Source organism: Cyrtonyx montezumae, unplaced genomic scaffold (assembly GCF_038088225.1).
Source record: "Cyrtonyx montezumae isolate F1298 unplaced genomic scaffold, pur_monq_1.0 scaffold_8, whole genome shotgun sequence".
Lineage (NCBI taxonomy): Eukaryota > Metazoa > Chordata > Aves > Galliformes > Odontophoridae > Cyrtonyx > Cyrtonyx montezumae.
Window position 1 is genome coordinate 112,332,346 of NW_027072089.1, and position 72,089 is coordinate 112,404,434.

At 39.6% G+C, this 72,089-nt stretch overlaps 2 protein-coding genes across 2 annotated transcripts; both read left to right on the top strand.

The window, feature by feature from the left end:
- The first annotated feature begins 20,248 nt into the window (after window positions 1-20,248).
- On the top strand, window positions 20,249-56,052 carry NPVF (neuropeptide VF precursor). Its single transcript, XM_065752690.1, has 3 exons — window positions 20,249-20,389; window positions 22,146-22,518; window positions 55,787-56,052. The coding sequence occupies exons 1-3, from the start codon at window positions 20,249-20,251 to the stop codon at window positions 56,050-56,052; spliced, it is 780 nt and encodes a 259-aa protein (XP_065608762.1).
- Window positions 56,053-60,847: 4,795 nt separating this feature from the next.
- On the top strand, window positions 60,848-62,190 carry LOC136058816 (cytochrome c). The gene is made up of 3 exons (XM_065752554.1): window positions 60,848-60,958; window positions 61,452-61,628; window positions 61,776-62,190. Exons 2-3 carry the CDS (start codon window positions 61,460-61,462, stop codon window positions 61,922-61,924), a joined length of 318 nt encoding a protein of 105 aa, XP_065608626.1. The 5' UTR covers window positions 60,848-60,958; window positions 61,452-61,459; the 3' UTR covers window positions 61,925-62,190.
- The last annotated feature ends 9,899 nt before the right edge of the window (window positions 62,191-72,089 follow it).

Below are 72,089 nucleotides of genomic sequence, written 5' to 3' on the forward strand. Positions count from 1 at the left end.
TCTCCCATAATTTTGGCAGGAAAGTGGTAGAGGGGGTGTTACTGCTGCTCACCTAGCAGTGAATTACTGGCTTTTGCCTCATAATTCATGCTACCCTGAGAGAAGACTCAAGAAAAATTAATTTACACAGCCTAGAGAAAAGACTGATAAGCAGCCTCTGTCATGGGTCATGTGTTGATTTCTTTTACACTGATGTAAATCCTACATACCTTGACTGAAATCAGGAGCATGATGAAAGGTTTACAAGCAAAAGGAGACTTTTGTTCGCAGTCCCTAAATACTAGCAGTGAACAAACTTGGAAGATTATTATTTTCAGTGTTCACTATAGGAACAAGGAGAAGGAATGACACAAAGTGAATGGAAGAAACCTTGAAGTAAATTAAAGAGAAATGCTCTACAAGAGCAATCAACGAGATATTTAAATGAGCTGTTGAGGTAGGATACAAAGTCACTACTATTTTGTTCATATCATCACTGGTCAGGAAACCTAGGAGGACTTTAGATAAATCAGTGCTGACTAAGCCCTGTGAGGCAGCCTACACAGCCAGCCTCACCTGTGCCTCACAAGGAAACACTTCCTTCCTGCCTATGGAGCACTCAGTGTCCTTCTTTGTAGATGCTACCTGGCTGGTAAGCTGTAGTCAACACATAGCAGGGATGGATAGAGGGTTGGCTCCTCTCATCCATTGTTCCATGGATGTGAGGATGAAGAATGAAAGAGGGTTCCATCTCCTCTCAGACAGCTAACTCACATTTTCATTGTGCTGAGCACAATGGGTGAAATCTCAACAAAGAACTCTGTTTTACCTCTGTGCAGTTTGTTTTCTACAGGCAAATCAATTCTGCAATTTGCAAATTTGCAAAAGCACACCATTTCTTCCTGGAGGCTCAAGCTGTTTGTTTCCTTTCATTAGTACCTTTTTTTTGTCAACAGAGTGAGATCTTTAGGTCCAAGAAAGTATTATTTTGAAAAGACAGCCCTTGGGTCTCTACGAAGACATTTTAAAACAGGAAATGGAAAATTAAGGAAAAAAACTTTAAAATGCAAAATCTGCCTAATTAAGGAGCCCATAAAATTAGGAATCATTGAGCACCAGGGGAGAAACATCAGGTTTAGTCAACACTATAAATGCCTGGTTTCACAACGGATCACACAAGGGTTTTATACAGCTCTACCCACTGACTCTCTGGCAGACATTTGTGGATGAAAATTGGTCTCACTGGTCTATTAGAGGGATCTTCATTCCTTTCAACACCACTGTAGCCAGTCTCTTTGAATCAGAAAGGGCTTATTCCACATCTCAGTGATAATGCTGAACTTATTAAACAATAATATAAGAAAGCCTTGGCAGAACTGCTCTTGAACTCTATTAAGCAAATGTCTTATGAAGTATAGAAGCTTTTACAAGAAGCTCTGTTTATAATCTCCTGTCTTAAGAAATCCCATCAAATTTTCAAATGTATATGCTGCAAATTGTTTCTCTTAGCTTGAAAATAAAAACGCTGTAAGACAAAATCAGAGCATCAGGAAGACTATTAGAACATGCTTTTCAGCCTGCAAAAGTCAACTCTTTCAGTGATACTGTAGGCAGCTCAGCGTGATACTTTCAGCAACAGTGATAAGAGAAAAATGTTTAATTAGGAATAATATTTTCCTTTTTTTTCCTTTTGTCATAAAAGAACTTATGACAACTTTCCTAGAGCAATTTCACTGTTGGTTCATATTCTGCCCCACCGAAGCAGATACATACAGTATCCACTACAACACTCAACAGCTTTTCTGAGACAACTGCAATACCAATTATTCTTTCATGGCACACACTCAGTACTTAAATAAACAAAGCAAAACAAAAAAAATCATTACCATTCATAATTCATTCTCTATTTATTCAAACTCTACTGTAGTCTTGCTGGGCTACCATCTCTTTAAAATGAGTCTTTTGTAAGCTGGGATGTGCTATCTGCTGGCACCCCTGCTTTCTTTTAAGTATCTAATGCAAAATAATGATGATCTTGTGAGCACAAATAACCTTTTACAGCATCTGAGAAATACTTACAAAGCAGTTAAGAGGAAATGCAGACATTTCTTTCCTAACCATGTTAGTCCTTTCCTATTCTTCTTTTCATTCTGTAAATTAACATTTTTTGCAGATAAAAAAGACGAATTCATAAATTACTGCATTTGGCAGTGGAATGTAGTAATAGTGGCAAGGCACAGCTGGAGAGTTTGAAATGTGGCAGCTTTCTTCTAGGCCATCATTTTCCTGCTCCTTTGGGAATCGCTGCTAAATGTGGCTACTGCTAATGTAATGAATATGAATCCATGTAAATCTCAGATGCAGAGCTCTGATCTGTCCCCCTCTGGGCAAAAAAAGAAAATTTATTTTTTTCCTATGCAGATTTCTGATTGTGTGTGTTTGTATGATTCTGACCCTACCTCTGCAGCTCACCTGTTCTTAGGTATCCAGGTACTATTGAACTTCTCATTTTTCATTCTGCAGCAAACTCACACTGTGCACTCCCTTGTATTTGAAGATTCCTGGCAGAATAATACACCACCTGTTCGTCCCCCCTTCTTACCCCCCTCCTTACTAATTAAGCTCTGAAAATGTTTCCAAACAAAATTGGATTTCTTCTGCTCCCCCCACCTTCATCCGATGACTGCACCTTTGTAAACATTTTTGATCGGATGTGAAAGGCACGGAAACAGCCACAAAGAGGAACTGTCACTTCAGCCAAAGCCATTAGTGCTGCCTGAGGAAAGCTAGCTGGGATCATACTGTGTGACTGTGACATGCCCAGAGGCAGAGAGCAACAGAGAGGGTGCCTAACTGGTGTTCAGCGTGGTCTCATAAATGATGGAGCAGACAGGACAGAGCTTCTTGGATCTCCTTCTGCCCACCAAAGCCTACTGATTGACTAACTTATTTTTAAAGTAGGACATCTGAATAGTTGACAGGCATTTTCCAAAGTGTGTTTGGCTGTGTTAGGAGGGTGTATTCTGTGTTTGTTTCCACCAAGGAAAAAACAGTTTGAATTTTAATCCATGCAACTTTCTTCTCCATAGCAATACAGTGCCTTGCACAATGGGTCTTTGTCTGTTGCCAGTGTACTACATTAATACATACCATAAATAATTATTGTAATAGCGGTTATAAGGATAAGATTCTTTTAATGGTCCATCGAGCTGGAAGCCTTTTCTGGGCAGTTGGAATTTTTGAAAATCAGGTCACCTGGTTAGGTGCCTAATTCTGAATGCAAAGTCTTTTTTTACCATTCATTTTATTTAAAACATAAGCTCAAACTTGGCTCATGTAGGTAAATTTTCAGTGAGGAGGAAGCAATTGCAACACTTGTCAAAATAAACCAAGAATAATTATTGGATTCAATTCACAAGTTTTTGGAGAGGAAAGACCAGGCCAGCCATCAAATAAGAACAACTTCAGCCAAGATCTACAAGTAGAGGGACATTGTTCCGCTCAGCAGTTCTTCACTGAGGTGATTAAAAAGCCTGAATGATGACACTTCGGGCTCAGATATGCAGCTAGGGTGTTGCATATCAGCTGAGCTATCAGAACACTTCCTGTGTATGTGGCCTAGTAAATACAAAATAATGTGACTTGGCTTCATTGCCTTTAATGGGGCTAATTAGACTCACGTTGTCTTAAATTGCTGTCACTAAAACCATGCATGTAGATACATCAGGGCTTAGCTGTGGCAGACAATACTGGCAGCTACTGAAAACACCAGACTGATTGCAGTATTTCCGTAGGGATTCCTATAACCAAAAGCTGGGCTTTTACTGAGAGAGTATAAGTGTCATCTACTTTGTCCTATAGTACATTCTTTAAGTCAGAGAAAATGACAATTTTCTCCCCAGGTTAGAAAGGGAGTCAACTCGACTACCTCAGATGAACAACTAGATTTGAAGTAAATAATATTGCCTAGTATGAGTCCTGTTCTGTGTGTCTGAGCTCCCAGATGACTGCTTTCTTGACTAACTTGAAAGTTCCAGTTTGGACTCCTATATCCAAGTTTCCATGCAGTAGCAGTGTAACATACAAAAAAGTGTCGCTGAACTCTGTTAATTCAGTCCAAAATGAAAGTGCTTTCTGGCTTCAAACTCTTCTAGGGAAACCCAGTTCGTATTTCATTTTTGAACTCCTCCAGGGTTGATTCGAACTAGGGACCAAAAGAGAGGTCATGCAAAGGGAGCCTACAATCATCTGTCTAATGTATTTCACAAAAGAACTTTATTAACCTAGCTAGGATCCTGCTCTGCTGAACTTCCAAGCACACTAAATTATGCTTCTGTCACATCCTGATTCAGAAGCCAATGCAATCAATTGAAGCTAATTATACATGCACAGAGTATTGTATAGATTGGGGGATGAGAGGCTGGAGAGCAGCCTCGTGAAAAGGGTCTGGGGGTAAGTGGAACATGAGCCAGCAGCAAGCTCCAGAGGGCCAACTGTACTCTGGGGTGCCCCCAGTATCACATCTCTGAGCTTCCAGAGGTCATGGGGTGAACTCTCAGACATAAGGGTTTGATTTCCGGGTGGTGCTGTGTGGAGCTATGAGTTCAGATCTATGATCCTTGTGAGTCCCTTCCAACTAGATATATTTCATGATTCTAGAATACATCCAAGTGGAGAGTTTTTAAGGGAATTGTGTGGAGCTGCTCTTAACACACATGGCTGGAAAGCAGGGTTTTGCAGGAATATATTGTGGTGAAGGCATGATTTCAATCTGGTAAAGAAATGTGAAGAGAGTTTCAAAGCAGAATTTGGTTTTAATATTTGTGGCCCTACTCCTGCTTCTACTGAAATTAATAGCAAACCTGCCACTGACTTTGGCAAAAGAATGGTCAAGGTCTTTGTTGCATAGATACTTGAGCACCAAAATACAAGAGATTTGTTGCAGCTATTTTAATTTGAAAGGCTGACAGTAGCCTCCTGAAGAACTGAACCTGCATCTCCCAGGGAAACACATAACACTTAAATCATTAAGCCATTTTCCTGTGATATCCATGCAGTATTATAAAATTAATCTTTTGTAGCAATTAATTAGAGTAGTTACAAGGAAAGTCATGCAGTCTGAGACTCACATTATTGCTCAGTGTTTGTTTAGTCAGATTCCCTTAAGCCATTAATAGAGCTTCATGTTAATTTCTTTAATGCTTCCTATCAGCATGTACAGAGTTACAGCTCAACTAGGGATTCACAGATTATACCAGCACATAGTACAGATAAACAATAGATGCCATTCCCCTGCACGTCAGTCTTCCCCGATACCCTAGTGAGATTATGTTTATGCCAGTCAAATCGATAGTGATGGGTAAACGAAACTTCTCCACCTATAACTGAACTTTCTTACACATTCAGCCCTAAAGAGGTTAAAAATGAAAAGCTGTCTGGTTTTGTTCAAGTAAGTGCAAGTAAAGAAAGCAAGTACATTCTTCAGTCAGATTTCTTTTTGACAAAGGTATTTCTCTGGAAGTTCTTGAAAAATCTGGTAGAGCACAGTTCCAATTTTGTTGAAAGGAAGTGAGATAAAAGTAGATCCTGAAAATGCCAGACCTAAATACTGAACTGGAATTTACTGAATTGCCTTTCATGTCTAATGCATAAAGCCTGGTTATTCCATCAAAGTCACTTTGAATCAATCCTAGGTATTTAAACACGTGAAAAACTCTAAGCTCGTGTAGGAGATTTTGAGCTTATGAATGCAACTCAACAACTGGCCCAAATCTCCATTGGTCTCACATTCCAGTAGTGATATGAAAACAGCCTGGAACTTGTCTCAGGTTACCAGAATGTGATAACTACATTTCCTAAAGAAGTCAGTTAGTGAAAAAAAATAATAATAATAAATACTGTGCCAAAGTCAAGTTATTGCACCCCTTAAAAACAATAAAAAAAAAAAAGTTAACTATTCAAAGGCAGGCACAATCACTATACAATGACTGCTTAATGAACTTGGTTTTTGTATATTGTCTTCTTCATACTCCAGAATGGTGATTAACAGTTGCAGAACTGGATCAAGCCCTCATTTCTTCATACTTTCCCATAACTGGGAAAAATGGGAGTCAAAGATTGTTTTAAAAAGCCAGGAATCCTGTGGCATACAAAATGGCATATAGAAAACTGCATATCTCATGTAAAAAAGATATTAGATGCTCCATTCCACATGGAGGAGAATCTCCTGTGTACAGACAAGTGATCAGACCAGAGCAGGTCAAACCCTCTGAGCTCCACCAGGTGCCAGGACCGTGGACCCAGCAATGAGTAACTGAGCTCTTCATCAAAGCATTTACCACTGCACATGTATGTCTGTCCCCATCTCATCAAAACCTGCCAGTGAGCCACTGTTGAACAAACTCAATGTCCACGTGGCACTGAGAGTTTAAAATTGGTCATGCCAGTGTTACTTATGATAAGAGATTTGATCCTTAAGTATCTCCTCTTTGTTAAGCAGTAAATGGGCTATTATAACAATCTTTTCTCTTGTTCCTAAATAGCAATCACCAGTCAGTCAGTACTTTCATTTGCATCCTGACTTCTCTTATTATTTACAGTATTTTATTTTCCAATCTTGGAAAATTATTTTTACAGCCTCATTTATTTCTTCTTTCCTTTTTTCCCCCCTGAAGTTGAACTTACTACTTATAATTAAACATAATACACTGCAGGTATGTTCACTGCAGTTCAAAAACACTATCTTTCCATCAACTGTTTGGAAGAAGATTTGCTAAGAAAAAGCTGTAGGATGCAGAACCTAATAGTGAGTTGCTCATTGAACTTTGAGATTTTTGCTCCAGAGATGAACATAGAGAGAAAAAAAAAAAAAAAAAAGACATATTCTGAGAAAAATGGATATGTGTGTGTCAGAAGTGTATCAGCTTCTAATCAATATGAAACCACCAACTGCCAAGATCAATAACAGCTGCAGGGTTATTGCTATCACATAGTTTCTCAAACACATCTTAGCTTATAATGACTACTGCCGTGTGTTTTTCTGTCTTGTGGATGAGGAATCTCTACATTCATCATTACTATTTTCAACACTGAAATTCAAATACTCTCAAAAGATCAGATGTCAGGCTATGACTAAGTTTACTCCCTACCTCCACAGACAATCAACATATCACTAAGGTGCCACACTCTTTCCAAAATGTAGTTTGGCTATGTTGAGTTGATGTGGAGTCCTAAGCTCTTTTCAGTAATGGAATTGGTTAATAGCTGTTGGTTTGGGGTACTGTCTGCCAGCCATCAAAGCAATACAGCAACAGCTCAGTGGAGTACCTAAATGGAAAGAGCTGTTGTGTAGTCATACTCATTTCTGCTCATACTATTTCCTGTACCTTAAAGATAAGCAGGTAAATTGTCAGTGCTCAAGAACATGACAGTCTATCTTCTGATGGAATCAGACTGAATCAATTACTTAAGGATCCTTTCCTCCTGTGTGAGATGCTGACTCCCAGTATCTCACAGATTAGCGAAACAATTGCATTGTCTGGTGAAATTGTAGCTTTGTTGTAGTTGCAATGGCATAGAAGTGGACAGGGGTAAAGCAAAAGCTTAATATATAAGATCACTCAATTTTGTAGGAAAAAATTGATACCCTTTTAGGCAAAGATTTCTTTCTATAGTTCTGAATAAAAGTAACATTTTTTAGAGCTAAACGCACATTGAAAATCACTAGGTTTGACTGAATAATATTGTTATGTTATCTGAGAGAAAGAGCAATTAGTTCCTTTGGAAAAGGGATGGCTAAACAGTGGGGAAGGTAAGATTTCATTTCTTCTCTTAGTCTTATCATGTAAGAAGGGCATAGATTTTCTTTAAGTAAATCACACTAAAATTGTGATTAAAAATTGAGGGTTTTTGTTTTTTTAGAGAATAATGCATAACATAGAGAGTGTATAACTGATATGATAGGAGCTTGCTTTTATACTTTTATTTGATAAATGTATTATAGGAAAGCAGACATGGCCAATCAAAAAGTGGGCAAGATCTTAAAACATGAAAAGATGCCTTTTTAATGCAATCCTCCTTCCTCTCTCTTATTATGAACTTCTGTGAAATCTAAAGCCTGTAAGTGATTGGTTTTTCTTGGTTTGGAAAGTGTTTTTCCTTTGTTGTCATTCGGTGGCTTTACAAGAGAAAATAATGAAAGCAAATAAAACCTGTAACCATCACCACCAGGGCAGAAGTCAAATAAGAGAAAGTTGATGCCTTTGAGCTGACTGAGCCACAAAAGATAGGTCTTAACAGAGTAAGGCATTCAGACTGTGTTAGGGACTGTCAAACCTACCTAACTAACACCAATTAACTGGGAGATAGGGGAATCCTAGAGCTTGTATTAAAGCCTTTCTTGTCCAGATGAAAGATCACATCAGCTTCGAAAGAAAGCTCCCGATGTCTATTGGGGAAAAAAAAAAATCTCTCTTCCATTCAGCTTATTTTTCAGTGAATTTTGAATTGCTTTATCAAGAGAAGCAAAATAACATCCCAGCTGGAGGATGTGTCAGATGTTTCAATTAAAAACAATATAAAATCAAGACGATGGTAGCCAATTTAGGGGGACAATCTGATCCTTTCCCAAGATTCCATTGCTTTTGAGACAAAGTAATATGAAATAATTCTCTCTAATTAGTTCTCTATTTAAGAAATTTTCAAAACCAACAAAAAATCTAAAAATTAAAAAAAAAAAAACCAACCCCACCCCAAACAAACAAACTGCCTTCTCCTCCTTCATGTATGAAGGATGCCATGGCATCATTGTGTAGTATATGTTACAGCAAACCACATCCACAGATAATGACCTCAGTGTGCTGTAACTTACTTAAAAGGTTACATTAGTTATCAGCCAAATTGGCTTAACAACGTTTCATAAAATGTTATGTGAATAGTAAATTCAAATATATTTGATGCATTAGTGGATCAGAAAAATTTACTGGAAAAGAGTATCTGACAACGTGTTCACTGCCCCATTCATTCCAGAAAGCCTGTAGATAAACTGATAGCTTTAGAGATTAAAACACTCAAATGCTTCATTGCTAGCAAGGAACAGGCATATTAGGGAACATAAACACAGTCAAACATACTAAAGACTTTACTTTAGGGACAGAGGCTGCTTACTTGGTGTCAGTGGGCATTTTCGTAGAGTAAGGTTGTAACATGGACTAGTCCTATGCTTACTTATCTCAATTCCCCACATACATTTCTGCTTTATTCCTGTGTAAGAACACAATCAAGGAACACATGCATTTCTTTGTTATACATGAGAAACAACAATCTGGTTATTTTAGCATTTGTTGGGAAGGATTTTCAGGCAAGTTTTCACAGATCACTTAAAAATGCAAGGTCTCAGTAGAGAATATTGGAGCAATCAAGACGGAACTAAAACAAGGCATTGAAATAAGAAGGTTTTGTAGCTTAAGAGAAGATATTCAACAGCTGTAGTCTGCTATTTCAGGAATTAATTTCACTTTGCTATACCAGCTACATTATGTTCAGAAATAATTTTGTCTCTGCCTGCTATGAATCTGGGCATTATTTTGTCTCCTTGTAAAAAGATATTTACAACAAAGATGGTTTTATACCATAGCCTAAAAACAAAATATTCCAAGCTTTGATGATGCATGGGTTGAACTCAGAAGAGCTCTTCTCAGGTTATTCTTTCTGCAAGGAACAGGAGGACAGTGTCCCCTGTTAAAATTCACCTGTGTACATTAATATTGCTTGGATGGAGATCGGTATATCACACACACACACACTAAACTGCAGTGAGAAAAGCACACAATAATTCCAAATAAAAGACCTAAATTTATGGCTCCTTTGAGCTGAGTAAGCATTAAATATTTGAGTCGGAAATGTGCAGTACAAAATCCTGATTTTTGGCTTATTTTGAAAGAAACAAACTATCAGGTACTGTGAACACTGGTTTATATGGTGTTATTGCTGCTCATTTTGCTTTGATTTATCATTACAGAAGCAGATGTGAAAGTATTCCACTCTCTTAAATACCAATAAAACGCACAAATTATAAATAAAAAAGTCCATAAAATAACATACTTGGAAATATTCATGTAAATATTCTGCTTTAAATAAACCAGTGGTCTGAGCAAAGTAATTTTATAAATTTGAGTAGAACTACATCAGAAAACAATGAGCATTCATTCCCTTTGGAAACCAAAGTGGATAAATAGGTTTAGTCATCTCTATCCCAAGAGAGTCTTATAGCATGCATTTTTTTCCCAGCGTAAAGAGCAAAGAATTGCATTGTGTTTTGAATTCCATTTTAAAACTAATTAAAGGTTTGATTGTGTCACTTTCCTTGTGTTTGAATGCACTTGAAGATGTACTCAGCTTACGGTATTTGTTCAAGGAAAACTACTCAAGTACTTTACATCATTAACTATGATTTTATGTGCTTCATTGGATCTGAGCCTAAATGTTTAGAGCATATTACTCATCTTGCAAGTGAATGACAAAAATTAATGCCATCTAGCCAATTAATGAAATGGATTTACTACAGATCTAGGCCATTATTTATCAGAGCAGCCTCCTCTTTATTTAATTTTAATGTCCAGGTCATTTAAGTGAGATGTGTAGGGCTATATGGAGGATTTCTGATTCTGTTTACAGAGCCACCGGAATTCAAAATAGTATCATAAAAATGTATATAAAGGCCAAGTTAACTAATGGGAACATATAAAATTTGATTTCATAGTCTTTCCTATCGACAATGTTATTTAGTTTATTTGGTTGTTTTTTAAAGGTGTATTTTAGGTTAAGTCCATTTATCACAATTGGTAACTTTTTAATCACAAGCAAAAAACTAATGCGCAAGTGACAATTCTTTTATGTTTACCAGTAAGACTTCCTATCTACTCACACTTGCCGATCCTGTGTCTAAGGTTCTCTTAAATAAACATCTCATGCCCCCATGTGGTTAAATTGAGAGAATGCTGAATAAATCCTTTAAAGCTGCTGGGTTTTTTTGTTTCTTTTCATTCGCGTACAGCAGTGTGTGCGTCAAAAGAATGATAACCAAACTGCATTATATCCTAATCTAGATACTTTACTGCATAATATCCCAATTTAGATACCTTACCAACACTGAGGATCTGTACATAACTAAAATCTAGAAAATGCTATGCTGTTTTAGGCACTACCCTAAGCTAACCTGGGATAGAGTGCACAAAAATCTGACATAAACTGACTCGTTTGGAACTGCAGTATGTTTAGAAGGGCATGAGCTAAAATCCATCTGTAATGTTTAACCATCTTAGGATTTTAGAAATTCAGTTAAAACTGCATCCTGAAAATACGAACTATGATCAAAATCAGCAGATTTAATGTCAAGAATGGGGATGCATGGTTGTTTTTTCTAAGCAAAAGTCTGATCTTGGATGCCTTTGCAAAGCAGAGCTGTATCAAGACGGATTGTTTCGCATATTTCTTCACATCCCATAATGAAAAACAAAATTAAATGATTATCATGCTTCAAATTTAGTGTCTCGTTGATCAAAACAAAGAGAAACAAAAAAACATCCCACATGCTATCCTATGACTGCAGTGGTAATTGTCTGGAGCAGAACTGAAGATAACTTAGTATTCATAACAAAAGTTCTTTCTGTTAATTAGTGTTTGTCTAAAACCGTGGTCCTGGAGACCTGTCCAATATACACCAATCAGTTTGCTTCTGGAGACAGCGATTCTGTTCCTTGTGGCCACAGACAAACTTTATGACCTGCAGTGAGTGAAATCATTGCAAGTCATCCTGAAAGATGCAAGTTGTGACGCTGAGTTTTCTAAACGCCAAGGTCAGCTACTTCCATCACAGTCAAAGGCTTCCGGACATCCCCCACCTCTTAATTCAAATCCTTTTAACCCTCCTAAATAGCTCCCCATCACTGCTGCCAACTTTTGCTGCCCCTTTCTCCCTACTCAGAGTACAACGTGCTGTTGAGCTCATTGTTACACACAAGTCATCTATTTGTACTAAATAATTGGCACAATTACCTGTGGAGCAGAACACGGCTGTGACACTGCAGCAGCCTCGAGCATGACACTTAAATTAGCTGCCTACCGTGTTCTTCCCCTTCACTGTGATTACCTCCCTGCCATACATACAACTAATCAAATTAACTGTTACATCCATCTGTTCTGAACCCAAATCCACAGGATTGCAATAGTGTGGGGTCAAGACCAAGCCCTATTTCTGCATGAAACACACCATGCTGACTGCCCCTCAGCCTTCTGTTATTGGTGGCCCCCTGTGCAAGAGGCGAGTGAGATGAACCTTAATTGAGAAATTAATATGCAGCAGGGGGCAAGGAAGAGAAAAGAAAATACATGAGTGTGGGAGTCATACAGCTGTTTGTCATACTGGCGTGTGAGATCGGTAGTCATTATGCCCTCCTGTGTCTGGACAAACAGTTGCTAAATTAAACAGTCTTTACAGAGACAAAGAAAGGCAGATGATGCAGCTTCCCCCCCTCCCCCCCCCCCTTTAGGAGCAGTCTACCTCTAAATGATGGTTTTAATTTTTTCTGAAAAAAAATATGCAAGAATGTAGGGAACTATATGATCGAATTAGGTGACTCTTATCAGTATCTCCAGTGATGCACTGCTGTAAATAGAAAAGTAAACGGCTCACGGCTGTAAAAAATTACAGTGCTATAAGTCCACCTGGGGATTATAGTGATGTCATAAACTATAACAGCAAAACTCAAGTGGCCTTATACATCCACACAATCCAGCGATGGAATTACAGCCATATAACTCAAAATTTACTCAGTTCTTACGCTTTATAGAACAAGAATCTGTACTTTTGGATCGATGCCTGGCACAGGCTCTTCAAGTTTGCCATTCTCTTCCTGTTCTTCCTGCCTCTTGCTCTAATTTATCCACAGACATCATAGGCAGCTCTCCACTCTCTATTTCCCCTACAATGCAGCACCTGCCATTAGCATTCATTTGCTGGCATGGCTAAAATCATCTGATTTTCAAAGAATCATAAAATCATTTGAGTTGGAAGGGACCCTTAAAGGCTATTTAGTCTAACTCTCCTGCAATGAACAGGGACATCTACAGGTAGATCCGATTGTCTCTAAGAAAATCTGCACAAGATTTGGGGGACTGAGTGGCAATAAGCTGACTTGGAATTTGAAAAGGATTTTGAGGAACAGTGCTTCCTCCAGCATGTATTTATCTGATGTCCAAGCTAATATATCAAGAATTAAAATGTGACTTCAGGACATTGTCAGTCTATGACAGAAATGTTGGGCACTACTAGTAGCACCAAGCAGGATCAATAAATGTTCTTTACTCATAAATTTGGGCACATTGGGCAATGGTATTGAAATGACACAAAACTGGCAGTACATGCGCTCCAGTACTCAACTGTACCTCACTACTTGCCATTTTCCCATTAGTGACCTGGTGATGTCATGGCTGCACCACAGAGGCCAAAGGATCAGACTTTCACAAAGATCTGTCCTCTGTATCTCAGATGAGCAGGTTTGGAAAAAAACGGAAGGGAAGAAAAAGGAGAGAAAGGAGAGAAAGGAGAGAAAGGAGAGAAAGGAGAGAAAGGAGAGAAAGGAGAGAAAGGAGAGAAAGGAGAGAAAGGAGAGAAAGGAGAGAAAGGAGAAAGAAGAAAGAAGAGAAAGAGAAAGAGGAAGAGAAAGAGGAAGAGAAAGAGGAAGAGAAAGAGGAAGAGAAAGAGAAAGAGAAAGAAGAGAGAAGAAGAAAAAGAAAGAAAAAAAGGAAAAGAAAAAGAAAAAGGGAAAAGGAAAATAGTGGAGAAGAGTGTCCTTCCCTACCATTTTTTCAGTGTAAAGAGATGTTGCAGACATCATGGCTAATGCTCAGCTTGAGGTTAACAGATGACACAGTCATCTCCTCCAGCACAACATACCAAGCTCAGTACTTCCTGCTGAAATGCTACTTCCTGTTCCAGGATATCGTCTAACATCACTGTCAAAAAAAAAAAAAAAATCAAGGATAAAAAGAACAAATTTTTCTCTCCCACTTTCCTTCAAAAAGTTAAATGAAGAAAGAGAGAGAAACGTTACCTCAAATCAGCTGGGCCTTCTTTCTTTGCCAGCTTTGTCAGCAAAATGCATGCAGGCTCTTTCTTCCTACAGGAAACTAGGCATACTCCTTTATTTTTTTCCTCTTCTATATTGCTTACATTTTTTCCTAAATTGAATATGAGACCTCACAACCCACAGCTCAGCTAATAAATTGTGCAATCTTTCATGCTCCTCAGTGTTTTTATAGAAGATGTAGGGAAGCCATTAGATGAGCACCATATTTCTAAAAAAAAAATCATTCTGAAAAAGGGAAGAAAAGGGATAAAGATGTCTATATCTATAATGACTACAGGTTCCTGACTAAAAAAAAAAAAAAAGGGAGAACTTGGAATAATTAATCTGTTAGAAGACCCTTGGTTAATTATTAACTTGGATAAAAGTTGCTAGTGATGTTTTTAAAGACATGAAAGAGTTTTTAAGACATAACTTAATATTATTTTTTTCTTGTGTACTTTCCACTGCTGCCTGCAGACCCTAGATTAATCAGATTTTTCTTTTTTCTCTTATAAGATTTTATGAAGTTTTTTTTTTATTTGTAGCCAACCAAAGCACTTTTAATAATGTATGGTAAAGAGGTTTAATTTTTAATATACAAGAATAGGCTAGAGCTGCTATACACTGTATTAGATTGGTAAGTACAGTATTACACTCTACAGAGCTGTTAGTAAAAAAGAAGAATGCATTTATATCCTAAATGCTATTGAAAACATGTTTATTTCATTACAAACACCAATGTATAATTGAAGAAGCTGTCTATCCTTAAATTATTGATCACACCTGTTTTAACAGAAAGATTAAGTCGTTTTCAGACTGTTACCTTAATAACTTAAGCCTCTTATTGCTTTCTGTCTCCCATGCAGTTCTGCAGCTATAAAAGCACAAGGAAAAAAAAAGAAAAAAGAACAACGTTAAAATGTGAAGATATATATATCCTGGATTTAGTTAATCAAGATGGAAATGTCTTTGGATATTATATACTGATTCATAATTATTAATCATATATGATCATTTATACCTTGATGTTTGCATGCATTTCACTTTTGTCTACTACTGCCCAGCTAATAGGAAACCTCAGAGCTACTTGAACATCTGGTTTAAAAGCAAAGGTGTGATTCAAGGAAAGTAACTTCATTAAGCTGTGGGTTTTTTCCTTACCAATCCATCCTACAGAAAGAAGAGTGCATTCATAGAAGAGTAAATTTCCCAATTTCCTTTCAAAATCCCCAAAGCTGACATGATGCCTCATTAATAAAGACAGAAACTCTCACCAGTTTGAATACAATGCCCACAGTAATTGAACAGATTTTGAGACTTAATACCTGTGGTATTTCATCACAGTCTTTCTTGATTTAGTACTGGTTTCCTAATGAAATGAGGCAAATCTGTTTCAGTGTGCAGAATTGTGTGTCTGTCAATGACCTGTTAGAACTTTTAAACCTGCAAGCTGAGATCAGTTGAATTTGGCATGGTAGAAATTCTATGTCATGATAACAGACAAGGCAAGAGAGGACAGACATGTTGCTCATGCAAAGATCCTGCAGTAAGGTTATTCCATAATGTACTTCAGAAAATCCACACTGGCATTTACTCTTAGGTCTCAAAGTCATGGGAAGTCAAGCTCCACTGGTTCCACTGATCACATAAATATTTATTCTCAGTATAACAGGGAAACTAGGCCTACACTCATTTACAGTGTCAGGGTACTGACTGCAGTGAAGGTATGACTATGCTTAGACCCATATATATAACAGGCAAATACACCTTGAACTGTGCACCAGAACTGGAGCACCACATAGCAATGCCAGCATAACTCAGTATCACATACAATAAGAGAGGTTGAAAAACGAAGTTGTTTGCCACTGAAAAAAGTTATACATTTTTAAATCTTCTTACTTCAAAATGAGCCATAGAATAGGTCATATAATACATAATGGCAAAATGAATATATTATGAATGATTTATCATTATGGAAATGTGCAGATGTTTATTGGTGGCATGAGTCATATAACATGCAATTTTCACAAAATATGTCATTAATAATAGATAAGGGTTTATCACTTTATTATTATAAGAAACAGAAAGAACAATATTAAAACTTGTTCTTTCACTGGAATCAAATAATTTCATGTGCATAGAGTTATTTATGAAATTGAGCTACTCATGCCATTACTACTAATTACATTTTAAGGTCAAATTTTTTAAGTAAATGTACATCAAGTTACAGTAGTAACTCATCACAGACCAGATCAATCTTACTGTTATTTATACCAGTAAGTTAAAATAAATGCTCTTACCTAAGCCTACCTACACTAAATGGAGAGAAGAAGCAAGCATTTCCTTGTCCTTGTTTGTAACATACACCTGCAGGAAAACTCTTAAAATTGGCTTTGTGAATCCTACTTCACATACAGATGGGTGGGCTCATTCCTAGTTAACTATTTGGGGAATTTTCAAGTTCAGTTATGGTCAAAGTCCCCTGAATAGCTTGGCTGATGAGTGATATAAGACAGCAAGACAAAACAAGTCTGGGACAAGAGGCTAGGAACAGTAAGGTTGTTTTTAACAGTACTTAGAGGCCCCCATGTGCCTTAAACTGAACTTTTTGTGCATCACACTGAAGCAGTTCAGGTGCAGACAGCCCTCTTCCCCAGCACTGTGCCACCAACGAATGTGTCTTCCCTCCCAAAATAAATCATTTCCATAAGTCAAGCCAGGATGCTCCTTTTGTTCCAAGTCAGCTTGGCTAGCTTAGCCACTACTGAAGATGGTCTAAACACACTTGTACTTGAGTTCTTGGGTCTGAGAATTCTTGCCACAGGAAAGATAATGTTCAGTCATCATAACCGCTTGACTTGAAATTTCCAGAGTTCCTGATGTAGTGCCACCAGAGGAAAATTTTCTCATGAGAAAGTACAGGGTATGTACCTGAAAACTTCATTGTACAGCATCTTCTATCAACACACATAGGAGACAAACTGAATGTCAGGAAAAGCTAATACATCTTAAAAAACAGCAGTACATTTTCGTAATCTATCTGGAGAAAAAAGAATTTGTGTTTGCGCCAAACAGTGCAGGAGAGTTTTTGGATCTTGCCAATTTAATTTCATTCAGAAATCAAAATTTTCCACATGGTTAATTGAAAAACCATTGATCAGGAGAAGTTCATAATCCAGTGTTAACATGGTAAATGACCACATGTTCAACAGATATTAGCATAGGAATTGCATTCATTATTGTTTTTATTGTTAACATACAGAAAAGGAATTTGGAAAATCCATCTGTTCTCACAGATGGAAGCCCCATGACATGAGGCTCCAGAGAGTCAGAAACTCACACTCAGTCCTCAGTAAAAAGATACAATTGCAGCCCCAACCTGCCTCAGCACCAAGAGGACACAGGCTCCTTTTACAGTCCTCCTCTGTTTCCTAGCGAATTTAGCCTGGATTTATAAATGCTTCTAGCACACCTAAAACTCCACTCCAGCCAAGAACATTTATTTTTTTCCAAACAAAAGAGTTCACCTATTCTGAGAAGAGGGCTGTTACCAAAGCACTCTGAAAGAAAGTGATGCTTTCTTACTTCCTACATGAGGTTGGTTATGTAAATACATACCAGCAACTATGCTTCATTAATCTTTACTCATCAAGAAACTTTTCCCTTCCCTGTCTACCACATCCCACTCCAAAACCACATCTGGTACAACAGACTCAGAGACTGCAAGGCAAAGCACTGCCTTGGTGCAGAACTGTGCTTATTTTCCCATAACATTTCATTTTTTTCCAACAGATTTCTGAAGGAAGTCTCAGATCTTTGAACCCAACCTTTTCTGCTGTCAGACAGGGCCAGAAGGCAAACACAAAGCAAAGAAAAAAAGAGAAAATGAATGCAAATAATGTCTATAACAACAAGGGAAAGCTGCACACAAAAGCCAGTGACTAATTAAAATGTATTCTTTTTCACAAGGATTCCTAATTAGCTCTCTAATACCATTCTCATATAATTTATCAATTTGATGGTCTCCTGTCAAAAATAAAAAAAAACATGCAGAATCTTCCACACTCTCTCCACCTGAGAGAAACTACAACTTTTCCACTTCCAGCTCTGTGAACAGCATTTCCTTCCCTCTGGAAACGGGGACACATCCCATCATGCTGTATCTGACAGATTCATCTCAGATACCAGTAGAAATCCACCTGGACAGGTCCCCACACATAGCTCCCCTCACACAGCTGTGCTTCCAGATGTCATCTCTACATCCAGCTCCTGGGCCAGCACTCCTACCTGTCTGACCCCCACAATCTCAGCCCTGTTGGAAGAATGGATGGCACACCAAATGAACACCTTAGTATCTGAAAATCTAGTGGACCTTATCTCAGGGATAGGACTATACCTGATTCCTAAGCTTGAACCCACAGTTCAGAGAACTCAAGGGAAGGTATTCATCATCTCTCTGATGTGGATACACCATTTCTATGGAACAAGCAGAGGACTGGCACAGAAACTAGGCTAAAAAACAGTATTTCTCAGGAATTAGGAAGTAAGGCTAGACACACAGCCTGTTTAGTCCATTGCTTCCTGCTCCTTCAGGGTGACATGACAGATGCTTCACTAGAATGTGGCCCTACTGCACAATTTATGTTTAGTGTTTCCTCTTATGTAGACACAAGAATTGGGAAATGGTTTCAGACTAAAACAGTAGACATTTAGAGTGGACATAAGGATGAAGTTTCTTTCAGTGGGGGTGGTGAGGCACTGGAACAGGTTGCCCAGAGAGGTGGTAGAAGCTCCAACCCTGCAGACACTCAAGGTGGGGCTGGAAAGGGCTCTGAGCAGCCTAATCCAGCCATAGGTGTCCCTGTTTGTTGAAGGGTCCTTTCCAATTCAAACAATTCTATGATTCTATCAGAGCGGTTTCTTGCATATGACTTGAGGTACTCATGAGTCCTAAGAGGGATTTTTTAACTCAAATACAAAGCAGCTTAAAGCTTCCAGGATCTTTTCAGAGAAGCTAGAGCAGAAATGACTCCACGTGTGCTACACAGCTTTAAACCCATACAAGCACCTATCTTTTATCTAAAATGAGTTTATTTTGCAGATGCCTCAGATCTGCAGTGCAGTAAATACTATGAACTTTAGGTCTAGAGTCCAGTTTGCCAGTCTAAATATCTACCATGAGCAAAGTTCTCCATATGCAGCTGATTTGAAGCATTAAGATAAGAGATTTTAAGCAATCTTTTTTCAGAATTTAAATATAACAAATGGGAGAACAACACAATATGCTCTCCCATGGAAGCTTGTCTCACTGGCCTACTTAGCAATTAATTCAGTATGTGCCTTAAGGGCATGTTTACTATGCAGCCTGAATCACCTTCCAGGACAGAGCAAGAAAAGGCAGTCCAATGCTGTCATCACATGCAGCAAAGTGGCAGACATCTTTTTAAATATTGCTGTTGGAAATTCAGCCTTAAGAACATAAGAACTAGCACAGCTTTTGAAATGTCTAAAAACATAAGTGATGGGCAGAATTTTAAGAACATGTTCCTAGTTCAGTCTGAATGCAAATTAACTTGTTACATTTAGAGTATAGGCACTGTGTACATCAATAGATCTCACTGATGAAAAATACCTCTTATGATCTGATCAACAACCTCAATATACAGCACTTGATTTCAGTGAGTCAAAGGTTCCCAATAGCATGTGTCCCAAAAAAATCATTATGTGATCCAAAAAGACTACTGAAGAATACATACATGAAGCAAGCTTTATTTCATAGTACTTCTGAGGACACTGATATAAAAGAAAGAAGTAAGGTGGTTTTGTATACAAATAGTTGTGATACATTGCAGCTGTTGTATTGTGGCTTTCAAATTTAGTTAATTAAGATGCATTTCATTAGAAGAAAATATTTGTGAAGTCAGCTAACAAGAAGCTATGTTGATTAAAAAGGTTCACAAAAGAAATTCCCAACATTCTTCAAATACATTCTAATTACTTCCCTAATTAATATTAAGAATTGAAGTTGTTGAGATTGATGTCATAGGAAAAAACATCTTTTTGTTTTCTGATCATATAAAATGATGACAGCTTGCTTTCCTGTATAGATTCTCAGCTTTCTAACTAAGCTTCATTCGAGTGAAATGGAAGTAATTTCAACCCAGAAGTTTATTCTATTTACTTTGGCTACAGTGGTGTTTCTAACACCACGTGGTATGTGCCTAGATGAACTAGTGAAATCCAGCCTGGAGAGCGGAGGAGATGATGACGATAAATATTACAAGGTAAGATTTGTATTACTGAGATAGTATTTGGGGGAACTGTGGGTCAAAGCCTGAGCACTGAATTTTTCGATAAAGGTTCTCCTAACTTCATTGCACAGTGTATGACATTACAGCACTGGCAGTACAAAAATGTCTTGTGGAAAGAATTTTTAGGAAATTCGTTTGCTGTCATACACTTACGGTGTAAATCAATGCATGTTTCAATTTTCTTGCAATTCAGCCATGCAGTGGGAGAGAGTTTTTATGAAATGTTTCTCACTTATACAGTGGGGCCTCAGTTAACATGCCTGTCATGTATTTTGTGCACATAATACAACAAATGCATTATTAATCCAAAATTAAGAAAGGCATGCTTGTAATATTCAAAGAATAATGATAAACAGAGACCATTATAAATCTAGTATAGTTAATAGACGTAAAATTCTATTTGAGAAATTGACTATAAAAACATATTTGCAGGGTTGCATATTTGTTATATCTCAGTAGATGCCATATCAAATTTACACAGTTCATCTCTGTGTATTTTTTATTTTATTTTTTTCTACCCTGCAGATACTCCCTGGGAAATGAGAGCCAACCTTTCATTTTGTCTCATCATCATTAGTGTAATAAAGATCCTTCAAACCATAATACATTTCTAATTATTTTAGTGAAATCTCCTGGTCTTTAGACCTCCCTTTGATATACTTCAGGTGCACAAGTGCAATCAGAGGCATCATTTATTTAACATTTTAATCACAGAGTATGAGAAACTGGAATGGTTCATTCACCTCCTCAACCAACAGCTGGGGAAGTCACAAAATGTAGATAGGAAATTGAAATTAGAAGTAGTATAATTTTGTCTTCTGCTGAAGTGAAAAATCATATTTTCTCTGCTAAGGAAATTATTTTTGTCACAAAAGAAAAAAAAAATCAGTAGGAGTGATTTTCAATACACACAGGGAAGAAACACTAATAAACAGCTAAGGGTCACATTGATATAGCTATTTTTCAGGTAATAGCTGCATTTGACTTCATGAAACAAGTTATGTACTGAGGTTAGCTCTTTACTGTAGCCACAAAAACTACATATTGTGCTTCTTGGCTCTGACAGCCCAGAAGCAACCATTGTATCTTGTGTACTAATAGAGGATCAAAGCAACTAAAAGCTCACTGCAAATTCTATGCTGCAAGGCCAGAACAGCCTTTAAATGGACTTGACTCAAATACTTTCCATTTGTTTTGCTGACTGTTAGTTCATTACAATGTTGGATCAAAAGCATCCACATAATGCCTAGGAAGAAATTAGGTACACTTCCAAATGTTTTGGCTCATCCTCCTGTTCATCCAGATTGGATGAGCAATAGGCTGGTATCAACTCTTAATTATAGAAAGCATCTTCCCCCCTCAGACATCTTCAACCAGTGATACTAGTGGAACTGATAACTACTCCTGTCCACACAAAACTAATGGCAGAGTTACTGGCACTAACAACCAGAAATGTTTCCAATTGACTCCATTTGAACAGTTGTCGAAGATGACACGAAGATGCGCTCTTGGGGGCTAAAAAGGTATGCAGGACAACATCTCCAAATTAAGTAATCCACACTAGAATGGAGTTCAGCAAATACATCTAAAAAGCATTAAGTAATAGAAAAAGAATGTGTTACCCAGCAATTTTCTAAGGAGATAAGAAAATAAATACTTTGTGTGATTGATAGCTGGAATTACACACTTTTTCTTTTTTCTTTTTCTTCTCTTTTTTTTTTTTCTTTAGATTAAAGACAGTATCTTGGAGGAAAAGCGAAGGAGTCTGAATTTTGAAGAAATGAAAGACTGGGGATCAAAAAATTTTATTAAAGTGAACACCCCTACAGTAAACAAAGTGCCAAATTCTGTTGCTAATTTACCTCTTAGATTTGGAAGAAGCAATCCAGAAGAAAGAAGCATTAAACCAAGTGCTTATCTGCCTCTAAGATTTGGAAGAGCTTTTGGAGAAAACCTATCTAGGCATGCTCCAAATTTATCATACAGGCTTGGGAGATCTCCACTCACTAGAAGTTCCATTCAATCTCTTCTAAATTTGCCACAGAGATTTGGGAAGTCAGTGCCCATCAATCTGTCTCAAGGTGTCCAGGAATCTGAACCAGGTAACGCTTACTTAGCCAGTGTTCAAGCCATGTAATAAACTGTATATTAAATCATAGCATAGCAATGATCAAACTTAGCCAGCTTTCCTCAGGGATATTTTCTAATCATTTCTATATTAGGCCAAATTGCCATAAGTAAGATTTGAAGTTTATGGAATCAAAAAGTCATTACAAGATATAGTAGAGATTCTCTTCATGAAATCTTTGCCGATGAGAAGATGTCAAGTAATCAAGGCCAAAAAAGCTCTTATGACAAGGTTAAGTCTGGCAACATTCCCTAAGAACAGTTTTCATTTTGGAAAGTCTGAAGCTTTGGTGAAAAACATTCATTCATTAAAACATCCCATTTCAGCACTATAAAGTTATCTAAAAATTACTTTCCTTGTCTAAATGTATACAAATTAGAATAGCAGAAATGTCAAAATTCAAAACTTAATTGCAGCATGTGGAAATGGTCAGAAAAAGATGGTTCTTTTCCTCAGCCAAATATATTTTTTTCTAGATTGTCCCACTGAGGCAATGATAGAGATTTTTATTTTTATTCCAAGATAAGATGATAAACCTTTTTGATGTCTCAATTTTTTTTTTCAGGATACAAAACATATTTTCTTCCCATTTGTCAGAATAATTTAAAACAGTTCTTAAATAACAGCTCTTCAACAATAGTTCTTTTCATATTTTCTGTTTAAATCTGAGCCATCTACTTGTTTTGGAGCCAACTGCTCCAACTTAGGTCTGACATAGTCATAAACTGGAAATTCAGTCAGAAAAGATTATTTCAGAATGTTCTTTCATACTTAATTGGATTTCTTTTTTTCTTTCTCACTATCTCACCTGATTATAACAGATTTGGTTTTATTCTTCTGATATTTTTAGGGATGTGAATTCTAACAATCACATTCATACTGGAATCAAATTATGAAGACGGAAACTGAAAGACTCAGAAAAGATGTAAAGTGTATTCAAAACTAAAGATCTTGAGAAGGAAATGTATACGAGAACTGAAATGCAAACCTGTCTTCATGTTATAATGTATGTATACTGTATGAATAATTTATGTATAAGGCAGTGGTAACTGTAGTGAGTGTTGTACCAGTTTTCTTCAGTAGTGGTGTAGTTCAAATTCTATTTACTTATTGTGACAGTGTCATATCAGTACCATACCCTGTTGGTTGTAATAACTAAGTTAAAAGCAACAGTCATAGAACTGAAAGCATTTGAGCCAATTTAAAAGAAACATAGTACAAATAAAGAAGCATGGTACAAATTAAAAAAAGCCTACTGTGTAAATTACAAACAGAAGTGGAATCAAAATCCCTGATATCTTTGTGTCATATGTAGCTGAAGAAAATCAAGTAAAATGTAGAGGAAGCACTTTTCCTGTTGTATATGAATTATGTTAGATATAAATCTGAAAGGCAACTAGTCAGAAAAAAAATCTTGGACACCCACAGAGGAATAGCATCTAACCAAAGTCACGCTGTAGTGCAATTACCTTATTTTTATATGTGAGATACTGTCTTCTGTAACGTCCAACAAGATAAGCCCTGTGGGAGTCCTGATTCCTTTGTTCAAGTGAACAACATTACTGCTACTGGCTACACAAGCAGAAGGGGCTACTTCATCATAAGTCCATATTTATATTTCATATTTATTACTAAAAACATACCCTACTCAGTGGAATATTGTAAGTTTAGATTTCCTCCAAAATGTCAGTAAACTTCCAGTAAGTTTTGAAAAAGTTAATTTGTACCTGTTTACTGGAAGTCTAATCTGCTGGACTATACCTGAGATCTATGGGATTCTTCTTTCCAGCCCCCAGAGGTATCACTATCCTGATGGCAGGTGCACCTAGTGGTGGCACTGGCCATTTCTGAAAATGCACACAACAAACACCTACATATTTTACAGCCACAGCTAACCATCGACAGATGATGAGACCAACACATTTGACGGAACAAAATAAGCACCAACAGGACTCATGCAAGAATAAAATGGCCAGATCCTCTTGTAACTCATAGACTAATCAGATTCAGAGCTTACTAGCAGATTTTCCTCCCAGACACAAGTAAACTGGTCCCTCCAACAGCTGACTCACAGAGCCCTGTCCCTCCAGCCTCCTGACTTTTGAACAGCTCCCACATCTGCTCAGCAGCTAATTCAGCTTTAAGTCCATATTAGGGTTGTGTGCACACATCCACACACACACAAATGGGTCACTTCATTGGCCTGTGCCCTGCCAGTCATTCTCTCCTCAGATCCATGGATCCCACTGAGATTCAATTTCCATCTTGAGTTGCTGACGCCCAGAACACTCTACTTACTCATTCAAGCTACCCTAGTCTTATGGTTTTATGATTTTTGTTGTATTATTGATATTCCACATCATAACATCATGTGGTGCATTGGGAGTTAAAGAGTTAATGCTCCAGCTCCATGGATCATCGATAGTTATGCGTATACCTGTCTCAGAAGAGAAGAACAACTACATTCCCCAGAGGACTGTGCAATGCTTTGCATTTTTACGTATTTATGCTCAGATGGAAAGATAAAAACTGTCTTCAGTCACGAGACACTCTCTTTCCTTTAGGATCGACTCAGTAGAGGGTGTTTGTTGCAGCCGTCTGCCTTCAGCGTTAGCATAAGGCCTTCAGTTTATCAGACACTCTTTCTTGCTCATTTTATTTGATTTATTAGCTTCAATTCCAATTATATTGTATTATATTGTGCTATTTTGCTTTCTGATATCTTATTTAGTAAATTAGCTTTCCTCCTCAGATCATTGCCACTGTTTTGTACTTAGGCCCATCCCCTTCTCCTTTTTCCCTTTCCCCCTTCCCCTTCTCCAGGGTGTGGGCCTATGGGTCCCCTGCCTCAATCGTCATGGTACCAGGTCAAACTGTACCACAAACCATTGACACCTAGCTTAAAATTTTCTAGTGGGTCACACATAAACACTCAAAATAGACCACACTCACATAGGAAAGCATAGTTATAAATGAACAAGAAGGCAGAGTGAACTGTGATGCTCAGGCACAAGGCATGCCCAGACAAACATAGCAACAGCACACTGTTTGCATGCAACAAACCTCCTTTAATCTCACTCTTCTTCATTTTCCCACACTTGTTTCTCTCTGTTATCTTGATCCCTTCCTTTGACTGTCTTTGGCACTGCCCTAAACATCCCCAAATAAGTTTAGTGCTTTCCCACATCCCTTTATAATATCTCATATTAAGTTTTATGTGATCCCACAAGCCCTCTCAAATATCCCATCTTAAATTTGTTCTTTCCCATGCTTATTACGATATCCATGACAATCAGTTACAAAGCTCTGCCTGAACCTCACTGAGGCACTGAGAGGTTCTTTATGGCCCTATCAATCAGTGACCTAAGAGTTCTGCTCTTTGTTACTGTCTAGTTATCTCCTCTTCCTCAGGGTGTGTGTAACTGAGTGTTTATTACTTCTCCTGTCTCTTGTCTTGATATTTTATGCTGAATAACCAGTAACTTGATGTCCCTACATTCTACGTATCTTTAGAGTAACTCCCAAAAAATTAAGAATCCACAATCAAACCAATTCTTTTTGCCAGATAAATTCATAGCTTGGACAGAGTCTGAGCTGTCACTACAAAGTTAATGAGGCTACTTGTAAGACAATACTAATTAATTAGCCTGTGTCTGGTGAATCTACGCAGGTCACTCTGAAAAAAATGCCTCCTAATTATTTCCATGGAAACTACAATGGATACAAAGAGGACAATAACTCTAACTGATAGAGTAAATTCTCAGCTACAAAATGCTACTTTTCAACATAGGCATCACCCTTAGCTATGCAGTTTTGTGAGCAATGAACAAGAGCCTGCATGCTATGCTCAGAAAAATCCACACCACCAGAGGTGACCCACTGTTTCACAGCTGCTATGACAACTTCATTGCTAGGAATATGTTGCCGACACAGTCCATTTTTCATCAGTTCAAACAGAAAGCGATAAATCCAAGTTACACAGTGGGTGTGGTAGGACAATTAAGCCAGGCTTGGCAATGTGCTTCACAGTCTTCAAACTGGGATGGATCTGGTGTTATGGTGTAACAGAAATGCTGCCATCTTCTCTGGCCTGACTCTGGCAATTCAAGTCTTCATCTCAGTGTTGAGATGTAATAGTCAGAGTTAATGGTTTGCCTGGAATCTAGAAAATCCAGAAGAACACTCTTTTATTTCAAAAAATGGTGCACATCTCTCTACCCACTGATGGATGACTTTTCTTTGATGGGGAATTCACGTTGCTACTCCATGGACTGCTGTTCTGACTCTGGCTAGTAGTGGTGACACCACATCTCATTCGCAGTAACAATGCAATCCAGGAAACTGTCACCTGCAGCCTTGTATTGGTTCAATAAGACCTGATGAACTCTCATACAGGACTCCTTCTATTACTGCATGAGCATTCATGAGACCAACCTGGTGCAAACTTTGTGATTGTCCAACCTTTAGGACAATAATTTCCAATGCATTGAAGCCAATATTCAGCTCCATACACAGTTTCCTGGTACTCATTTGACAATTTGCATGGATGAGATGACCAAGATGCTCTTTGTTTTATAGTGTGACAGCTGTGCATGACCAACAGTATGTGGTTTATCTTTCATATCACTGTCACTACTGCTGAAATGCACCACCAACCACCACTCTGTGCTTGCACCCACTATTTAGTCTCCATCAACGTTCAGCGAGCATTGATATTTGTCAGTGGGTGCAATTTTTTTCCACATAGAGGAATTCCCTTTGCTTCATAAACATTTCCTTGTCAGACACCATTCTGTCAGACTGCCCCTCTGTTGCCATCTGTCACATGACAACAAAATGTAAAAGGAATATTGTCAGAAAGGTTCAACATCTACCACCACTCCACTAACATCCACCTCTGATGTCATGGGCCAGTATAATAAAAGAGAAGGCAATACTTTCAGAGCTGCCCTTGTAATTCAATTCTGAATTAGTAAGACTACAGTCCTGCAAATGTCAAGTCAGTCTATTAATTCACACTGAAACACCAAAGAGACAGGGAGATCTAGAAATGTTACGGTAGGACTGGATCTTTCAAAGGTAGAGTCACAAACCTGTCTTTGGGCTTCTCTCTGAGTTTTACGAAACACTTTACCTAATAAATGCTGGTGACCATCAGTTTTGCAGCACAGCACTTAAGCACTGCTGCTAAGTCAGTGCTGAAGGATACTGGTCAACAAACTGTTTGTATGGGGGAAAGTCCGATCCCCAACCTATGGAGTAGAGGTTTTCTCACTGCCTACCAGCAGAACAGGATATTATTCTTTCTCTAATCAGGAATACTGTGGAATATCTAGTTATTTATGGTCAAATGAGCAGCAGAAGGAAATTCCCCAAACTCTGAGTTGTGTTCTGGTCCTCCAAAACCCACTGCATATCATGTGAACCAAGGGCAAATAAGATTTGTGAGAATCTCCGAGCAGCAATATGTGCTTTTTTAAGGCACATTATCTCCTAGCAATTGGGAAGGGGTACACATCAACTGACATTAATGATGGCTGCTGTGGGAGGAAAACAGAAGCCCAAAAACAGCCCAGCAGCAAGTACAATTAGGTTGCCCTCTTATTGCAAGCTCCACACCACAGACACAGGAGATGGCTGTTGATTTATTTTCCCTCAGCAGAGGAAGAGCTAGGTGAAAAGTACATAAAGGAGGAATTATGCTATGCTGTGCAAAATTTCTGTTTGATTTGAGAGCACATGAGAGAAGAAAACAATCACTGGATAGTGCAACAGGAAGAGAAAGGGGCACAACGGGCAACATAGACTGCTATAGCTATTACTCACTAGATTATTTATTATCCATACACAGATATTATTCATAAATTGAACAAAAGCAAGGAAAGGGCTAAAATAAATCAAGTGACAGACTATCAAGGTTCACCAGCACGAATTCTGGTAGGATTTGGAAGCTCCCAGCCCTCCCTGCCATACACGTAATATTTATGACTGTTATTAAAGCCCTCATGCAAAAACAACACCAGGCTTATTTTAGATTCTGACTTCAGCTCATAGAAAGGACAGCTGACAATTTACTGATTAATTTAAGTCTGTGGGCTCATCATGTGGTTGATTGTAATACATCAGTTGGACGGATTTACTGGAATGTAAAGAGACACTGTTGTTTTACCCTCAGAAGAAGCTGAAGGCTTGGGCATCTGGCATTTGAAAATTCCCATTTGTCTGTCAGTTCTTCTTCACAGGGACAGGAAATTAGCTTCTCACACTTCCAAAGACCCAAGGAGCAAGCCAAAGCTGGCCAGTGGAATGGTGACCATTTCTGTCCTTATATTAAGTTCATAAGTTCATAAGTTCATAAGTTCATAAGGTTGGAAAGGACCTATAAGATCATCTAGTCCAACCATCCTCCTATCACTATCTCTACCCAACTACTAAATTAAGTCCTTTAGCACCTCATCTAAACGCTTCTTGAACAGCGCTAGGGATGGTGCCTCAACCACCTCCCTAGGCAGGCCATTCCAGTGCCTGACCACTCTTTCAGAAAAGAAATGCTTCCTGAGGTCTAATCTAAATCTTCCCTGGCGCAACTTGTGGCCATTCCCTCTCGTCCTGTCATTACTTATCAGGGAGAAGAGGCCTACCCCCTCCTCACCACAACCCCCCTTCAGGAAGTGGTAGAGTGCAATAAGGTCTCCTCTGAGCCTCCTCTTCTCCAGACTAAACAATCCCAGCTCCCTCAGCCGCTCCTCATAAGACTTGTGCTCCAGGCCCCTCACCAGTTTTGTTGCCCTTCTCTGAACACGCTCCAGGGCCTCAATGTCCTTCTTGTAGTGAGGGGCCCAAAACTGAACACAGTACTCGAGGTGCGGCCGTACCAGAGCTGAGTACAGGGGGATGATCACCTCCCTGCTCCTGCTGGCTACACTATTTCTAATACAGGCCAGGATGCTGTTGGCCTTCTTAGCCACCTGGGCACACTGCCGGCTCATGTTGAGCCGAGCATCAACCAACATAAAGTATCTGGCATGCAGGTGTATGGCCAGTTGGCACTGCTCTGACTGCAGGCTCTCAGCAAAAGGATCAGCTCTACTGCTCTCCACTCTATGACTGTAATATCCCAACATGTCTTGTGCCTGTATTAGCCATTATGAAATTGTAGGGATAGAGACATCCTACAAAACCCCCATTGTTTTTCTTTCAACTGGCTCAGCTTGCATTGGTCTATAATGACTAGTGGTAACCTAAAGGAAAGAGGAGGATTGAGCTTAACATAAGCAATTTTTCAATCTTAGGTTTGCTTCAGATGCTTTTGCAACTGCAAAAGTTGACAAATGTGATGGTCTTGGTGCAAATGCTTACAAACTGACAGGCCACTAAAAATTTCCAACAAGATATTTAAAAAATGTTTCCCTTTGGAAGAGTAGCTATTAGCAGGAGTTGAAAATGTTTTCATTAGTGACGCCCACTAAGATATATCTAGCAGAGAAGCATAGATATCCATAGATATCCAATTCACACTTGTGAAACTCACTTGAGGACGTAAGAACTAGAGGGACTTGAGAATATATATGAGAAAAATCTTTAACATCGGTAAGGGGAAAAAGAAGCTTACAGGAGGCTTATGTGTGCCTTATCTCAAATAAACAGTGTAAAATATGTTTTTACTTCTTATCTCAGATTCACACAGAATCACAGGGGTTGGAAGGGACCTCTGGAGATCATCTAGTCCAATTCACAGCTAAAGCAGGCTCCTGACAGCAGGTTACACAGGAAAGCATCCAGGCTTTGCACACATCGACTTTTGTCCCGTGCACATCACTTAAAAGAATGTGGCCCCATCCACTTGACACCTGCCCTGTAGATATTTATAAGCATAGGTGAGATTCCCCTCTCAGTCTTCTCCAGGCTGAACAGTTCCAGGTCTTTTCTCATACAGAAGATGCCCCAGGCCCCTAATCGCCTTTGTGGCCCACTGATGTACTTCTCTAGAAAACGTCTGTCTTTCTTGAGCTGAAGAGCCCAGAACTGTATTCCAGATGTGGCCTCACCAGGATAGAATAGAGGGGGAGGATCTATGCATGTGGATTCTATGAACCAGAAGTTTGGACCTATGGTCAAAGAATTACAGGAAGAGCTATGTATGTAGACTAGTACATCTTGGGCAGCAAAAGAAATGATCAACAGAGGAAATAAAGAGACATAAAATCATGGCTTGTACAGAGAAGAATAGAAAATTATTTCTTATTACTGATAACACAAGAACTAATGGAATGAAAATAAATATTGAATGAGAAGATTTGGCCTAAACTAGCAGAAGATCTTTATCAGACAATAGGCAAATGAAGGATTTCATTGACATGGAATGCTATGCACTCCTGATATCTGCCAAAGGTTTCTACTGGAGATATGGTACTCGGTTCAGAGGAACTTCTGTCCTGGCCATTAAGGCCATTATGGTTTTGGAGACAGTCTAAGAGCAGCTCCTGAATGAGCTGTTGCCTGAGTTGGAAACTCAAACTAGTTGCGTAACCAGTTCTGATGTAATCAGTCATAACTTTTGACAGACTCTGAGCTTAAACACTGTACTTTCAGAGCAAGCTTCTGTTGGGCAAGGGTCTGGGTAAACTCATAAGAAGGTTTACCTCTTTTAAGTGATAAAGCCCTCCCTTTCCTCAAACAGAAGGAGGTGAAGAAGTACTGAAAGCTGAAGATAGTAATGTCTTTGGAAAGCTGATCCTACTTGTGTAAAAATATAGGTATTATTCTGCAAAATAATAGAAGGAGAATTTGATGTGAGATCCTCAAGTCCGTTGGTTCTGTTACTGGAAAAATGGATGTGTAAATGCTGCTTCTAGCACTAAGTAATGATCTGAGCAAGAGAACATGGCTTAATTGGCATTTCTAATGATATTACTACATTTAAATCATAAATCATCTGTATCATCCTTATCAAGGGATGTCTTTCAAAAACACACTACCTATCTCATGGGGAAAAGCAGCAGTACTTGGAACCAGTTGAAGACCCTCTAATAACACTATTAAATGAGCATTAATGTAATAAGACTTAAGGGAATGATAAACTTAATTTGATGTCAACAGAATCTGAAGAAAAGCAAAATGGTCTTCAAATTCCCTTCTACAAATGTAGAAGAACTTCATGTCAAATTAGGAATTTAGATTCTCTTCCATACTATCAAAGATAATATTTTGCTTTTCCTAAGAATAGCTCCTATGTGTTAGTGCTATTCAAATATCATTCTTGCTGCTCTTTTCAGAGACTTTAGGTCTTGGTAATACAAAAGATTTGCATTACTCAAGGATATACATTGCCTAAAGAAACAAAAATTTGAAATCATGGCTGTAGAAGATTCAAATAGCAGGGTTGATACATCCAAGTTGTCATTATTATGGTCATTCAATGACTTGCTTTGCTTTACTTTCATTAAGATTTTCAAGATTACTAAAAATAATGGGAAGGTACAAAGGAAAAGGAGCACAGAATCAAAAAAGATAGCAGCTCTGGATCCCTGATTCTTTCTGCTATAGAGCAAAACAGACTTTTTTTTTTTTTTGCAGGGAATATTAACTTATCATATCTGACTTTGCAAATAGCACACTGGTACATATACTCATAAGTGATAGATGATCAGTGGCTCAAAACCAGAAACAAGTATCAGGCATATCCTAATTCAAAACTCTACTTGGGTTTTGACCTTTAGTTTCTAAATCCATCCTGCTTCACATCAAAGGGAATATACTGAATTACTTCAAATCACTGAGAATCAAAGCGTATAGTGGGTCATCTTATATCTCTGAGGAGTTTTAAACAATTTTTCTTTCAGTTAAAAATAAATAGATTTACAATTTGTTTGGGTGTTGAGCAAAGCCAGTATTTTCAGATGATCCCCATGTACTGTTCATTCCCAACAGGGCTTAACTGGCCCATTTGCATGAATTTGCGAGGGAGAACAGAGAGGAACTTTGTAAAATCGGCTGCTTCTCTTAACTGATCAACTCTATGAGTACATAAAGGACATCTGTATCTTGTGGTAATAAAAATGTTGAGAATTAACTACATTATAGGATCATTATGGAGAAGTTTATTTGTAAAAGAATGGGGATAAACTCTCTATGAACCCTGATCCTGGAGGGTTAAGTTTAAAATAGAAGTATATGCTGGGTCCCAAGCTTGTCTTTGAGAGTGATTATCTTCCTGGCTAAGCACCTACTTGCCCTTACAGACCAACCCCCAAGCTGCAATTTTACTCTCAACAGTCATCTCAAATGCAATGGTACATCTTCATTCTCCTGCTGGTTTTTTTTATTTGTTTGTTTGTTGGTTTTTTGTTTTTTGTCAACAGGAATGAAAAGGCAGCAGTTTAATCTAGATGTCTACAAGGAAATTTAATACCAGGAAAGGTACACCAGAGTACATACAGAGCTGTTATACTGGGATCGCATATGGCTTGAAACAGGGAAGTGTGAATGCAGCTGGTTCTGAATTGCTCTTGAAGTAGAAATGTCAGTTGCATGTGAAAAAAGCAGGTGAGGGGAAAGAGCAGACTGCTGTCAGAGCACACTTCCCACACCAACTCAGTCACCACTCCTTGCTTTCCCAAGTATCACCCAGGAAAACATTTCCTTACAAAGACATGCCTGCACATACTTATACTGCACATGAATTTATGAATCCCCAAGCATTACCTGAAGGACTGCAGAGTCCACCTCCATCTCAGATTTACAACTAGTGGTAAAGCCTTCTGAGTCTTATTTCCCTCTCATGCCAAGTGCAGCTGGTACATGTAGGAATGAGCATGGCAGCAGCACAATTTGTGCTGGTGCAATAGCCCTCAAAGGGAATTCTTCTAGTTTCTCCAGAAATCAGAGTGATTGGGGTATGGTAATTTGGGCCAAGGTGAAAAAGGAGCAAATAAGGGAAAGTTTGAAGTAAATAATGGCTTTTTTGTTGTTTCCTGTAGGGTGAATAACCCAAAAGAATATTACCCACAGAAAATAATGGAGGTGGATAGTATATTTTGTATGGCTTACCCAGATGGTATACAGACAACCAGTAAATAAGTAAAGGGTCACCTGTTATTGATGGGCAAGCTTCACTCAAAACTCCACAGGGAAGGGATCTCCAACAAGAGACCCTTCCCCCCACTGGTGGTCAGCCCTTAAATGGGGTCTGGGAGAGGTGGAGCCAGACTCCACCCCTTCCAGTCACACAGGTGCATTGCCTTCACCTGTGCTCCTGCAGCTGACTCAGTGCTCACCTCAGGTGATCAATCAGTGGTTCAGGCCATGATTCAACAGTTCCCATATACTTCCCAATAAGTATGTTATTACAACAGCAAAATACTCTCATCTCATTAGTGTTACCTTGACAGTGAATAGTCTACTCTGTTCTTCTTTTGTGTAACACCGCTTTCTTAAATCACTATTGCATTCTAGACTCTCTGTTTGTTTTTTTCCTATTATTTGTCTGCTATGACATTTACTGTTCAGATCCTCAGCAGCTAGAGAGCATTAGAGTGGCCACTGTGCATGTATACATCCCTATTCTTTCTCTACACTCTTGATCATCAGAAGTGTGATAAGCAGCAGCTCACTTAGGCCTCAAATGAATCTGTGAAGATTCCTTTGAAACCTTTAAACTGTCTTTGTAAAAAAACAACTTGGCATTATGGTTTGACCTTGTCCTCACTCTGGAATCAGTCTAAAGGAACACTACTGGAATCAGCTCATTTATTGTTTGAGTTAACAGAGAAACTGAGTGGGTTTTGTTTGTTTGTTTGTTTAACTAAGGAACCACAGAAGTGAAGGAGCTGTCGCATGCAGTGATGCAATGTGTGTCATGCAGACAAAAGTGAGACAAAGACCCTTGGAGTGAAACGATCTTAGTGGCTAAAAAGGAAATCATTCTTACCTGCTTCTCTTAACTTGCAAGTCATATCTTCATATTCTGTATTATCACATAAAACTAGGAAAATTGCATGTAATTAATTTGAAAATTTCGATAGTCTAATGCTCAGATAGTTATATAAGTAAATACAATACATACATAAACGCTGTCTTGGTGATACAATATTTTATGCTTGTTTTGTAACATAGAAGCCAAACATTAGGAATAACAAAAGGCACGGCAAGCGTTTGAAACTCCCATCGTGGAGAAACTGCAGCACCGCCGTGTTGCCACATGAGGGCAGAAAGAACACTCAAAAACGCATTCCCATACAGATCGGTATGCAGACCCACACAGGAGTCCCGGCTCACTGAAGGGGAGCTGAACTAGGTGTCCTTTAAGGGTACGGTCCACTCGAAACGATTGTATGATTCTATGATATTCCGTTTCTTTTGGGTGGAAATGTACTGGTTTAGTAACAGCTTCTGCAAATTTTCATCTTTATTGCATTAGTTAATGAAAAGTTTGAAACAGCTCTGATCTGAGAACATGCATATGTGAAACACAAACAGATATTTTGAGTTCAGAAAATTCAGGGAGCTGAATTTTCAGCTTAAGAAGGTCGACTACCTCCAGTTCACAAGCTGCCTTGTTGCAAGGCTCCTTCCTTTCTTCGCCCCAGCAAGAGGGATCATTTTCTTTCCCACACTTTTCACAAATCTGCACCCTGCATGGGGACACCTATGCTAATCCTGGGTGGTAAGGAACTCGACATAGAACATATTTAGTATGCTTAACTTAGTAAATTTCTCAGTCTTGTAGCTGTCATTTTTAGGACTGGGTTGAAGTCAAATTCTTCTAGGTCTCCTGTATAACCTGAGAAGAATTATAAGCAATCATATACTTCTTAATGTCACCTCATTTCAGCTTTTTCTTTCTGACTTCCATGGCCTTTCAGAAATAGATCTGATTGTAACAAATTTATTCTCCACATTCTTGACACAAGATGAGTTGGCAGGAACCTCATGTAATTTAACAAGAAGGGCAAAGTCCTGCACCTGAGAATGAAGAACACTTGTCACTGCTTGCTGGGTGTTATCTAGCTGGAAAGCAGCTTTGCAGATGAAGACCTGAGGGTTCTCTCCTGCTGAACATAAGGCAAAGAAGGCTGATAGCTAACCTGAACTGCATGAGAAAGAATGCTGACAGCAAGTCATCTTTCTTATGAAGAAAGGCTGAGAGAGCTGGGACTGCTTAGTCTGTAGAAGATTCAGGGGGGATTTCATCTATTTGTTCAAATACCTAAAGGGAATCTCTTTTCAAGTGGCACCCAGTAACAGGACCAGAGGCAGTGGACACGAACTGGAACATGGGAGACTCTGAACATCAGGAAGCACTTACTGTGCAGATGATTTAGTGCTGCCACAGACTGCCCAGAGGGGTTCCGGAGTTTCTCTCCAGATATCAATGCCTAAACATGGTCCTGGCCAGCCTGCTCTAGGTGACACTGCGTAAGCAGGATTTGGGCAAAAGAACTTAGCAGAGATCCCTGCTTACCTCAACCATTTTGTGATTCTGTGATCTTGTGACATCCATCTTTCTCTAATTCTTTCATCACATTGGCACCGAACAATCCATGTAGCCTAGTATAGGGGCAATAAAAAGAGGTCTTCTGTACCTTAGTCCTCCCAGCCTTCTTTGTTTCCAAAAGAAACTTGTTAACTTGGAGATACAGGAGGGAGGTAATCATATAGCATAGATACAACCAACTTCTTGGCAGGCAGTGACAGGTGTACATATTTGGGGAATCTCTTCTGTATAAGGATTTGGAGGGTACAAGTGACAGCCTAAGACCTAAGACATTTTACCCCAGCTAGCATACCCTCCATAAAGGCAAATAGTGAATATCATTCCTGTGGTATCATAAAACCACAGCTCTAAATGTTGTGTAGCATATTTGGAAGGAAATAATAGAGTTCTTCAACAGTTGAGTAATTAATGAAATGAAGGAAAATATTCTTCTGAGCCTTTCCATATATCCTAGTCTAGTCTAAGATGAAGCATGAGAAATAAACACTAAAAATATTATTTTGTTTTAATACATTGAACTTGTGAACTCTGGGAATTACTGATAGAGCTATCACACTTGCACATGGCAAAGACATTAAAGTGCAGTTCCCTTTAATGTGATGGCCAAGCCATCCATGTTAAAAATAAACCAGTGTTCCAAAACCATAATAAACCAATTACCAGCTCCACTGGCTAATAACACAACAGTCCATTTAGTCAGTATTCAGAAAACCTGTTTATGTATTATCACTTGCCAAAAGACTTGCTTCCAGCTTTCCTTTCCCACCACTTTTCCATGAAAAGTAGGATTTCCAGCTAATTTTACCCTGCTTGGTGAAAGAAACAACAGAACAAAAACACACTCTTCAAACGCATCCATTTATTTTGACAATAATTCAACTCAAACAGAAAACACATTGAGAGAAAAGGTCAGCAGAAGAAAGTAAAACAGATCAAAATCTATCACTGTGTCTGTCAAGCACAGGCATGCAGAAACATCCAGCAAATCAAATAACCAGAATCCATACTCCGTTGGTGCCAAATCCAGCTATTTTGAAAGATGCTGTGAAAATCCCACAAAAGACAAACAAAGAATATTGGTGTCCCTGGGAATGGAAATAAGATGTCATAACTCACAGAAGAACTGATGCCATGCTTCCTGCCTTTGAAATGTATTAGGCTCAGACAGTTTGTGAAGAATTTAGTAACTTCTCAATGACTTCATTCGATACATCCCAGTTATATTCAACATGGTCAAATTTTCTTAGTGAAATGTATTTTGTTTTGGTCTGTGGTTATACTTACTACTTCATACAGGAGATATAAAACATCCATCAGATACTTGTATTTCATACCCCTGCTCCTGAGTGTGCTGTAACGCCCTACCCTTCATGCTGTAGGTAACCAGCTGCTAACATCACCAGCTGTCTCATTGCAGGCATCACTCCAGAAGGTCCGTAACATTCTCTCATAGTGATATCAAATACTACTAGAACACAGGCCAAAGCATACTCACACTGTGTCACACTGAACACGAAGGCAGGCTTAGTCTGTGGTTTTGCTCTACATGATTTCCATGTAAAACTTTTTTTCTGAAGACAGACAGATGTGTTTTGGAAAAGAGGGACTAATCCCCTGCTTTGGAATAAGATCTCTCTGGGGTTTGGTAAATACTGTATTTAAAAGCTTATTACACTCAGATGTTAATTTTTTTGTAGACTTTTTCTTCATGGACTTCTGAAAACTCCGGGGCTGAAATGTGAAGAACTGAGCTTCCTGCTTTGAAAAGACATAATCCTGGAAACTAGGAACTGCATTATAGAACAGGACCACAGCAGTTACATTGGAAGGAAAGTGTGGCTTCTATTTCCTGCCTATAATGTCAATTGTGAATCAACAACTCTGAACATTTTTCTCTTTGCAAGACAGTAGTACTTGAATTTGAGTCATTGGCATGAGATTCCTATAGTGCTCATGTACATACATAGCAGACCACCCAACAATCTGGAAATGGCCAACATGGAAGAATTCATTTAATTTTTTTCATTTGAACATATTATAGCAGCTTCTTTTCTTGTGATACATCCGGCCTAAATGCCTAACCATCCTAGAATAGTAACATTTCAAATATTTACACATTATTTTCCTGTTTGAGTAAGTGGAAGTGAACTCTTTCCCATTTCATTGACACGTGCCTGAAGAGAGCTTGATCAAAATAACAAATTTGTCAAACTTTTGACAAAGTCAAGATTGCAAATATATACCAGTGAGATTAAATCATAGTGTTCCTTTCTTCCTGGTACTCTCATCAGATTCCTTTTCCCATTACAAGTTTTGTATCAAAAAGCTAGCAGACCATAAAATGCAAAGCAGTGCCGAAGCAAGTTAAAGGTATAAGTAGCTCTGAACAGAGGCAACCTGCTTAGATACAAACACCTGCATGATGTCCTAGACAGCAGAATGCTTTCTGAACCTGTCAGTATGCTTATATGCTTATACTGACTTGGTAGTACCTCTCCTCACATACAGTTCATTAGATTATGTTCCATTGTTGAAATACGAGTTATAGGGGCACTAAAGTACTTCCCCTCAGCACACAGGTAGAATGACAATCAAGACAACTAGGAAAAAACATTTCTATGAGAAATTTTGAGGGAACAGTACCACCTTTTCCAGAGTGGGACTGGTACTTTACACTGAATCCAAGTGATCGCAAGTGAGACATTCAAGACCCACCTGGACACCTACCTGTGTAACCTGGTCGAGGGAGCTGCTTTGGCAGGGAGCATATACTCAATGATCTCCAGAGGTCCCATCCAACCCCTAAAGTTCTGTGATTCTGTGAGACAGAGTCAAGCTTCCTTCAGCCAGTATTTGAAAACTTTCTCTAGCTCCTACTCACCAGTAACACAAAGCAACTGTATTACATCTCTTTATTCTGCCTCTCAGTTTTAGTTTGTTTAATAACATGTTAGAAATGACCAATAGCTATAGTAAAAACAACAATAACTTCCAGTCTACACTTTACCAAAATATGCAGAACTCATATATGTTCCTTATTTAGCACCTGTTCACACAGAAAAAACCTCTGATGGTTTGGTATTTTATCCCTCTACTCTGCCCTAGCACATCAAATATGAAACATGATGATGTTGCATGACCTGCTCCACTACCATAGAGAAATGAGAGGGACCACAATTTTATCTAGAACCTTTCAGTCCAACAAGGTACTGACTCCATTTCAAATTCCTTCATGTCCAACTGTCTTGTGAGACAGGTAAGAACAAAATTCACACAAATAAATGATTTCTTAAAAGTATTTGATATCCAATTGCTGTTACTAAAAAGTATTTTTCAAAGGGTTGTATTTTTATGGCATATTCTTTTCTCTCCATTATAGCCTAATGCTATGGTTGGTCAGTTCTCTAGGAAACATGATTACATCTGAAAATACATTATGCTGTGTTTCAAAAATCTCTTGAAACAATTGTCATGAAGAATAAATATGATGTGTATATTGTATTTCCAATTTGGAAAAAAAAGAAAAAGAGATCACATTTCTCAAATGGATCATGAACATTTATCATGTTATTCTTTGATCTAGTCCCATTTTGAGTCCTTTTTTTCTAGATCATGGATTGACCTAGAATTACTGAGATAAATGTCAAGATTAAAATTTAACAACAGGAAGCCTGCAGTTTGTATTGGTAGTTATTAACATGGAAAAAGAAAGTTTTTGGAATCAATGCATTGCAATATTTTTTATGGGCTAGTTAAACTGCTAACTGGGGATCAGCATGTGGCAGAATGCCAACAGCTTTTAAATTTCTGGCAGTCCAAATCTCCATGGTGCTCAGTACTAATGCCAAAATTATTTTTGGATCTACATTCCTATTTTTTTAGATACACAACAAATTCAAAGGTTAGACTCAAGTCTTTCAGTGTTCTTTGACCTGAGATTTTATCTCTGTTAGAATATTTAGTTCTGAGTTTTAACATTCTAACTGTTTTAACATTTTAACATTTTAACTGTTCTAACATACAGACTTCCGTTTTACTACTATTGTTGACTTCTTCCGTTGTTTCTTATGCTCTGAGAAAATTGAATTTCATGTGTTTTTTGTTTCAGATTCCCTCTAGTATGGTTCCAGGGACCGAGTACTGCATCATACTCTTGCTGAATTCCTGGAGCATACCATCCAGTTAATTTCATCCAGAAGAAACCCACTTCATGTACTCCAAGACAAGGCACTGCAAAATAGAGACCATTGGAAGAGTCATGTCAGAAGTGCAGTCCTGATGAAAACTAAAATGCCAGTGTCAATGCATCCTATGTAAGCTCATACAGAATCAGGTCCTAATTCAATCCCTCTAAGAAAACACTTTCCACAGATCTGGAACCTGCCAGCAACACGCTCTCAGTTGCATTGGCCTCATGTGCTGATCAAATCAGTTACTGGCATTCTTCACAAGCTCACTATTTAAGAAACCTTATTCATACACTTTGGTTTGAGCTTCATACAACAAAAAGAGATTGGAGGGCAAAAATGCAATTTTTCTAAAAAAAAAAGAAAAGGGTGTCTGCAAACTGATGTTCTGATATCAGAACATTAACTTACTTTTCTTTCTTCTGTCAGAACAAAAGATCCAGAGAGTTATGCGTTGTCTGGCAGCATTCAGAACACATCTAGAATCATGGATTTATTAAATCATTGGCTATATTCTCAGATGCTGAATGAACAGTACTTTGTTCACAGAGCCTTCTTTAAAACTCTGTCCATCTGAGGATCCAATTAATATTCTCTGGGCAGAGACACTGTTTCTCTGTGTCCTCAAAATCTTTAATATAACTGGATCAATATCAACTATAAATGTTTCTTTATAAGAATGAGATTTGGAACATTTTAAGCTCAACACAGTCTTGTTTGGGCTGAATGAGTGATTAGACCCAGGGATCTGTGTGTGCAATGCTTCACCCTACTGATTACACAAAGTGGTTGTTATGGTACTTAGTGACCTAGAGATAGCAGCCAACAGGAATGATTTATTAATGTTTCCAATGAGAATGGCTTAATGAATACAAATTACCACAGTAGTAGTGGTAGTGTCTGCCTGACTACTCTGAGAAAATGGAATGGAAGATTTAGGAAGAACTTAAAAAAATGATGCTTAAGTTTCTTCAGAAAGTTAAGCACTCTGATAATCCTCAGAACATCCACATTCATATTTTGGTCCATCCTACAACACAAATGTATTGTCCCTTGCATAATGGCAAAAACATAGAATCACAGAATCACGAAGGTTGGACAAGACCACTAAGCTCCAACCACCAACCCATTGCCAGGAGAACTTTGGGATCTAAATGTTCTTGGAGAAGAAGTTTTTTGTTGTTTGGGTTTGGTTGGTTGGTTGGTTGGTTGGTTGATTTATTTATTGTAGGTATTTTTTTTCCTTCTTAAAAGCCTAAACTCACAATAGAAGTCAGAATTCTAATGCTTGTTGAGGTACAGCCACATAATATTGGGTCTATTTCTCTTTATATTTTAGAAGATGCAGAGTAAGGGTTGTTATCCTACCTTTGAAACAAAAATTAGTCACACTTAGGAGAACTTTACACCTGAAAAACATTGTAAGACTGAAGCCAGCCAGTACATGTAGAATGCTGCTTCCCTCCAGTATAGTTTAATCCAAACACTCTCTCCAATTGGCTTCAAAGTAATTATCAACATTCCCAAGGATTAATAACACCTCTGCTTCTGCTTCTTTAGATACATCCTGCTCCATCAGAAGACATATCCATGCCTCTAAATCCACACCAAACTTTGGAGCACATGGCAGAGAAGACCAAGCTGGCTGGGAGCAAGCTGCAATACTTCTATGGTTTACCACATCCTGGTTCACCATGTTCTGTATTGTAATAGCAGAGCAGTGGCTAACCCAGAGGCAACAAATGTCTCCTGGTCTGCAACCATGTCCAGATGCTTCACTTGTCCCTCTCAAGAGACTTAGAGGTAAGGCTCTCAAAGGCACACACAGCAAGTTCTGAAATCAGTGGGAATTAGATGATAAAGCTTCTATCTGCGTCACTATATACGTTCAGTATTCATATGCCACTCCATAGTACTCACTGAAGGGACAGTGTACGTTGTTTCTTCCTCAAGGGGTTCAAATATATCTGTATGAAACCAGATCCCATAGCTCCTATACTGAGCACTGGGATGCATGGTCAGGAGCTATAAAGAGACAAGCTTTCAGAGACAGAAATACTCAGATTCTCAGGAACATCAGAATCATCAGTGCTAAACATCACTCAAAATCTAGCCCTGTATGACTTGGATTTTGAAACTGTCAGTGGATTTCTAAACAGGTAGCATCTGTGAGTTCTGATATTCTCTGAGGAATCCAGACAAAACCAGATCAATTGATTTGGATATTTCGAAGTATATAGGGAATAAGCATTCTACATTTACATTTTCTCTTTTCACAGAGGCCTTCCTTGTGATGTATCCTGCTGAAAAAAAGTGATGTGCATATGATCTGTAAGTTTAAACTGTGCTATTCAAATTGTGGATTTAGAGAATATAACAGCAAAATGAATATTTATTCCATTCCAGTGATATGCACATGTGATATGGAATACACATACAACACATGAAAACTGAAAGAATGTGTTCTGTAAAAAGAGATTAGCTTGTAACAAAAGAGAGCAAACAGCTGGAATAGAAGTCCTGAAGACAGCATTTTACCCCTTCTGTTTATCGTCTTTTCAACAAGGGACTCTGAATTTGTTTTATATGTTTATCATACCATATTTATCAAACTGTAATATTCAGAAATACCAGCCTTACTGCTAGCTGGAATTCAGATTAAACTGAATCAACTGCAGTAACCATGACACCGTGAGTATATATAGACACATACGTACGTATGTGGCTGGACCGCTGCAATCCAACATTTTGCCACTTGATGGCACCAGCAAGACGTTCAAATTTGAACAAATACTGCAATTTTAGATTAAACTAATTTAAAATTTAAACATAAACTCATCAAACGCAGATAATGAAAAATGTTACACCTCTCATACTGGTGTTTGTAGGCAGAACATATCAGAAACCTGAGAATAACTCTACAGCGATTTTTCTCACTTATCCTTCCAGGGCTGTTAGGGATATTGTTTGACCCTTTTTAACCTCCATACACGAGTTAGCTGCTGCCCGTTTTGTGTAGACTCACAACACTCCAAAAAAGCAGGAGAGCTAACTGTGAACAGGTCACAAAGCTACACAAGGAAGGCTGCCACCCTGCTCTTGTAGCATGCTGCTCCTCTTTTTACTGCCTCATTACAGTAAGCAGGAGAAGAAGAGGCTAACTTGGTTACCTACTCTTGTGCAGTGCTTTCTTTTGGGACAGGCTATGGCCTTTCACCAGCATTGTGCACATTAGCCATATCAGCTGTACTGCTTTTGCATAATTTGATTACAGCCACAAGGAAACAGCAAGCTTTCCCACACGCTTCTTCCTATATGTCTCCCAGGATCTAAGTGGCAAGAATTGGCCAATGCACTTTTGTGACGTAATGGAGTACTTTAAAAGCTCTTTTTAAAACCAACATCTTGTAGAAAGTTGGCCTAGCTCAGTCCATATACGTGCTGTGCACATGTCTCAAGTTTGAGATGTACAGTCAATGCTGAACCAGGCTCACCCACTCCTTAACACCAAACACGTCCACAGATCTGTTTCTCTTATGTTGCATAGTCAAGGTGGTTGATCCTGTTTTATTTTCTCATCTGTCCCCAGGAAAACTCCATCAAGTGCAATGGAATAATACCAGGAAACAATGGGCCCACTATGACCTGCTGGTCAAATAAGTGTCCTAATGTGACATCTATCTTGGTGTGACTGAAACAGCAGAAGCACAGATGGATTACAGAGTGCAATTAAAAATTGCCCTCTGCATAAGGTAGGAGTGTTTTCAGTAGTTTCTAGGCTGGTCAGTCTGAAGTACACCTTGGTAAAGGACGCCCAGGGACTCAGGAACACGTTCACAGCAAGAGATATCCTCATGCCAGTTCCTCACCATAATGGATCATCCACATACTCAGGCTAGGATATAGATCATGACACATTCCTGGGCATCTGCTCCCTTAAGAGAGAGTAATCAGGGACTGCTCTGACTGTACGACCTCATGCTGGCCATGTAATGAGGAAGGAGGTAGTAAATGAGCTTGCATTAGACTCTGCCTCCACACATACAGGAATGTACACAACCTTGGATACAAGCTTGTTTGATCATTAGCACACTGATGTACTTTCTTCATTATTTTGCACCCACACCTTCATTTTAAACATGCCAGATCTCTAGAAATATCTTATGGTTTTCAGTTTGTCCTAGTTTGAAGTGGTTGCTTTCTTTTTTCCCTTTAAGGTTGTATTTTCTCTCTCTTAAAGACATAATACATCCTTTAAAATGAAAAGTGAAACGTATGACAAATAATTCTGCCATGCTCAAAGTTCAAGGTCTTTCAGAGCAAACAGTCTTCCTGCTGTCAGGGACTATTAAGCTGTGACAGCCACATGGAATGTGTCCTGAAAAATGCTCACTGCATGCTGCTCTGCAGGTCTACCTGGGAGCTGTTAATACACAGTTTATTCACCTTATAGCCCTGTGAGGGCTCCTTTCAGCCATTACTGTCTTTCGTGGGAAACAAATTACCAGGCATCTGCAGTAACTCTTCATGAGACAACTATGCCTTTGCCTTAAGTAGGCACACTGCAGATCCTAGTGCAGTTCTGTTTCAGAATGAATCGCTTCGTGCAGATGTGTTTTCGTGAGTGCCTTAGCCACTTGTGCCTTCACAGTCAAAGATATTGGTGAACAGTAGTTGCCTCCTTCCACCTAAAGGAGTTCTAAGTCCTCAAGTCTACATCAAATGAGACTACAGAAGTCCTGAAAGGCTTTGAAAAACACCCTTGAGCCAGTGCTAAGAACCTTAGTAACACATATGCACACACAGCATCAGGCCAGTGAATTTACTACTGTTCTTCCAAATATATTTCACCCCAATGGAGTTTTGGGTGTATTCAGCAGCACTACAGAATGAATTGAAACTGGGTTTCCTCCATATGGGTTTTAATCTTATTTCATTGCATATTATAGAATCATAGAATGACTTAGGTTGGAAGGAGGACCAAAGATCATCCAGTTCCAACCCCCTGCTGTGGACAGGTCAGGCTGCCCAGGGCCCCATCCCACATGGTCTTGAAAAACTCCAGGGATGGGGCACATCCACAGTTTCTCTGGGCAGCCTGTATTAGTGCCTCACATATCATGCCACTTAGCACTTCCAAAATCTGGTTTTGCCCCAGCTCCCAGTGCTCAAGTGATTCCCCGACCTGCAGCTCTCTGATCAAAGTGCTTTTATAATTAGGCAAGATAAGTGATTGCTTCCTTTTGCAAGAATAAATGGCTGCAGAGAAAGACAATTTACACATGCAGAACATGTTTTATTTTCCAGTTGTATTTTTTCTTCCTGTTAAAATTGTCAGGAGTGATACATCTTATTCTCTCAATAATGCACTGAATGCACCCAGTGGTCTGCATCACAACACAGGACCCCCAGAACTACTGTACATGAAGCCAGTATTTTCTGTAAGGGAGTTCTTTCTCACACTGAACTTAATCTATGCCTATTTTTATCAAAACCTGTTTGAACAGTGCCCAAAGAGCACTCACTGTTAAGGAAATGGGATGATGTTCAATTGGATCACATCCTGGATTTGTTCTTGGCCTTTCCAAATTGGTGGCCTAAGTCCCTCCAGCTTCAGTGTCATTTTTTTTCAAGAGATTGTGATAAACTCCAGATATTATTAGGGGATAACTGCATCTTGCATTACACCAGTGAACTCTGGTCTACTTGCAGTCAAGTGGAAGCCTCTCGGACTCAAGTTTGGAAAAATTACTTTAACTTTCTTCCTTTCCTGCTGGAGCTCCACCTTTCTATATCATCATTCAGGATGAGTGGTTCCAGACCTGATATTAGTTTGAGTTTTAAAAATATAAGAAACACTCTAAATCATTGCTTACCTTTGAAAGTGTGAAGTTTTCCTTGCTGCACAATAAAGCTTCTCTACAACACAGTAGACATGAAAATGCAGTTATCCTTATTTTACTGTTTTGCCTTATGTTCAGATATTATAATGAAAAGTGTTCTACAAAGGTATTTAAATATTTGTCCAATGATGATGAATGATGATGAATAAGCCTAAAGCAGATTTATTCTCCTTACATTTACATGTTGGTATCAGGAGTATGTCCAATGAATGCAATGAAGAACGTAACAATTCACTCTGTAACATAATGTGAATGGAGAATAAACACAATTTTCCTCCATGTCTAAAGCATCAAACAATTCTGTTCTAACTGTAGGAATGGAAAACGAATTATCTGTGGAAAAAACCTCCAAAGATTGCCTTTCTGTAAGCATGGCTATTTTTGTAAAGGCTTTCATGTTCCAAGATGGATCATTGTAACAGTATACGAGATGTTTTCAAAATCCAACACTTCATGACAGCACTGCTGTCTTTGTAGCATCACACATGAAAAGGAAAGTAGTTTTTTCATTCAGCCCAGTTCAAGCATGAGTTGTGCGGGTATGGTAATTTTTGAGACATTATACATCATGGTGATCATACTCAGACCCATAGAATCCCAGCAAAGATTTCACAGTGCAGCAGAAATGCTGCACATTGCATCAGAATAACACATGAACAAAATTTATACAGCACTTGGAAGTTTATCTTCAAAATAATGTTACAGCATGTGGAAAAAAATTGAGCAGAAGTCTGTGTTTAACATCTTTAGGCAAGGGAGTGTATTTCTACTTTGTTCCTGTTCAACATCTATTTCTATGGAGATTAGATAAGGGATGAAGGTATCATCTCCTGCTTGTGAATGAGTCCCAGACATCTCACTGAGAAACACAAGAAGATTTGGCCATTGGAAGATTTTTGTCTACAGTGCAGAAGGCTCATGTGCCCACCATACGAATAAGAAAGCTGTAAAAAATACTGCAATCAGACAATTTCTCCTATCCAAAGAAAGACCCTTTCAAGCAAGATTGGGCAATTTGAGCTTCTTCAGAAAAAAAAAAAAAAAAATTTGGAGCTTCAAATGAGCCATTTTTATTTTTTACTAGGTTATCTGTCCAGTAATGCTCTTTCAGACATTTTTCTCTGTTTTCACTATATCATACAGTACTATTAAGCAAATTAATTATTTTTTTTAATCTTAGTAATTTTTCTGTCTTGGTACAATCACCAAAAGACTCTTAGCTAAACTCAGTGATTAAATTCTTGCCCTTAAAATTTAATGTTTCCTTTTAATTACATTAAATATATATATTTGAAGCATAAAATAAAAGTCTCCAAGGTAAAATATAAGTAGTTTATCAGTATGGAATTAATACTTTCCCTGCAAATATCAGAAGGATAAGTTTTCTGATTTGCATTACTAATTTGTTTTTTACTAATAGCACTTTCAGTTGTTAATTAATAAAGAGGTTATTATGCAAAAGTGTAAAACTCTACATTTTTTTCCTCACTACTTTTAGAAGGACATTTTTCATACCACTTTTTCTGGGCAACATTTCTAGCTCCCAGCAATACCAAGCACTTATTATAGAATAAGTGATATCACTAAGAATATTGTATGCACGGCTTACAAATAGTTCTATCTTTAATATATATTGATTGCACAAGTTCAGATAAAATGTGGGAGGTGCAAATGAACATGGGTCATTTCAAGTAACTCATTATTTTTCTTCTTTAATACAGACTTTGAAAGCCACCAAGCAGTTTGGCTAAGTACATTTCAGCTATACTGTACCTTCTCTCTTCCTTAATGAAACAAAAATATAAGAACTTTCTGTCATAATTGCACAATGTAAGTCCCTTGGGAGCAAAGCTACTTGACAAAAGGCTCCCTTTCAAATGAAGCATATAATGATATGTTCAGCATCACCCACTCCTAACAAATATCTATCTTGCTGACTTGCCTATGGACTAATTGGGTTTCCTAGTCTGCGCTGATCATGGCCTATTTACTTGATGTGAATCAAAGAGCTGGAGTGTATCTACCAGGAACGTTTAAGAGATTTAAAGTATGTATAAAGTGAATTTGTGAGAGAAAAGCCTATGAAGAACTCAGCTTTGTAAGACAGTTTGTTACCTCATGATGCACGGACTCAGGAACTGAATGAATTTTGCTCCCCTCTGAGGTCAAGTCTTTGCTTTTGACAGCAACTGGGGAACGGCATTTGCTCTCAGTAAGCTGCCACATGCAGTTGTGGTTGAACTTGGAAGAATCCAAATGGGGAACTTAACCTCTCCTACCGGAATAAAGCACAGCTTCCATTTTCCTTGGAAGATTCCTGTTGTTTTAGGATTTAAAATACATTTTGATTAGTCTATCACTTAAAGCTGAAAAGAACAGCCACAGCAGCATAGGAACTCTGTGAAGTCCTGCATCACCAGAAAACTCTCCAGTTTAGCCTCATCTTCCTTACTCCCAGAAATAAATGCCTGCTTACATACGAATTTTTATTTCATACACACAAACTCACTCACTATTAATTTCAGTTTCAGCTCTGTGGGAATCAGAAGTTCACATTTCCCTTCTCTGAAGCCAAATAAAAGTAAATATGAATTGGTATGACTGATTATGAACAAAAGCTTTGGTTCTTTTCTTGTTAAGGAAAGATATAGGCAATAAAGACAATACTTCTCATTTCTTCTTTCTTCAAGCTACTAATAGGAATGTTCTTTCCTGCAACACCATATTAAAAGCAATATTGCAAGAATGCACTATTTGTAATTGATTTTTTAATTGTAATAAATAGTTGGCTACCAAAGCCACAGAGGCTGGCTGCAGACCTAGGAAAGGAACAAAGTATCATGGTATTACATCAGTAGCAACTAATATCCTGGTCCAATAGTAACAGGAAATCCTTCTGCAAATATTAATTTATGTCAGTCCCTCTTGGCTGCTTTAGGAGAGCCAACTTCTATTGTTACAGTACTAGCACTGGAGCTCTTTTTCACTGAGCCCCAGGTTTGTTAAAAGTAATTATACCTGGAGGGCTGAAGAAAACCCCAACCACAGAGAACACAGTTACTGCCACAGGAAACCACACCCACAGTTAATCATGTCTAGAGGTACAATAGTCTCCTGTACAGCGTAGAAGTGTAAAGAACTGCATTCACTGAGCAGTTTTGTCCTCTCTCTTTCTTTTGCTTTCTGTCTCTCTTACAGCTCAGCATGAACAAGTGGCATGAACATTTGTTTTAGATACAGCAATTGCATCTGAAATCCTTCCCGGTCAAAATTTCTCAGTCAAGGTTGCACTTGTGAATGGCAGATGAGATTGACTCTGTTGTGTTGGGTGTTCTTCAATTGTTATTCCCTCTGCTTCTCTTTTTACACTGCTCCTCTGGACAACCTTGCTTTTCTTAATCCTTTCACCTCCTCCAGTTTTGGAGTCTGCAGGAAATCCCTCATGAGCTTTTCAGTCATTTAAAATTTTCAAAGTGGGCACCTGTCTCTGCAGGTCAATCCTGCCATCAATCCCATCAAGACCAAAATAAAATCCTGAATTTGATGATGTTCGATATTGTTTGTGATGGACTCTCAAGAACTGGGGTTTTTTTTTGTTTTTTTGTTTTTTTGGAGAGATTTATTTGTAGATAGTTGTAGCTAATAAGATGGCTATAGTGATAAAAATGAACGTTTTTATTTGCATTCAGGGTTGTTTTAAGGAAGACCAAAGATAAAACGGTTTTGTATTGGTTTATCACTTACTCTAGGATCTTACTAAATCTCATGACTACTTTCTAATGAATCTTAACAGAGCCAAGACCTGAGAACATAGGTGGTCAAGCTGAGCATCTTGCATGCTGATTGTTGCAGTCTCCATGGGAGATACCTCACAACTGACAGTGATGAGTTAACCTCTGTTTCATTTGAAGACTCTGTAGCCTCAGAAGCCAATAGAATTGTTAAAATAAGTGTTAATCCCCACAAAGCCAAAATGTATCACCCAGCAAATCTGATGGCTTCTGGTAGGCAAATACTTCTTCACAATCTGAGGGAATTGTAGATAAAGTAAAAATGCATCAGAGGATTAAAAGACTAGCAATTTCTGGGCAAAAGCCTTGGCAGAGGACAAAAGAATTATCCTTGAAATTAGTCCTGAATGATTCAAATCTTTTATCACTACAGAGATGACAGAATGACATCTAGAATGCCAAAACAACTTAGTTTTTATCGAACACAATGTAAGCCATCAAGTTGTGCTAGTGTTTAAACCCAGCAGCATTTTGTACTGAAAGTAGTTTATATAATACACTGGATGAAAAGGGCAAGATATCCTTGTTGGTGGTGTTTGTTTGTTTGGTTGGTTTTTTTTATTTGGTTGGTTGGTTGGTTGGTTTTGGGTCTTTTTGTTTTTTGTTTTTTTTTTCTGGGGGCAGGCTACTACATTGGGACTTTGACAGGTACTTCCTTTTGGATGACTTCCCAGACTGTTTGCATGAACTGATGAGCAATAGTTGGCAGCTGCTGACCACACAGACTCAGGAGGAAGATGGGACAGGAGAAAGCCACCACCTCAGCTCTCCAGAAGGGTTTTGGCAGTAACTGTGTGAAACAGAAGCAGCACACACTGGCATGGATAAGAAGCTTTTCAGTACTGTAAAAGCTGATAACGTTAAGTAGGAGGTCAATTTGCATTAATTAGTTGCCATTCCCAGTCATCACCAGTACTGTACACTTTTCACTGACTGTTGTTCAGTTTTAGAAATGCTAATCACACATGTGGAGGTGGACTTAACAAAGTCTATTTTTGCACAACAGGAGGATCACTGGAGGCCAAGATCTATTTCCAGAAAAGCTAAGCAGGTTCAGAATTACTTGCTAAGGGAGCAGGTACTGCTGGCACCTAGGAAGTGTTTTAACTTCATTTGCTGTTCCCTCCATGTGGTTTGACTTTCTCTCAGATCAGGTTGCTCCACTCAAATGAGAGCTTAAGAACTTCCAGAAGACAGCTCATTAAATAGGTGAGCTGATCTAACCCTGCTGATTTTGTAACAGAAGAGTGAAGATGAGTTCTGTCTGCAGATCAGTGAAGTAAGTCTCTCTAGGTAGAAAAGACACTAGAGGTAGCTCCAGAAAGAACATCTGCAATCAGCACAGCTGTCTGCAAAGTGAGCAGACATCTACAGCTTAAACTGTAGATCCATTTGTCAGTCAGACCAATGGCATTATTTTTACAGGTAATCCATATAGACATGAAGTTGTCAGCATTCCCTCTGACTCCCTGAAGAAGGCTTTGTGCTGCCTGAGACAGCACACATGCTAGCAAGTATGTTGTTCATAGAGCAAAGAGCAGAATGTCTTTTATTTTTAAATCAAATTTCCATATATCTTTCAGGAGGAAAAATGTTACATAGGGACGTACTGTACTGTTCCAAGTACTTGCAGGTCATAAATTGAGTATCACACATAGAAAGAGCGTAAGGCTTTAAGGACAGCTTTTACCTGCCTCAGCTTTTGACTGAAGTCCTTCAAGTTTTGACTAATTCTCAGAAGTCCTAGCTGAACAGCTTTGGAAGTAAGAAAAAGTTGCAGTAATAGCTGACAATGATGCATTCAGGGATGCAGGAGGTGGAGTAGCCTTTGCATCAGAGAATAAGATTATACTTTGCAGTCCTTAAGAGCAATGGGTCTGAGCAGCAGTTTTTGTTCCTCCATATCTCTCCAAAAGTCCTGTCAGCATACTGACAGGGTGTTATACAGACTCTATTCTCATGTTCTGAAGGAAATAGATACCTTTTTTTTGAATGGACTCCAATCTTCTTTCCTCAGCTACAATAATGGGGACTACCCTGATCCATGAAACAGAAGAAATTCTTTGTGAATGACTGGGTTTCTACTACTCTTCAGTCTGGTCAAACAGTAGTTCTCTTCCTAGAGGAATGTAGCTTGAAGTTTGATGACAGATAAAAGTTACAAAGAATGTAGGAAAAGATAATGGTAAATAAAGAAAGCTACAGACAAGGTCTTTGTAGACACACAGTCTTAGGAATGCAGAAGGGAAAAATCAAAGTGGAAGCCTATTTTTGGTCAATTTATTATTGTGACTACAAAAGAAAGCTTATATAGCATGTAATATTCTGCCTTGGTATGTGAAGAAGTCGATTCCAAGTTCTTTGAACAGAATTCAACTGAGTCATGTACCTGTTAAATCCTCCTACTTGAGTCGTAATACTGGAAAAAAGATTTGTATTAGAGTTTCTAAACAGATCATTTTGGGGCAAGTGGGATATTGTAAACCTTTAAAACATTTTATCCACATGTTTGGTTTATAAATTAACTATTTCTTCTTATTCTTCAGCTTCCTAAACTCTCAGAAGAAAAATATCTAATATACTATCCAAATTTAACAAAAATAGTGGCCCCTAATTCCACTTTTAAAAGAGTTAGAACATAAGCTCTCTCTAAGAACAACCAATATGCTATGAAACATTGAAAGAGCTCAAGGGATCACAGCGTACAATCAAGACTTCACAGGTAAGCATTTTTGGTTTTGTTTTTGTTTTTGTTAATGTACTTGGGGTAGCAACTAAAGACCACCAGATGTTACCCCCTAGTTCTCTCAAAGAAATTCACTTTTTGTCATTTAGTACCCAATGTCACACAAACCATAAATGAGCTGATATTTGAAAGAGGGACCTAGGCACTAGCTCTCATTTTCCTCACCAATAAAAAATGTATGACAATAAAATATGTCTCCATTAAAGAAGAGGTCCTATGAGTCCCCTTATCCTGGGTGACTACTACATGAAAGAAGCTGGCAGATAACCTGGAGAACTTGATACAGATGTGGAATTTGTAAGTACAGCATTTACTAAGAATCAGATGCCTTCACCAAAAGAAATATTGACAAGAGTATTACCAGATTCAAATAGAAGAACGAAGAGTTCCCTTTTACATGACTTAAATGCAAGGCAAGGCTCACTCTAAAAGAAAGGCAAAAATTCAGTATACAAAATCCCTCCTGACATAGGTACTTGATAGAACTTCGCTGATGGATTAGTAGCTTGGAGTGCAGGGGTCAGATTACTGTGATCATCTACTTACCATTTATCTTATCATTTGAAGTTTCCACCAACACATGATAGCAATTTGAAGGACCTTTTGCCTTGAGAAATATGAGTAACAAACTCCATAAAAGGAGTTGGCAGCTCTATAAATGGTGCAGTCTTGCTAGACGTTTAGCTGGTGCTAATCAGCATAGCTGCACAGAACTCATCAGCTTAATGACTTTATTGCCTATTACTTTATTTGATAAGTGACCTAGTACCATTGCAGACTGTTGTGTACTTGCTAACTACACCGGTTCAAGTCTGACAAAGTTTCTGTGCTTCATCCTCCTCCATTTATGTGAGTGGTTTGCCTTTCTTCCCTAATGGTGCATCAGTAATATTACCCAATTGTATTTTAATGCATATATTTACTTTAAAGAATATACAAGTTAGACTGGAAAGCTCTATCCTTATTACCTTCAACAATTTTGATATTTAGTCTGACATGTATGAAAGTAAAAAGATACTATTTTTATATAATGCTATCCTAGCAAACAAAGCATGACATGATACATAGAAGTAGTAAATCAAGGTGAGCTGCTTCTTGCTAACACATCATTACCTGTAATGGCTTAAGCCCTTTCAGTGGCACCTGCACACTGCTATGCCCAGTACATACTCACGTATAATTGATTGCAACTGACTAAGCAATACTGCAAGCAGAACAGATTCCTGCTCACCCTTTCACAGCACTCCTGGCTTTACAGCTCTTGCAGTTTCAAACTCCTCTGCTTGTAATGCCTTCAAATATGATTGCACAGACACACTAGAAGTGAAGTAAGACACAGTCTTTTTTATTATTATTATTTAGAGTCCAAAAATGTCCTGGGTAAAAAGTCCCCAAATTGTCATGCTTTTTTCTATTGGATTTTTTTTTAATCCAAGAAATGAAATCCCTTTCAAAAGAGTATTTACAAGTTGTTGATAATTGAATCACTGCATCTGAAATGGAAAACCTGTCTGGCTTATTTTCCAACATAATGAAGAAACAAATTTTTTGCTTTGTGATGATGAACACTTTAAAGAACACTTAGAATAGCTCATCTCTGGAAATGAAAATTCAAGCTAGCAGCTTACGTCAATTCAAAACAGAGCATTTTTATTGTCCTGTATCTTCCAAAGTGTGATTGGTAGTATCCTACCTTGTGCCATGCTGATTTATCTGAAAAAATTATCCTATTTCAAAGATACGTACGCTATATATCAGACTCCACAACAGCATGAGACTAAGATTAAACTTTCAGTTTCTCTGAACACTCTAAGCCTCTCATAGCAGGATAGACTTCTCCCCCCTAGTGCCATATAGCTGCATCAACAGCCCTACAAAATTCACTCTACAAAACCACAGGAAGATTAGATACCAAAAGAGCTCTGAGTTCTGCTTCATCTGCTGAGATCAAATCCTTCAACTGCCATTTTGCACCTTTGGGTACATAAAATACTTCTATATACCACTCCAAAACGCTATCTTCATAGCATAGGCATATGACAATATAATAGTAATATCTCTACTCTTTAATATCTTCATCAGTAACAATGACAGTGGAATCAAGCACATCCTCAGCAAGTTTTCGGATGACACCAAGATGTGGGGTGTGGTCAACACACCAGAGGGACCTAGACAGGCTTGAGCAGTGGGCCCAGGTGAACCTCATAAGGTTCAATAAATGCAAGTGAAAGGTCTTGTGCCTTGGTCAAAGCAACTCTCACTACCAGTACAAGCTGGGGGATTAAAGGATTAAACACAACCCAGCCAAAAGATTTGGGGGTACTGGTGGATGGGAAGCTGGACATGAGCCAGCAATGTGCCTTTGCAGCTCAGTAGGCCAACCATATCCTGGGCTGCAACAAATGTGGCGTGACCAGCAGGTCAAGGGAGGTCATCTGTGATTCTGCCCCTCCTCTCTGTGCAGGTGAGACCCCACCTGGAGTACTGCATCCAGATGAGGAGCCCTCAGTGCAAGAGACACATAGACCTGATGGAATGCATCCAGAGGAGGGCCACAAAAAGGATCTAAGGGATAGAACACACAAGGATAGAACCGTCAGGCTGCACCCCTCTTAGGGGTCAGCCTTTAAGGGCTGACTGCCACTGAGGAAGGTTCTCTTTTGTTGGAGATCCAACTCTTGGAGTTCTTTCCCTGCAAACCTAGATCCTTGGAGACGGGTGAGCATTCCTTTCATTCTTTTTGTAACAGCCTCTCGTTTGTGCTGTTCCCTGTGCCATTACAAAGACAACGCAAGATAGATATCACAAAACTGAGAAATAAGCCACGCTCTCCTGAGTTCAAGCCTGGTCCCAAGAAGGACATCTTTTCTCTTTCATCCGCAGTGTCCCTCTGAAAAGGACCGGTCAGATGTTTTGTTACGTTTCCGTTAATGCTGTACTTCGGCACATGAATGCTTTCTTTCCCTTCTTTTGGAACATAATTACATTGCAGTGCGTGTAAGTGCAGAACAATCATTCCAGTTTGTCTGCTTTGAGGTTGGAGTTCAACTCCAGCACCTGGCTGCCCCTGAGGCACGTGAATCTAACTACACATCATAAGCAACTTAGGCTTTATTTTAGTAACCAGACAGTCGGTGTCAGTGCTTCACAAAGGGCACACACAACGTGTCCACCAGGTGAGGAAATACCTTAGCATCGCTTCTTCTACTTCTTACACCACCTCGGGAACCGTTCAGGACTCGCCCCAGCCAGGGCAGGGCCGTCCCAAACCCGGAACCCGCTCCTCCACCCACCCCGCCTCCGAGAGCAGCCGGGACGCCGCAGCCGAGGTCCTCGCGATCAACAGCTTTGAAATCGGCACAGCCGGAGCTGCAGTGGCTGATTGAGGTATAGGGTGGGTTTTCGGGAGGATCCAGTCTCTCGGGAACCGAGTGAGAGCGGCGACTCCCGACAGATCCCGACAGCTCTCTCTCGCGAGAGGCTGACGTGGCGTAGGCGTTGCCAGGGCAACGGCGGGGGAGTTAAAACGGTCAGAACGCGGAGGTATCACTCAGTCTTCGTGATCAACAGCTTTGAAATCGGCACAGCTGATTGAGCTGCTGATTGAGGTACAGGGCGGGTTTTCGGGAGGTTCCAGTCTCTTGGGAACCGAGTGAGAGCGGCCAGTCCCTACGGCTGTTCTCGCGAGAGGTTAACGAGGCGTAGGCGTTGCCAGGGTTTCAGCGCCTTCGCCCTCAGCTGAATAGGGCTCAGGGAGGGCAGCGAAGTGTCACTACCCACTGTTTGTTTGTTTGTGTTTTCTTTATATATTTTTTTTTAATTCTTGTTATTATTTATTTATTTATAAGTTATTACGATTCATATCTATATATATATTATTACAAACTATTATTTATTTATTTACTTTCAATTTTTTATTTATTTGTTTTTATTCTTTTTTGTGCCATGGTCTCTACTAGACAGAGGGCTTGCCTTAAAAAGGCTGTGGCGACCCAGACAGAAGGTCTGCCTAGAAGCGTGGCTACACAGGTCTCTGGTTGCAAGGAGTGCCAGAGCCTGCTACTGCTGGATGAGGGTGCTAAGCAGTTCTCCTGTGCAAGGTGTGAGCAGGTGGAAGATCTGCTTAGCATGGTGGTTGAACTGAAAGAGGAGGTTGAGAGACTGAGGGCCATCAGGGACTGTGAGCGGGAGATTGACTGGTGGAGTAGCTCCCTAGAGTGCCAGAGAGAATGGCACCGGGGAGATCCCCCGCAGTTGGTGGTGGACTCCCTGACCTGTCCCCGTAGGGCAGAAGGGGGATATCTGAGGGATAGGGAGGGCTGGCAGAGAGTCCCTGCCCGGTACCGTGGGCAATCTCCCCCTCTGCCTCCCCAGTGTCCCCAGATACCCCTAAGCAATAGATTTGCAGCATTGGAAGTTGAAGAGGTGATAAGGGGTGAAGTGCAGGAAGATTCCCGCAGGAGGTCACCAATGGCAAGGCAGTCAACTCCGTGCACTGAGACTGTTACTACTAAGAAAGAAAGGAAGGTGATCGTAGTGGGTGGCTCCCTTCTAAAGGGAACTGAGGGCCCCATTTGCAGACCAGACCCAAACCGCAGGGAAGTGTGCTGTCTCCCTGGGGCCCGGATCAGGGACATTGCTAGAAGACTCCCGGATTTGATACGCCCCACCAACTACTACCCGTTACTCGTAGTTCAGGCAGACTGCAATGAAATATCTCAGAGAAGTCTGCGAACTATGAAAAGAGATTTCAGGGGATTAAGGCGATTAGTTCAAGGGGTGGGAGCACAAGTGGTGTTTGCTTCCATACCTTCTGGGGCGGTGAAGGACACAGAATGGGCTAGGAAAACACAGGTGATGAATAATTGGCTGAGAGGTTGGTGTAGAGATAGACACTTTGGGTTTTTTGACCACGGGGCAGTTTACTCGGCTCCTGGCCTGTTATCTGTTGATGGGATGCACCTATCTCAAAGGGGGAAATGAATCGTAGCACAGGAGCTAGCTGGACTCATTGAGAGAGCTTTAAACTAGCTGTGACAGGGGAAGGGGATAAAACAGGGCTCACCAGTAAAGAGCCTAAGGAGGCTGTGCTGGAGAAAGGGGTGAGGCAGATATCTCAGCTGAAGTGCATCTATACCAATGCATGCAGCATGGGCAATAAACAAGAAGAGCTTGAAGCCATTGTGAGGCAGGCTATCTATGACCTTGCGGCTATTACAGAAACATGGTGGGACCTCTCCCATGACTGGAATACTGGGGTTGATGGCTACAAGCTCTTCAGAAGGGATAGACAGGGAAGAAAGGGCAGTGGCATAGCTCTCTATATCAAAGAGTGTTTTGATGTTGAAGAGCTTGAGGTTGGAAATGATAAAGTAGAGTCCCTATGGATAAGGATCAGGAGGATAGTCTTTAGGAGTGACATCGTGGTGGGGGTCTGTTATAGACCACCTAGTCAGGATGAAGAAATAGACGAGGTGTTCTGTAAACAACTCGTAGATGTTGCACAATGGCCAGCACTTGTTCTCATGGGGGACTTCAACTTCCCTGACATATGCTGGAAATATAATACTGCGCAGAGGAAGCAGTCCTTGAGATTTCTAGAATGTGTGGATGATTGCTTCCTAACACAGCTGGTGCAAGAGCCTACCAGGGGAGATGCCCTGCTAGACCTACTTTTCACTAACGGGGAAGGACTAGTAGGAGATGTGAAGGTTGGAGATTGTCTTGGCCAGAGTGACCATGAAATGGTGGAGTTTGCTATTCTGGGTGACGTCAAGAGGGTGACTAGCAAAACTACTACCTTGGACTTCCGGAGGGCAGACTTTGACCTTGACCTGTTCAGGGTGCTTGTTGCAAGGGTCCCTTGGGACTTGCTCCTGAGGGGTAAAGGGGTCCAGGAAGCCTGGATGCTCCTCAAGATGGAAATCTTAAAGGCACAGGAGCAGGCTGTCCCGGAGTCCTGTAAGTCAAGCCAGAGGAGCAAAAGACCAGTGTGGATGAACCGGGATCTTTTGTTGAGACTCCGAGAGAAAAAGAGAGTCTATGTCCTCTGGAAGATGGGACAGGCTACTTGGGGTGACTACAGAGAATTGGCCAAGATTTGCAGGCAGAAAATTAGAAATGCTAAAGCCCAGTTTGAACTTAGACTGGCTACTGCTGTAAAGGAGAACAGGAAACCCTTTTACAAATATATTAACGGTAAGAGAAAAACTAAGGAAAATTTCTCTCCTTTACTCGACGAGGCAGGGAATGTAACCACAGATGATAAGGAAAAGGCTGAGGTTCTCAATGCCTTCTTCACATCTGTCTTTAATACACAGAACAGTTGTCCACAGGGTACTTGCCCTGACCTGGAAGTCCGGGATGGGGCGCATAATGCACCCCCTGTGATCCAAGCAGAGATGGTCAGAGATCTACTCCTCCATCTGAACTGCCTCAAGTCCATGGGGCCAGATGGGATCCACCCAAGGGTGCTGAGGGAGCTAGCAGAGGTGATTGCCGAGCCACTTTCTGCCATCTATCAGAATTCCTGGTTATCTGGAGAGGTCCCACAAGATTGGAGGCTTGCCAATGTGACTCCCATCTACAACAAAGGCCGTAAAGATGACCCAGGGAACTACAGGCCTGTCAGCCTGACCTCGGTGTCAGGGAAAGTTATGGAGCAGATGATCTTGAGGGAAATCACATGACACGTGCATGGCAACAAGGGGATCAGACCCAGCCAGCATGGGTTCACCAAGGGCAGGTCGTGCTTGTCCAGCCTCATCTCCTTCTATGACTGGGTGACCAGACAGGTAGATGAGGGAAAGGCTGTTGATGTAGTCTACCTGGACTTCAGCAAGGCCTTTGACACAGTCTCCCACAGTGTTTTCCTGAGGAAACTGGCAGCCCGTGGTGTGGATAGGTTCACTCTTCTCTGGGTGGAGAACTGGCTGGAGGGCCGTGCCCAGAGGGTAGTGGTTAATGGAGTTAAGTCCAGGTGGTGTCCCCCAAGGGTCAGTTTTGGGGCCCATCTTGTTTAATATCTTTATTGATGACCTAGACGAGGGAACTGAGTGTACCCTCAGTAAGTTTGCAGATGACACCACGTTGGGAGGATGTGTCAAACTGCCTGAGGGTAGGGAGGCCCTTCAGAGGGATCTGGATAGGCTGAACAGCTGGGCTGAGCTCAATGGGATGAGGTTCAATAAGACCAAGTGCCGGGTCCTGCACTTTGGCCATAATAACCCCATGCAATGCTATAGGCTTGGGGCAGAATGGCTTGAAGAATGTAGAGAGGAAAAGGACCTGGGGGTGTTGGTCAATGCTCGGCTTAACATGATACGGCAGTGTGCCCAGGTGGCCAAGAAGGCCAACGGCATCCTGGCCTGTATTAGAAATAGTGTAGCCAGCAGGAGCAGGGAGGTGATCATCCCCCTGTACTCAGCTCTGGTACGGCCGCACCTCGAGTACTGTGTTCAGTTTTGGGCCCCTCACTACAAGAAGGACATTGAGGCCCTGGAGCGTGTTCAGAGAAGGGCAACAAAACTGGTGAGGGGTCTGGAGCACAAGTCTTATGAGGAGCGGCTGAGGGAGTTGGGATTGTTCAGTCTGGAGAAGAGGAGGCTCAGAGGAGACCTTATTGCACTCTACCACTTCCTGAAGGGGGGTTGTGGTGAGGAGGGGGTGGGCCTCTTCTCCCTGATAAATAATGACAGGACAAGAGGGAATGGCCACAAGTTGCGCCGGGGAAGATTTAGATTAGACCTGAGGAAACATTTTTTCTCTGAAAGAGTGGTCAGGCACTGGAATGGCCTGCCTAGGGAGGTGGTTGAGGCACCGTCCCTAGCGCTGTTAAGAAGCGTTTAGATGAGGTGCTAAGGGATTTGATTTAGTAGTTGGGTAGGGATAGTGATAGGAGGATGGTTGGACTAGATCTTGTAGGTCCTTTCCAACCTTATGAACCTATGAGGTCAGAGCACCGCTGTGCGCATGCGCCGCGGGCCCTCCCACGCTCTGCCCTTACGTAGCGGAGTTACACGCCAGACGTCTTCCGCAGGAAGTGGTGCGTCGCAACCTACCCCGCTAGCCGCCGGCATTGTGACGTTAGCCTCGGCGGGCAGATGTCGTAACCAATCAGAAGTCCAGTAGGCTGCATTTGATTGGCTGTCGAGCCACAGGGGGCGGTCGGAGCACCGGCGCGGTTTGGCTGCAGCGACACCGGCTTACATAGGGCGGAGTCCGGCGTGTCCTTGGGTGCAGACTCCGGACGGTGTGGTGCGGCCGCTCTGTTGTCACCGCCGCGGGCGCAGTGTAAGCGGGGCGGCTGGGCGGGTGATCGTGTTCTGACTTCCAAGTGGCAGCGCCTGGGGGTCTGGTGCCACTACCGCGGCCCGGCGGGACCGTTAAGTGGGAGAGGGGCGATGAGGGACGGGGCGGTTCTGCCGCTTGCACGGGCAGCGGCCCGCGGGGATCTCGGCACCGCGGTCTCATTTTGGGGCGGGAGTCACGGCCGGGCCTGACGGGGACCTCGCTGAGGACGAAGCTTCCGGGCCGGCCCTCGCCCTTTTGTGAGGTGACCGCTGAGGCATGGGTTTTTTCCTGCTCTTCAGGCGTAACACCTGTCACCTTGGTATGTTTTACATAGTCTAATGGTTCTATGCAGAGCTTGAAACCCAGGTGCTTTAATTTTTGGCTGGAAGGTGTTCAGGAGCACTACCAGACTTTGTAAACCTGAGTGAGCCTTTCTGTTGAGCAGTTGACCTTGGTATTGTGATACTGACCTCTGTGTGTGTTCCTGGTCTAGTACTGACAATGGGAGATATTGAGAAGGGCAAGAAGATTTTTGTCCAGAAGTGTTCCCAGTGCCATACGGTTGAAAAAGGAGGCAAGCACAAGACTGGACCCAACCTTCATGGCCTGTTTGGACGCAAAACAGGGCAAGCTGAGGGCTTCTCTTACACAGATGCCAATAAGAATAAAGGTAAACGTAAAGCTGCTCCCCTGAGCTACTGGTAGTTTCTGGTGATAGTTGGAAGTACTGAAACCTGCAGAGGTCAAAATAATGACCAGAAAAAAAAAGTATTTCTTTCACTTTGAAGTCACTGCTTGTTCTTTGTTTTATTGCCAGGTATCACTTGGGGTGAAGATACTCTGATGGAGTATTTGGAAAATCCGAAGAAGTACATCCCAGGAACAAAGATGATTTTTGCGGGTATCAAGAAGAAGTCTGAGAGAGTAGACTTAATAGCATATCTCAAAGATGCCACTTCGAAATAAAAGTTATCTGCTGCCTTATTTATTTCACAAAGGAGATGGCAATGGAAATGTCTATGACAAGATTGGTTTTTAAACTTTCTATTTTTACATATACCATGTCTAACCTTAAAATCAGTCTTACCCATCAGATAATGTTGCTCATGGTGGGTTACTGAAGAACACACTTGGCAGCCGTTAACTTATGGAAACTATGTAACTGCATTGATTAAAATGAGTATAATGTTCAGTTGTTCTTAATTGTGAAATTAAAAATAACAAAAAAAAAATCCTGCCTCTTCATTGTTTAAAGCAAAAAGTATCAAATTAGTGACTTAAAAATGTAATGGCTTTGATAACCCTACTCTTTAAGATAAAAAAACAGAGTGGGGTCTTGGCATCTTCGACCATAAGCCTTCTGTTATGTTACACCAAAAATTTAAAAGTAAATGATTTAAAAATATTTTTCTAAAATTGATCAGTTCTAGGTGTTGTGGTGCATATTAATCTGTGTAAAGCTTGGGATAAGGACACATCCCTCAAGTGCTATTTGTAAAATGTATTTGTAAAATGAGGCTTGTGCCTCTTCCCTTTGATCTAGGAGAAGCATGTTACTTGAGTTATCTGGACTTTCACAGTTGCATGCACCAGTAGAACAAAATTCTCAAGTGTTACCTTCAGGTCTTCTTAAATATCATTGAAACTGTGTTTAATAAATCTCCAGAAAACAAACATTTGTAGTATAATGAATGAAAGAAGAAACATTTCTTCTGGAAAGATAACTACTAAAGGCCAAGCTGCAAGTTGATAAATCCTATTCCAGCAGTAGCATTAACCTGAAATCTACTGTTACACGCAACTGCTGATGGAGATGCACAGCAGTGAATGCACTGGGTAGGCTAATAGGAAAGTCTTCCTCTGTGCCTGGCAGTAGCCTGTGTCATTCACAGTGTAAAGTAGTACTTTAGTGTTTTAATTGCTTTTTTTTTGTTCATTTTCAAACTAAGCAAGTTGTTCAGATGAATGTATTTACTGTGTGTCAACAGTAAGGCACAACTTAGCGCAATCAATCTTGTAAATTAAAAGAATTCAAAGTCTTGTTTGCTGTATGTGTCTGAAACTAAGAAATGGGGTCCTACAGGCTTTATGTCACTATAGGACAAGCAGGTGTTCAGCATGAAAGAAGCAAATGCTAATAGAGCTGGTGTGAAAAGTACTTAGTGTGGCAGAGTTAGGAAGTATTTTTAACTAGAACCAGTAAAGCTAGGCTCTTCTTCCAGTGTTACCTTTGTTGTGTTTCTTTAATTGGATAGAGGTGAAAGCTTGAAATATCTCAAAGCTGTGCTGTAAAGGTGGAATTCTCAAGTTGTGTCAGGTAGAACAGAACGTTCAACAAGGGGCTGGAAGAGAAGACTGCTGAGTAATCTCAATAGTTGCTTTGTTATGTTTTGTGATTTTTCTTAGTTGTTTTTTTTTTCAAACTGAATGCACAGGTAGTGTTTCATGCAAATAGTAAGGCAGACTTGATATTAACTATGTCAAACGACAAAACTAACAAGATGTACCTTCAAGCTGTGGTTGTTAGATACTGTGCAATCTTCAGAAGTGGTGTTCTTATAGCACCTCCATTGGCACCTTTGTTAAACCACAAGACTTTGTTTTTTTAGGCTGTTCTTTCCTGATTAGGGCAGAGAAGAAAGAATATAGAGAGGAGGATTTTACAGTTAGATGCTGTTTAAGTCTGCACAAATGAAGTTATATTCCATCAGAAAAAAAGTCTTCAGGAAAAGGCAATGATCTTTTGTCCTAAGATAATAGACTTAGTTTGTCTTATTTGGTTTTATTCATGTGTCTTAGAGCCTTTTTACAGGAATCAAGCCCAAGCTTATGCATACTGCTGGAGGTAGAGAAAACTAAACTTTTTCGTTCTAGGTTGGTGATACATTGTTCTTTATGTTTTGGAGAAAAGACCTCTCTGTTAGAATGCCATCTTTCTATGCATACAGTGCTGGATAGCAATAGTTGACAAGATCTGTTCCAGTAAGTAGCTTCCATTCTACTTGATACCTTCAGGCAGGCATGCTACTACAGCGTTGCTACAAGTGGCTCAGCAAAGTAGGATTATTGAAATAGAAGAATGTAAAATTGTCAAAATCAAGATTTTCTTCTTTGGTTTTAAGTTTTACCAAATAGCAAGTTTATGCTTAATGAAGCAGCAAGTGTAGTGTTTTTTCAGTCTGAACACATCGGTGGTATTTTGGTCATTTATGGTTACAAATTAAGGAATCGAGGCACTAAACATTGCACAATCCCATGAAGATGGGAGTTTGATGGGGCTACGCCTTTAAAGCTGATTATACAGTGTATCTATGCAAATGCATTGAGACTGGCGTCACAAATGTGATGTTAGGCTTCTCTTATAGTGAGGGAAGGAGACTGAACTTGTAAAGGAATTATCAGATACTCTAGTCTTACCATGTATATCAAAGGCCGTTAAAGCACACACATTTACTTCTATTGAGCCCAGTCATTTGCCTTTAAAATGCGTCCAGGATCAAAACCAACAGCATTCTCTGTGTTGCTGCTCATGGGATAAGTTGAACAGTTTTAAAACTGATGCCCTGAAAACCAGGTTATTCTGAGAGGAGAGCAGACCAGGGCTAGCAAGAATGTTAACCCTGAGAAACTGCATGCAGTACTGTCCTTTCCCAGCACTGTAATGGCTGAATCAGGACTGCAGATGGCTACATCCATCTGCTCACAATTCACTCCTTGCATGTAAGTACCTGCACGGATTGTTTGTTTGTTTGTTTGTTTTTCCACAGTTATTTTGATCTGAAATTGAGAAAACATAACAATTGCCTTTCAAATAATTAGTTTCTAGTTAGAGATCTCAACCAGAGCTGAGAGACTTGGATTACATGTTTGCTCTGGTAACAGTATACCAAATGATATCCCTAAATTTCTAGAGTACTATTTTAAACTCATGTGAGATGAAGATGTTCTCTGCTGCTTTTGTAGCTGTCTTTATGCAAAAGCAGAACCAGAAAGAAAAGGAGCAATGGGGACCTGACTGTAGCACGCTGTTTAAAACACATACCTTGGAGAAGGGAAGAAGCTGTGTGCTTTCCAGGTGGTTTATGTGTTTAATTTTAAACAGCCTTGTATAAAAATAAACTTGGCAGTGGAGATGAGAAATCAATACTCAAGGCATTCCACATCTCCTTAACAGTTTTTGCAGCAGCTTTCTACCATGGGCCAGTGTTTGGTGAGGCAATGTGAACCCCTGCTTTCTTCCCATCAGAATTGCCTGCTTTCAGGATGTATTTTTCTCCCTCCTCGTCATTCAGCTCTTGAGACATGCTTTTGTATGTTGGACTGTGCTGCCTCATCTCAGCACACTGCCAGTCTTTGACTCATAAGCACCCAAATGCTGTTGAACAGAAACACTGAAGTGTGTTCTCATCTTTACAGTACCATAAAGAAATTTGTTGCTTGTGTCCTATGTTGTGACTGATGACAATTTCTTTTAACACATCTGATGGCTATTCATCTGTCTTCCACTGATTTTGTTGATGGTCTTTAATTCTGAGTTTTTAATAGGGCTAACAAGCATGTAGAGCTTTACATGGCTTTTAGCTGCACTATGTCAGGACTTATTTAAGGTACACTGCAACATGAATGCTGAGCAATAATTTGACTCCATTTTACCTGATACATAGTGCCTCCAGACAAACACCTCTGTGACACTGGTAGCCTCAAGAACCCGGTGCTTTTACATGGACTTCATTGCAGCCAAACGCTGACATTGGCTGGAAGCAGCCTTTCCCTAGAAGTTTTCCTTGCGTTTCACATTCTACTGCTGATGCGTTGCTCAGAGAACAAAAGGAAATGGAAATCAGACTTCTCCATACTGTAGCGTGTTCCTTATGGGACTCTGACATTTTATTTCCAATTGTGTTGTCAGCTTACCTTCTATTGATATTTTAGTCTGCAGATTTTGCCAGTGCTAATTCTAAAGGTACCACATTTTCAGATTTTTACCATTTTTTGCCATAGTGGACAATATTTAATTCTGATTCTCATGTAGAAGCATTCATTGGTTAATCTACTTACAAGGTCTTTCTCTTACTTTGTATTACTTTTGTAATTAATACTTTTCTTGCTGGCTGAACTGCAGGCACTTCACTGCTCAAATGAACTCTTTAAACATCTCAATTCTGTAGTGGACATCTATTTATTTATTTATTTATTTATTTGTGGCTTTCTGAATAATCATTTAACCTGAAAACGCTAATTTAATTGTCTTTTTCACTGTTTAAAATCTTATTTTAATTTACTGGAGAGTTTGCTTTTGAACAATCATTCACACAATTGTACCTGACTTGATTACTTTGTGTATACCACTTTTCCTGACTCAGGTATTCTTATGTATTGAACAGTGATTGTGTCCTTCTCTAGGATACCTGGAAATAGTTTTTGTGGTTTTTTTTTTCTTGTGAGCCTTGGGAACTTGCTTCCACAAAACAATCGTGTTAGGTGCCGACATCTGTAATTGATCACTTTGTTGTTTACACCAAATGAACAGAAGAGGGAGCCAGTGTTCTAAAAAGCAGAAGAAATTCGTAACTTCACTTGAATGTAATTTTGAACAATTCCTCATCCGTTTGAAAGGCTGCATTCATTTGTGCAAAAAGCACCTTTACTGGAAGTACTCAGCAAGAAGTGCTGGAGATTATTAGTACAGCTGAATGCATTGAAATGTCTTCTGAATTCTCAAACTGATACATGATTCATATTTCATCAGGCTAGCTCAAGTTCAAAGTAGCTTATATTAAATTTCAACTTATTCATATTGTAAAAGAGTCATTCGGTTAGAAGGGATAATGTTACTTACTGAATATTTAGGGAATCTTAATCAAAAGTGGGGCATTGTTCCTGCTCTGGAGCTCACCTTGATATTGCCATTTGAAGAATCCTGAAATGGATATACAGGTTGTAGTAGTTTCTCCACTCGCATTTAGGTAGGAACATGTCGACCTTTGTTAAAAATAAGCTTTATCATGTTTTAATGCTGTTACATGGATAATCTTTGATGATAGACTCAAATTGCTTCGAAAACCATGATATGTCATGTAAATACAAGTGTATCCTAGCACTGTTGCAATTTAAGGTCCTAGGATACAAGCACTTGCAATTTGAGTCAGAATCTTAATTAGCTAGGATATGTAGCTGGCTGGGTCAACCATCTGAGTGGCTTTTCTGGCACATACCTAAATATAAGGCATGTGCAGCTTCAAGATCACGTTGTCTTTCGTGTCAAACCATACTGATGGCAACACGAGCTAAAATTTTGAATATGAGTGCCAACTGGGAATCCCATCTCCCACTGTTTTCTTAAAAAATAAAATAAAATTTAAAAAATGGCCAGCTTTGCAATACTTAAGGCTCTGAGCCTTCATGAGTTCAAATCTTGTATTAGATCTAAGCTTTTTTTTCAGTGCCTATTAGAAGATGTGTGAGCAGACATGAAAATTTGAGTTCATATGTGTATGTGCTGCCACTCTGAGCTCTCAGGAAGATGACACATCTCTCTACACCAGCACACTGATGACACATCAGAAACAACTCCCCATAGAATGAAGTAATACAAAGGTTGGGCTTTGCAGTTGAAAGACTCTTCCACATCAGAAAATCTACTGAGGATAGGGAGAAGTCTTCAATAACTGAACAGGGTCATAGGATAGAAATCAAGATAACACAAATGAAGGAAAGAAAGGGGAAACAAAGTGGAAATGAAACAAGGTTAGTAAAGGATGAGGTGTAATACATTCTCTTTACATGTTCAGCATTTATCAGGATTAGCACTGTGCCTATGCTTTAGCCTACTTAGGCACTGAAGTCTGAAATGAGAAGCAGTGGAAGCCTAAAAACAATAAGAAATAAACTCACCCTCAACTGAAACTTTGGCAACTCCGCGTGTTCAGTGAATTTTCCTTTGGTTGGATGCATTTAATATTGCTTGAGCTAGTGAAATCACCCAGATGAGGCTACCTGGCTCCAGCAGTCTGTCACTTATTTTAGTGTAATACGTTCCATGTTAGCAAATCAGCCAGATGAGACTTGGTGTGATATTTACTCAGTGCATGTATCTAATGATATTTTGCAGGGCTGCAAGCTCTGATCCTTCTTCTGCAACACTGGAGCCCAATGTCTCTGCTTATGCAATGTGCTTGAGTTACACTTCAGTTGATGGTATAACTTTAAGCTTCAAATCCTATCTGAAAAGTACAAGGCAGTGATCTGCCTTGTTTGCAGAATATAGGTAAAAGGGCAGCAAAGAAAGACTCAAGAACAGTGGGAAGTGGGCCTGCAGTTGAATTGGCATTAAAAACAGCCTCTGTTCACTAGCTAGATTTTTTTTTTTTTACAAAAAAAAGCATCAATGAGGAGGGGAATATGGCTTAAATTATATTTACTTTGCAGGATTTTTTAATTATTGTTTATGGAAGCTAATTCTCTGAGTCGCTCTGTCCCAGTGCAGAAATCACTTGAAAGTCCTGTCATCAACAAACAAAGATAAAAAGCCACAAAGCCCAGTGAATTTGCACTGGCTACAGTGAGGTCTAGTTCCTAGCTGACTTAATCAGTTATTTTTCTTTTCCTAGATCAAGCATCCTAAAGCTACAGTTAATCAAATTAACCAAATTTCTGTTCTTCTCTCAGGAAATTGTTTTTAACAGCTTCTTTTCTTTATTACAAGATTTTGAGAAACTTGTTAGATTGGTAAAGCAGTTGATTTTACTTCTATCAGTCAAAATTCACAGCAACAGTAAATATCTCTTTGTTCGTGTCTGTCATTCAGACTATGTAATCATTCTGGAAAAGAAAAATGGGGGAAAGATCCATACTTAACAGATAGATACCTAGAAATAGGATGCATTTTTTGTTCCATCTACTCCAGCTCTCCTGAGACCAAGTAAAGAGATGGATAGGTATGCATTTGCAAGCTCGCTTGCTTTTCAGAGTCTGAAAACACGAACAGATTAATTCCAAGCTTACATGCTTGTGACACACTGCTTTCTCCTTTCTCCAATTTCTCTCTGAAAAGGGAGGGGAGAAACGTTTTGATTCTATCAGTTCAGAAAGAGAGAAGAAATGGAGTGTATGGTGAACTGCTTGCTGGGAGAGAATTAAAAGCCCTTCTTATAAAATGATTTATTGGTGTAAATCAGTGCTGTGCACAGCACTTTGGTATTTTCTGAAGGAAAAATGGCCACAACCACCTTAGCAGAAGCAGTTACCAGTTGGTGCACTGTGATGTGAGTGTTATGCCTGGGGGAGTTTCCAGTTTGGGCTGGTATGCTGTGAGATGTTTTGCCACCCAGAGCAGTCTCTGATTTTGATCCTCCCACTGCCTGTTAGCATTAATGTCTCCACTGCCCCTCTGTCTCCTTTCACTGCATCTCCTCTTCTGCATGGCTGAGCAGGAATTCTACCAGCTCTTGGGCATGTTTGGCTCCTTCCAAAAGGAAAAGAGTCTCCAATGATATTCCAGCTGGGTGTGATTTTCTTTCGACTGCATTACAATTTCCAAATATTCTTTCTAACTTGAGGGTTACATATTTTGCTTCTTACTTCTAAGAGCAACAGAGGATGCTTTCTGGAGCAATGACTTTTTGCCTAGTCTTTGATTTCTCCGGGTCTCTCCTGGGCAAGCGTTGTCTTGAGTCCCTGATAGCCAGAAAATCTGATTTAATAACTGAAGCAACAACTTTGTTTAAAGATATCCTTTACCTAGAATCTCAGCTTTATGATCTAGAGAGATCCAGCTCTTCATCCTTCCTTTATCCAGCATTAAACAGTCAATTCAGAAAGAACTAGTCTACTGTGAATGGGTAATGAACTTCTTCCTCTAGTTCCTTCTGAAATCCTTTCTCTGGATTAAATCTTTGTCTTTGTATTGCTCCGCTGTTTGCTCACTGATTTCTATCTCAAATACAGCTATATTCTATTGCTGCCTCAGTGTTTATACTAGAGAATAAAAGCCTGCACAATATAAGACCAATGATAATAATTTTAGGCTTGGTGCACTTATTTTCTTTGTATTTTTTCTAGTAATAACTTCTGTTAGTTCAGAACTGATAAATAGGAGGTTGGATAAAGATACCCAGCTCTGGACAATGTTTTCAGAAATCCTGTTTTTGCAACTCCATTTCTACTGCATCATTTTAACAATGTACATGAAGCTCAAGTGGAAAATAAACAGCTTTTTTGTGATTTAGAGCTTGCAGTGCTTCTCTGTTTCTAAGCATTCAAGTAATAAAGGCTTTGGTGATCATCTCCAGCATACAGCTCTACTGTCTTTCCAAAGCTGTTATTGCTGTTAAGCTTAATGGCTACTCAACAACTTAGGAGCAGCTATGAGAATCAGAAAGGATGATGCCTCAAGTGTAGACTGAAATCCAGAAAACTATGGTTCCTGCTCCAAGAGAATTATTGAATGCATTAGCAGAACATGACTTCATTAACAGCACTAAAACTTAGCATTTATGGGAAGGCAGGCTCTACTTTGGCTCATGTTTCATTAAATGAGAGCAACGTTTTGAATATTTAAACTAACACGCATTGACAACTAGTGTAGGGCAGAGGTCTAAAAGCATTTAAGACTACAGCAATGTTCTTTAAAACAATATGAAGAATTGTTATTGCACTCATATTTTTTCAAGTTTTAAAAAGGCATTTTCCAGAACGTTCAGTATTTACTAATGGTCATATATAATTAAAATCACAGCCAAGATCATAAGTCTCTGAGCTCATTTTGTTACCCAGCATCTTTCTAAAAAAAAAATTGTCATTTATTCTTTTATTTTTCTTTCATAGTAGAAAAAGAAATATTCTAAATTTTGTTCCTTTGTGGCTCTTATAGTTTTGCTTAGGGACGGCTCAGTTTGTAGACGACGAGATTGGACTGTGTCCTTCTGGTTCTCCTCTATCCTCATCTTTATACCACAGACCGGATTGAGTGAAGGCCTCTAATTTCCATCTAGACAGCAGAGTCCTCTCCTAGGTAGTTGTCCAAGCTGCTTGCACCACGAGATTCAGCTTTTGTGACATTATACTTTCTGGGGACAGTGAGACAGATCTCATGCAAGCCACCTAACTGGATAAGGGTACACCACTCTCAAAGACTGTTACTGTTTCCTGAGCCAGCAAAGCAATAGTGATCATTTTCTTAGCTGTGTTGATGATTTTTTGTTCTCTTCAGCCTTGTGATTGTTGCGTGAGTAATTGCTATGATTTTTATTTAAGTCAGCATCACTCAATGTTTCAGAAAATCAGGATCAATTTCAATTAGGCTTTTCTATCTTTTACTTTTAGAAAAAAAATCAAAGTGGGTAAGTGCTATTGCATCTCTGGGGTTTTCATGCTCACAGTTGTTAGGTTTGATTCTCTTCTACAGTGATACATAACAGACATAAATGCAAGACATAATGTAAATGATGTAAAAGCAGAGAGGTGAGAGGAAAGAATTTGGGTGCATAAAGTGCATCTTTGAAGCAGAGGGGGAAAAGACAGGAGGTCCATGGAGCTTGAAGTGGTGTAGGTATTGGAACTCAAGTCCTGAAGAGAAGCACTAGAGGTAACTTGTTTGGTCCCTGACAACTCTATCCACAGTTATACATTCTTGGGTACAGATCTTTGGACAAGAAAACATACAGATGAGACACTTCCATACAGAAGGATAGCCATCTGCATAATCCTTTCCTGCACCTCTAGAGACTGTGAGAATAGAGGGAGGGCTGATTGCCTGCCCTTGTGTCCTGCCTGGGGGTGAATGGCCACAGCCCAAGCACATCTCCACTGTGACAGAGAACCCAGAGGGTCCGGAACCCAGCAGCTGTCATGCCCAAGGCACTGCAGATCTGCAAGGAGCTTACTTCACCTTGCCTGGGCTTGGAGCAGATGATAGAAAGCAGACTTCTCTCCTAGGCAGTTAGAGAAGTTGCACAAGTGTCAGTTGCTGTCACCTCATCCTGTCAGAGGCAGAGGTCTCATCCGTGAGGGAAATGAGCACTGTCCCTGCCATACTAAAAGGGATGAAAGATGAAGTTTAAAGAAATGTGAGAAGAAAGCAGGAAAATAAATGAGTCATAAGTCAAGCTAAGAGCAAGTCTGTCCTTCTGCC

Bases quoted from the DNA above. Each gene is read 5' to 3' on its own strand.
- NPVF (XM_065752690.1), top strand. From the start codon at position 20,249: ATGGAAGTAATTTCAACCCAGAAGTTTATTCTATTTACTTTGGCTACA. The intron at 20,390-22,145 runs GTAAGATTTGTA...TTTTTTCTTTAG, and splicing joins ATGACGATAAATATTACAAG to ATTAAAGACAGTATCTTGGA. The intron at 22,519-55,786 runs GTAACGCTTACT...GCTTTATTTTAG, and splicing joins TGTCCAGGAATCTGAACCAG to TAACCAGACAGTCGGTGTCA.
- LOC136058816 (XM_065752554.1), top strand. From the start codon at position 61,460: ATGGGAGATATTGAGAAGGGCAAGAAGATTTTTGTCCAGAAGTGTTCC. The intron at 61,629-61,775 runs GTAAACGTAAAG...TTTTATTGCCAG, and splicing joins AGATGCCAATAAGAATAAAG to GTATCACTTGGGGTGAAGAT.